This window comes from Ovis aries, chromosome 13 (genome assembly GCF_016772045.2).
Source record: "Ovis aries strain OAR_USU_Benz2616 breed Rambouillet chromosome 13, ARS-UI_Ramb_v3.0, whole genome shotgun sequence".
NCBI lineage: Eukaryota > Metazoa > Chordata > Mammalia > Artiodactyla > Bovidae > Ovis > Ovis aries.
The window spans coordinates 35,600,365-35,672,453 of record NC_056066.1 but is presented as its reverse complement, the minus strand read 5'-3'; the positions used below and the strand labels follow the sequence as shown (position 1 = coordinate 35,672,453).

At 44.8% G+C, this 72,089-nt stretch overlaps 2 long non-coding RNA genes across 4 annotated transcripts; one reads left to right on the top strand and one right to left on the bottom strand.

The window, feature by feature from the left end:
- The first annotated feature begins 11,674 nt into the window (after positions 1-11,674).
- LOC105609165 (uncharacterized) lies at positions 11,675-37,838 on the top strand. 2 transcript variants are annotated; one of them, XR_009595910.1, is made up of 4 exons: positions 11,675-11,822; positions 21,504-21,623; positions 35,592-35,660; positions 35,994-37,838. It is a non-coding gene; the product is annotated as an uncharacterized LOC105609165 (long non-coding RNA). The 2 variants fall into 2 exon arrangements; XR_001044437.5 differs by lacking the exons at positions 35,592-35,660; positions 35,994-37,838 and adding an exon at positions 24,244-25,105.
- Positions 37,839-41,157: 3,319 nt separating this feature from the next.
- On the bottom strand, positions 41,158-71,807 carry LOC114117501 (uncharacterized). 2 transcript variants are annotated; one of them, XR_006055869.2, is made up of 6 exons: positions 68,990-71,807; positions 68,386-68,540; positions 65,242-65,343; positions 60,472-62,331; positions 59,581-59,838; positions 41,158-58,836 (listed from the first exon to the last, which is right to left on the bottom strand). It is a non-coding gene; the product is annotated as an uncharacterized LOC114117501 (long non-coding RNA). The 2 variants fall into 2 exon arrangements; XR_009595911.1 differs by having other exon boundaries at positions 41,158-53,731.
- Between the last annotated feature and the right edge of the window lie 282 nt (positions 71,808-72,089).

Here is a 72,089-nt window from a genome sequence, read left to right as displayed (position 1 = left end):
GGAGTATGAAGGATTGCAAGTGAGACATGGGCAAAGGGGTACTCAGAGGCTTTTTTTGGTAAAAATACAGGGGACATTGTTCTTAGGATCAGTATTTCCTGCAGGTGAAGGATGGGATGTCCTAGAATTTGTGTAAAGGGACACTGGAACAAGAGTAATAGCATATTAGAAAAAGAATAATAGAATAAAATGTGTTGTCATTCAACTAGTAACATCATCGAGTAATCTTTTCATCTACTGTTTTTATTGGTTTATTGATGCTGCCCTGGGTCATAGTTGCTGGATTTTCTCTAGTCGTGGTGAGCGAGGGCTACTCTTCCTTGCAGTGCACAGGTTTCTCTTTGTGGTGGCTTCTCTTGTTGCAGGACACAGGCTCCAGGGTGCAAGGGCTCAATAGTTGTGGTGCACGGGCTGAGTTGCTTCACAGCATGTGGGATCTTCCCAGACCAGGGATGGAACCCAAGTCCCCTGCACTGGCAGGTGGATTCTTAACCACTGGACCACCAGGGAAATCTCCATCAGATAATTTAAATTGTGACTAACTAAATGCTGGGAAAGATTGAGGGCAGGAGAAGAAGTGGGCGACAGAGGATGAGATGGTTGGATGGCATCATCGACCCAGTGTACATGAGTTTGAGCAAACTCTGGGAAACAGTGAAGCAGTGAAGCCTGGTGTGGTGGAATCCATGGAGTTGCAAAGAGTTGGACAACAAGAGCGACTGAACAACAAGTCAGCTTAAGGCTTCTCAGGTGGCTCAGTGGTAAAGAATTTGCCTGCCAATGCAGGAGACGCAGGTTTGATCCCTGGGTTGGGAAGATCCCCTGGAGGAGGAAATGGCAACCCACTCCAGTATTCTTGCCTCAAAAATCCCATGGACGGAGGAGCCTGGTGGGCTACAGTCCATGGGGTTGCAAAAAGTCGAACATGACTAAGCAACTGTGCACATAAACAGAGTCAACTTAATGACTAGAATCAAGAAACTTTTTCTAGAACAGAGGCTGCTGTGATGATCCATTATAGCAATTATTTTGAAAAACCCTTTTAAAAAACTAATGATTACCTGTAAGGGAAGAGAATCTGGAAAAGAGTGCGTATGTGTATGTATAACTGAATCACTTTGCTGTAATATGAAACTGACATGATATTGTGAACCAATTATATTTCAATTTTAAAAAAAGAAAAAAATACTAATGAAAAAATTTTAAAGGTAAAAAGTGAAAGTTAGTCACACAGTCATGTCCAGCTCTTTGCGATCCCATGGACTGTAGCCTGTCTGACTCCTCTGTCCATGGAATTCTCCAGGCAAGGGGTTGCCATTTCCTTCTCCAGGGGGTCTTCTCAACACAGGGATCGAACCCAGGTCTCCTGCATTGCAGGCAGATTCTTCACCAACTGACCACCAGGGAAGCAAGTGAAAAAAACCTCAATCTACCCACAAGTATGAAGCAACCATGCATACTTATAATCTTAGCCTTGATTTTAAAATAATACTGAAATATTTATGAGTCAAACATTCTTAAATTATTTTTAATAGCTATTATGACAGTGTAATTTTTTTTAATGTTCTAATACCAGAGTACCATATGGAGACATTAAAAGAGGTTTCATCCTAAGCATTTCCTTGGGTCCCTATAAATGTTTAGAAAGACTCAGTTATTACTACCACATGAGCCAGTGGTTTCACATCTCCTTCCAACATCAGGTTGTATGACATGAAATCCAGAACTTTTTCCGACGGTCTATAGCCGGGGGTTGGTGTGGAGGGTGGAATTTTTGAAGAAAGGGAGGTTAAAGAAGAAAATAAGAAACGAGAATTAGGAGAACAAAACAAAACAGGTTGAGAAAAGTAGAAGGGAAAAAATAAAGGAGAAAGAGAGTAATGAGAAGAAAGTGTTAATAAAAGGAAACCGAAAATGAGCTGCTTATGCAGATAGAGTGCTACATATAATTTGCTTCTATCTTTACAGATTGGGGCACATGACCCAGTGGCTTTTAGGTTTTGGTTTTAATATTACTGCTTTTTTAAAAGCTGGAAATCCTTATAATTTTCTTTTACTTCCTTCTCAGCCTCTCCTCACCCACCCACAACGTTCACGTAGAAAAAGGGGAAGGAGAAAAGAAGGGGAAGGAGAAAAGAAGCGGAAGGGCGTCTAGTCACGTATGGCCTGTGGTCGTTACAGGGAATGCTTGCTGGAAAAGGAGTGCCTGATGCAGCTGAGACCCCTGCCAGCTTCCAAAGTGTGAGACGACGTGGCCTCTTCCGTGCTCGCTCTCTGGGCGGTCGTCACCTTGCTGCTCCTGACAAGGGTTTCCTTTGCAGAGTCAAACACTCTTGCCAAGCCATCTTTCAGCCAGAACTCCTGTTCCTCTAATTCACAGGAAAAAGAGGAAGACAGAATCCCACCCATCCTTTTCTCAGCTGATTATTTTCCATTTGGAATTAATGAGCTTCCCTCAGGGAGGCCAAGCGGCTCTGCTTAGATAACGAAGCTGGACTTTTCTTGTGGATCTTAGCCATCTAGGGACAGAGTCCTTCCCACGGCTAAAAAGAAGAAAGGCGACTGTTTGATGGAGACTGACGTTAGACTCGAGTTTCTCTCCAAATTTATCTGCCCACTGTTAACAGGGGAATTTCCAGTGAAAAGGTTAATGTTCAGTCAGGACCTTTCACATGTGGATGTACAGTTTAAGCGTCTTCCGGGTGGCCAGTGTTTTAGAACATACACTGAGGACAGTAGAGGAAAGAGTGGTGATCCTGAACCAGGTATACGTCACCATCCTCTACCATACAGAAGACTCATCTCGCAGGAAAAGCCCACCTCTCTGTGAGTCAGCATCAAGGAGCCTGCCACCTGGGAGGCACTGGAGACTCACGCCTTCTCACAAGGAGCAACTGACAGAAAAAATATACAGCGAGAGTCTCCTTGGCATAAATTCTTCTCTATACCTGCCACCATCTGGATGGCCTTAAAGCGGGGAGAATTGAAAGGCAGAGCTAGAAGCTATTCCTGGGCACAAATTAGAAATTACCTTCAGTTAGAAGAATCAGAAAATGTGGCTAGGACTTTCCCAGTGACAGTGGATAAAAATCTGCCTGCCAATGCTCGGGACACGGGTCTGATCCCTGGTGTGGAGCAATTCCACATGCCCCGTGCACCACAACTATTGAGCCCACGCTCTAGAGCCCGGGAGCTGCAAATGCTGAAGCCCGTGCCCCTGGAGCTGGTGCTCAGCAACGAGAGACGTCACCGCAAGGAGAAGCCTGCGCACCCCAGTGCAGAGTAGCCCCCGCTCGCTGCAACTAGCAAAAGTCGGCACATAGCAACGAAGACCCAGCACAACCAAAGACTAATTAATTAATTGATTAATAATAAAAAAGGAAGGAAAACGTGGCTATTTGTCCACTCAGGCTCACATTTAATGAAAGTACCCAAGTCATAGCGATTAGAACAGCTTTAGCTTCCTGAGAAAAGAAAGGAGATGGTGAGTGTCTGTATCCTGCCCACCACCTGCAGGCCCACCCACCCCTGGGCCAAAGGGCAGGGGTTTGTAGTAGAGGGTTCCGAGAGATGCGAACAGGGCCAGTGGAGGAAAAATCGTGGTGGGTCAAGCTTCGGGGAGAGAGTGGCTCTTTCCTACCTATTGACTTGGGCTCTTGGAACAAAACCTAGAGAGCAATTTTCAGATGACTGAACGCAAGTAAAATGCCAGCATTTTCCATCGCTGAGCGTGAGTTTTAATTTGACGACTTTGTTGTTTTGCAGGTGAAGATGACAAGGCAGAAAGCAGACATTTTTATACTGATGAATTTTCAGTGTGTGTCTGTGCTCAGTCGTTCAGTCATGCACGACTCTTTGCAACCCCATGGACTGTAGCCAGCCAGACTCTGTCCATGGGATTCTCCAGGCAGCAATACTGGAGTGGGTTGCCATTTCCTCTTCCAAGGGATCTTCCTGACCCAGGGATCGAACCTGTGTCTCCTGCATTTTCAACAAAACGTTTCATTTTGTTATATGCATCTTTATACCCTGATCACATCCTAAAAGATGCTGACACCAGGGAGAAGGGAATCAGGAAAAATTGTGAAGTAATCACTAGTCACTTTTACCTTCACCTCCATGCAGGGCCAGGGAATAAAATCACACACACACACACACACACACACACAACCACAAAACACCTAAGCACCTTAGTGTGGAAGGCAGATTTGATATGAGGAGAAAAGTTCATTCATTTGACAAATATTTCTCGAACACCTGCTATACGCTCTAGCCACTGGGTACTGTGGGTGCAGCAGCTAAAGACACAATGTTCGTGTACTTCTGGGCCTGTGTTCTAGTCAGGGAGACAGAGTGTATACAAATAAACAATACAATGTTAGTGAGAAGTAACAGGAATAAAACTAAGTAGAGAGGGTGAAAGTGTAAAGGTGATGCTCTTATATGGAATGGTCAGTGAACAAAGCCCTCCCTGAATAAATGCCTTTTCAGCAGAGATCTGTAGGTAGGGAGAAGGGGATCTTGTGCTGGGTGAAGGAAACCATGTGTGCAAAGGCCCTGAGACGGCTGGCAGACACTTGTGGGGAGAAGCGTACAAAGGGTGCAGTATGCTCCAGGCAGGGCTGGAGAGTAGCTGGTGAGGGTGAATTTCTTCCTCTGAAGTCCCCCTTCATGGTGAAGGAACTGAATGGCAAAGGTTAGTTCCCTAATTAATTGTCACTTCTTTTTTGAAAAATCAGTTGGTTTGGCTGCAACAGGTCTTAGTTATGGCATATGGGATCTAGTTCCGTGACGAGGGATCAAACACCCTACATTAGGAGTGTGGAGTCTTAGCCGCTGGACCATCAGAAAAGTGACCTGATTGTCACTTTTATCCAAAAGGTAACAAACCTGGAGAAGGAAGTGACTTACCTGAGGTCACCTCATTGGTTTCTGTCAGAGTCAGGATCTGTGTTCTAGGACTGCTGCTGGTCCTTCTGGGACCTTTGGACAAATTAGGAAAAGGTGTCTCTTCCTTTTGGCAATGGCGCCTGGGCAAGAGTAAGTTTCCTGGCAGGTGGGGCCTTGCCAGAGTTTCAGCTCTCACGTGCCTCCTGGGGTGCTGCATAGCTGGGCCCCCTGTGCACGAGGATATGTGTTGACCTGGTGTTAACACTCTCTTCCCTGTCCCACAGTACCTCCCCTACCAATGACCCTACAGATCCCAAGTCACTGGTTCTGTGTCTGAACTCGAGCTCATTCTGATCACACGGCTCATTCTGCAGCAGTTGTGCAGCACAAGGCTCTTTGGAATCCTGGGGTCTGTGTTGGAAACGGTGGACTGGTGGGCTGGCAAGGAAGCTTGGCCACAGATGAAGTGTGAGAGGGGTATGGGTTTCTTGTTGCTGCTGTAACAAATTATTGCAAATCTGCTGGCTCAAAACAGCTTAGATTCACTGCCTTATAATTCTGGAGGCCAGAGTCCTAAACTGGAGGTATCTTATTCCTTCTGGAGGCTCCAGGGCAAAAGCCACTTCCCATCTTCTCCAGCTTTCAGGGGCCGCCTGCACGCCTCAGCTTGCGGCTCCTTCCTCCCCTCAAAGGCAGTAGGACGGCGTCTTCAAGTCTCTCTCTCTGTCCCCTTTCCTCTCCCTCTGTAGTCACCACTTCTCCTCTGACTCCGGCCCTCCTGTCTCCCTCTCGTAAAGGCTCTCACGATTGCACTGAGTCTGCCTGGATGATCCAGCATAATCTCCACATCTCCCCTGGAGGAGGGCACAGCTATTCTTGCCTGGAGAACCCCGTGGACAGAGGAGCCTGGTGGGCTACCGTCTATAAGGTCACAGAGAGTCAAACATGACTGAAGCTTCTTGGCAGGCACACACCTTGTTCTTAAATTAGTAAACACTCACCTCAAGACTTTAGAAAAGAAGAAAAGAAAATCATAAAATCCTAACAACATGAGAAGGAAAAAAGGAAGGTGATTCATGAGTGAACAAGTGAGAAACCAAGATATCATTTAGATTAATAATTCCATTCCAACAAGGTTTCATCCATAAGAAAACTACCCACCAAAATAGACGAATCCTGAACTATTCTTTGAGAAAAGCACAAATGAAAGGAAAGAAAAAGAAAGAATAAAAAACGCCATGGAATAGATGGAATAAATGAGATCACTATAAACACTTGAATATATATTTTCATTTAGACAAATGTTCTTTCCCCAAAACTGACAACAGAAGAGATGTAAAGTGGGAACAGACCAAATAGGAAAGGACTTCCCTGGCCTGGATCCTGTTAAATCTTCCCAGGAATGTTCAGAATGCTGTTTGCATCTCTGCGCTCTGAACTCCTACCCTCTGCTTCCTCCTTCCTTTTATCTGCCCTGCTCCCCCCACCCAGACCCCTTCCTGCATCACCACCCCATTCCATCCGCCCCTCCCCAGCCACTCTTGTGCCTATGGGACACAGGCTCAATTCTGAACAAGCTCCCCTGCAAGTTCATGTATTTTTAATTAGCCATTTACTTATGCAGTTACCGTGTTATGAACAAAATAGACCAGAATCGCTGTTCTCTGAGAAGTTACATTTTCAGTGGAAGAAGGTTCCTGGTTGTAACAACCCCAGGCGTGATAAGAGGAGACCCTGGGCCTCATGGTACAAAAAGTCTGCCTGAATCACTATCATAAACTGCGAGGTGGATTTTCTTCTGCCTCTGTCCATCACTGGATTTTCCCAAGATTAATCTGACACACTTTGGTCTAATTATCTAAACAAAAAATAGTTATAGGCATAGCCATGCACTTAATCCTCATAGCAAGTCTACCAGGTAATATCACAATGTTCTAATCACACACTTTTTTTCTTTTTTCAACAGATGCAGAAACAGATCCAGGAACTGTCTCCCAGCTCCAATGGGGCTGAGCTGCTATTTGAATCAGACTGTCTCTGGAGCTTGTGCACTTCACCGCTGCAGGTCTGTCTACACTTCAGACCAGTCATCTCACAAGAACCCTTTCCACGATCCTCCCCGTCACTTCAAAATTTCTGTGTATTTTCAGTCTTCTCTATATTTGCTCAAAACTCATCACTCCACTTGCCAGGCCTCATCTCTGCAGCTTCACATCCCCAGTGGTACAGCCCTCTGTGGCCTTTGGAAACTAAGAAATGGAGCATGTGTGTGAGTGAACACACTTTCTTTCTGTCCTGCTTGGGAAGCAGAGCTTCACTGTGGTGTCTGGAGGCGTCTGTGAATCGGGAAGGAGATTAGGATTGCCATCAAAGGAATGGCAGCAAGTTCCTAAAGGGGAGGCATGACTGTCTTCTGACTTTCAAAACAGGATTCTGCCTTGATTCCTGCCTACCCTTTCACTGCATTTAACCAACGGGGCTCCACAGGGTCAGGTATTCAAGTCCTCCTGTTGTGTGGGGGAATCCCAGTCAGAGAAGGCTTAGCAGGGCTCCAGACAAGCAGAGTCAGAGGAGAAAAGATTTGGGGGACTGTGAGAAAAAATAGAGCTGGGAGACATGGGTCCTGGCACTCCCTTTCCAGGCTCCATCTGGGAAGAGGGCAGAGAACTGACTCCTGCCAGCTGCCCATCTGGGACCCAGGAGACTGTCCATCATACCGCCCCACCATGGGCCTCACCCACCCAAGGGGCATCCTTGACCACAACAAACACCATCCCACACTGCCTAGTCCTCCTGCCTGTCTGATTTCCTCTTGTAACATTTCAGCTGTCCTTTCACCTGTCCCAGTTCCCTTTCTGCCTTCCTTCTTTCAGTGTCTGTTCTCCAAAGTTTCACCCTCAGCATTTTCTCCTTCCTCTAGTGGTCTCACTCTTGTTGGGACCTGACCTGAGCCATGACAGGCTCGACAGGCCACACTAGGCCTAAGCCTCAGGTTCCTGTAAGCATGAGCCATAATTCTGGGAAGCCCCACCAAGGTCCCCGATGACACCAAGGTCCCCGATGACACCAAGGTCCCCCCGATGACGCCAAGGTTAAATCAATCACCACGATGACCCAAGGTTGAGTCAATCACCACACGCCAACTACACTATTACTGAGAAAAAAGACCGCCTGTATATAAGCAGCTGTGATTCAGAGCTCGGGGCCCTCGTCAAGATTCCACAGTGCTGGATGAGACTTGGGCCCTAACTTGAGCTAGCAATAAACCCCTTTATGCTTTTGCATTGCTGTGGACATCTTATTCTCTCAGTTTTGGGGACTCGGACACTGGGCATAACAACTCTATTCTTATGATACTAGCAGTCACCTTCAATAGGGTTCTCCCAAATCCGTATACCTGGTCAAAACTTTGCTTTTGGATTTCTGTGTTTTATCTCCAAATGCTCTTATTTCCACCTGGTCTTGTCTGTAACTCCAGCTCAATACAATTAAAATTACAAATATACCTTACAGTCATTCTTTCTGCTTTCCTATAAGTGTTAATGACATCACCATTCTTTGTGAATTTCCCTAGTTTCCATTTTGAGGGAAAAGCTTCAGAACATCTCACATATGTATGCAGTAACTTGGTCCAGGACCTGACATGTAATGATGATTGTGCGACAGGCATGAAGGGCTGCCCGTGTGCTAACTCATTTAATCCTCACAGCAACCCTATGAAATAGCTATTATTATCATTACATTTTATAGTTTTGGAAACTGAGGCAGAGAGGTCAAGATCACAGTTAGTAAACAGCAGACATTGGGGTTTGAACCCAGGCAGCTAGGTCTAGAGTCTGTACTCTTAACTACCACACTAAACCGCTTCTCACTAGATAATCAGTAAAACCTGATGTGAAGCTGTATGCATTACACAATCACAACTATATCAAACAAACAAGCAAACAAACAGTCTAAGTAACTAGGTAGAAAAAAAAGACTGGAAGGAAATACACCCAGATATCAAGAGTGACTATCCTGGGTGCAGAAAGGACTGAGCAATTTTATTTTCTTTCCTCTACTGTTTTGATTTTGTACGTTTCCTCTTACAATGTTTATAATGAAAACTAATACATTACACATTTCATTTTTAAATGACTGCAATACACTGTAACATGGAAAATAAAACTCTCCCCAACAGAGAGAAAAATTACACAGCTAACTCCTTTCCATTTCACCACCCTGGCCCTGGCTATCATTATCTTTCATCTATATCCTACATACCAGATTAATCCTTTTAAGGCAATATTTTCTTTATATCACTCCCCTATTTAAGAGGTTTCTATCTTCCTATTACTCATGAAATTCAACTAAACTTTTTAGCCTGGCCTTAAATTTGTCCACAATCCAGCCCTAACCATCTTTGGAGGCTTTTCTTCCACTTTTTTCCCTATATGTTTCCTAGGACTCATTCAGCCCCATGTCAACCCTCTGTCTGGCTCTTTCCTCCCTCTAGGCAGCTGCAAGGTAACCTTGATCAGAGTGGATCAGCACACTGAGCCCAGCTTCTGGAGTGGTTTGCAATTAGCTCCTGCCTCTTGAGTCCCTTCGACTGCAAGGAGATCAAACCAGTCAATCTTACAGGAAATCAACCCTGAATATTCACTGGAAGAACTGATGCTGAAGCTCCAATACTTTGGCCACTGCAAAGACCCAGTTCATTGGAAAAGACTCTGATGCTGGGAAAGATTGAAAGCAGGAGGAGAATGGGGGTGACCAAGGATGAGATGGTTGGATGGCATCACCAACTCAATGGACATGAGTTTGAGCAAACTCCAGGAGTTGGTGAAGGATAGGGAAGCCTGGCGTGCCACAGTCCTTGGGGTCACAAAGAGTCAGACATGACAGAGCTACTGAACAACAGCAACCTGCCTCCCATGGCTGATGTCCCTGGCCGCTGAGCATTGCCCTGCCCTCCCCCTGGGATCCTGCAGTGCTGGAAGCCAGGGGGCCCCCGGGGGGGTCTCAGCACCACCAGCCCTCCTTCCAGATGAGCTCTCAGCCTATGGGGTGGGCTCTTCTGCCCTGCATTCCACTCTGCAGTCTGATGACCCAGTGTTCTGCACAACTCTGGCGGGATTTAGGCTGAGCCCCACCCAGCCCTCCTTACTTCTTATTGGACAAACAGCTAATTTCCCAGCACAGCCTTCTGCTCACTGCATCAGACCTCTGTGTATCACCTGACACCCCGGCCCTAGGACCCTGGGTGCTGGACACGACCAACTCCTGAGCTGTTCAGTCTGACCCCAGACTCTGCTGCCTTACCCTCTCTTCCATACCTGCTCTGCCATCACCTGGCAGCCTTGCGTGGCTAAAGCATCACCCAAGGTACCTGAGAGTTTTTGAGATTTGACAGCTTCTGCTCAAAAAACAAAACAAACAAAACAAAAAAACCCTCAATCTTTTCTATCCCTTGAACCTTTGGTTATATTATTCCTTTTGCCCAGAGTGTCCAGTGAACACAAAGTTTCTACCCAAACTTTTTTTTTTTTAATTGTGGTCGGGCTTCCCTGGTGGCTCAGATGGTAAAAAATCTGCCTGCCCAGCAGAAGACATGGGATTGATCTCTGGGTTAGGAAGATCCCCTGCAGGAGGGCATGGCAACCCACTCCAGTATTCTTGCCTGGAGAATCCCCATTCTCCAGGTGCCTGGCGGACTACAGTCCATGGTGTTGCAAAGAGTCAGGCACAACTGAGCAACTAAGCACAGCACAAAATATATATACATATATATATATATATACATTTTTACCATTTTAACCATTTAAAGTGTTCAATTTAGTGACATTTGGTACATTTACAGTGTGGGACAACGATCACTTCATCCTTCTCCAGGAGTTTTCATCACCCCAAACTGCCCCCATGAAACACTACCTCCACGCTCCTCCTTCCTCCAGCCCTGACAATGAACAGTCTACTTTCTGTCTATGAATTTGCCTTTTCTAGGCTCCTCATACAAGTGGAATTGATAGGCACAGAGTAGGATAATTAGTTTAGAAATTCCACTATGGGTTAAAGATAGAAAGGGAATTTTAAGGGAGTTTAGGAGACTCTTGTAGGCTAATGACCACTCAAGAAAAGAATGCAGTAACCTAGCAACAACCTACTCTACCCTGAAGGAAGAACAGGTACATCCAAGTGCCAGGCACAGTCAAGCTACAAACCCTGACAGCTAGAACATAAGACAATAGATACGAGGTCTGAATCTTGTTACGTGAATTCAGGGAGTTAATAGTCCTTAAAAAGTAGCTTTTCTGCATGTAGCCAAGATAGGAATATAGGTGAAAGGGGAAAGAAACTAGGTGAAATGGGGCATTATATCAAAAGCTGAGATGAATTGCCATATGTGTTATCACCCTTCTGGTTTCCCCGGTGGTTCAGTGATTAAGTATCCACCTGCCAATTCAGGAGACAGTTTCGATCCTTGAGTCAGGAAGGTTCCCTGGAGAAGGAAAGACAACCCATGTCAGTATTCTTGCCTGGGAAATCCCATGGACAGAAGAATTGAGTGGGCTACAAACCATGGGTTCTCAAAAGAGTAGCACACGACTGAGCAACTAAACTTCACTCTTCTGCTAAAATACATATGATTTAAATAGTGCAGTGACAGTTTCAGTTAAACCATAGAGGGTCAAAGGAGGAACTAATGATGTAGGCTTTGTGTGTGCCCAAGAATGAGGAAGAAGGTGGTTTTCTCCCCTCCCTGCTTTTTCTTTGATTATAAAAACGTAGCCCTCATTGTTCTCAGGGCTGCACGCCCTCGCCTGCCCTCTTGCATTTCTCACGAGCATCCTATGCTAATAAACTCACTCTCTACTTATTGCCTTGCTTCACACTGAATTCTTTCTACATTGAGACAAGAGAACCTGAGCTTCAGTAAGTCCTGAGACCAGGTAAGCAGTTTCAATTAAAAGACAGTGGGTTTGAATCTCATTTGAGCAAGAGTGTGGTTTCAGAATCATATAATATTTGTCGTTTTGCATCTTGCTTCTTTGACTTGGCATAATATTCTCAAGGTTAATCCATGTCATAGCAGACTCTCCTTCCTTTTTATGGCTGAATAACACTCCTTTAAATGTTTAACTGTTTGTCTGTTAATGGACTTACCTATCTTTCAAGATCCATTTTTAAAATTATTATTTCAGAGGTATAGTTGATTTACAATATTCTGTTAGTTTCAGGTATACAGAATAGTGATTCAGTATTTTTGCAGATTATATTCCATTATAAATTACTACAAGATAATGGGTATAATTCTCTGTACTTGTTATATCCTTGTGCTTGCTAAGTCATTTCAGTTGTGCCCAGCTCTTTTGCTACTCCATGGACTACAGCCCACCAGGCTCCTCTGTCCATGGGATTCTCCAGGCAAGAATACTGGAATGGGTTGCCATGCCCTTCTCCAAGGGATCTTCCCAACCCAGGAATTGAACCTGCCTCTCTTACGTCTCCTGCATTAGTAGGCGGGTTCTTTACCACTAGTGCCACCTGGGAAGCCTGTTAGATCCTTGCTGCTTACCTATTTTATATAAAATAGCTTGTAGCTGTTAATCCCATACCCTTAACGTGTCTCTTCCCCAGTTTCTTTCCCCTTATGGGGAAACCATGTGGGAAACTTATGGGTGACCATAAGTTTGTTTTCTATAAAGTGAAGTGAAGTGAAAGTCACTCAGTCGTGTCTGACCCTTTGAGACTCACTCCATGGACTACACAGTCCATGGAATTCTCCAGGTCAGAATACTGGAGTGGGTAGCCGTTTCCTTCTCCATGGACTGAACCTGGAGATTCTCAACCTAAGGATTGAACCCAGGCCTCCTGCGTGGCCGGCGGATTCTTTACCAGCTGAGCCATGCGGAAAACTCCTTTCTGTACATGCTGCCACTGCTAAGTCACTTCAGTCGTGTCTGACTGTGCGACCCCATAGCCGGCAGCCCACCAGTCTCCCGCTTCCCTGGGATTCTCCAGGCAAGAACACTGGAGTGGGTTGCCATTTCCTTCTCCAATGCATGAAAGTGAAGTCGCTCAGTCGTGTCCGACCCTCAGCGACCCCATGGACTGCAGCCTTCCAGGCTCCTCCGTCCAGGGGATTTTCCAGGCAGGAGTACTGGAGTTGGGTGCCATTGCCTTCTCTGACCTTCCTATACATATCCATTCTAAATGCCACATCCTCCAGTGGACCCCTCTTTACAGGAAGAATCTGAGGAAGGATCACCTTCCTTTCCCCATGACACCTGGCACAGTGCCTTTCCCCTAATAGACACCCAGCAAATACCCAGACTGAGAAGCTAGTGAGTGAGTAGATAAACGCAGGCTTCCCAGGTGGCACAAGTGACGAAGAACATGAGCGCCAATGCAGGAGACATAGGAGATGAGGCTCAGTCCCTGGGTCGGGAAGATTCCCCGGAGAGGGCATGGCAACCCACTCCAGTGTTCTTGCCTGGAGAATCGCACGGACAGAGGGGATTAGCAGGCTACAGTCCCTAGAGTCGCAAAGTGTCAGATACAACCAAAATGACTTAACACGAACACACATAATAAACACAGCTAAGAATCCTCCGTTCTTTCTACCTTTCTACTGAAAACAACCGGTGTTAACTCACTCATTTTCACAATTTCATTATTTAAAGAAAACTCTTCAAGGAAGCACACAAATATTATCTGTATATACTCTTTCCAAAAATAATGATCCATTGTAATCATATAGTTATCTATCATCTAAATGTTCTCTTAAGTTGAAATAAGCCAACTAATTTTTCCAGGAGAGAAAACTGACCCCTGTGAGTGTCGATATCCAGAGTTTTACTTGACTGTGTGATCAGATGCCTAAACTTTGATAAGGAGTGGTTTTAATTCTCAGACAGCCTTCTGAGAAGTCACACTCTCAGAAAAGTTATTTGATTATGGAGAAAGAAGCAGCCATGGGTTTCCTGTATGGAATTCAAAACCTTGCCTAATGTGACTGCTGATCTACAAAGTTTCAGATTTCACAGAACAAGTATTCTCAGAAACACCCAACCACACATGTTAAACAATTTTTACAAGTTTATCAGCAAGTGAAGGATGTGGAAGAAAGGAGAAAAAAAACTAGTGACCCTTAATAACTGGAAATAGACACCATCCCCTGTGCAGCATTTGAATATACACACACACACACACACACACACACACACACACACACACACACACACATATATATGTATATATCAGTTGCTCAATTGTGTCCTACTCTTTTGAGACTCCACGGACTGCAGCCTGCCAGGCTCCTCTGTCCATGGGAATTCCCAGGCAAAAATACTGGAGTGGGTTGCCATTTCCTCCTCCAGGGGATCTTTATGATCCAGGGATCAAACTTACATCTCCTGCATTGGCAGGGAGATTTTTTACTACTGAGCCACCCAGGATTCAAATCATGTAAATCATCGTTTGAGATGAAAAAGTAAATGTGAAAAAGATTCCCCAAAGTGTTACCGACTCCATGCTTACTCTGCTTTCCACACGACAGGCCAATAAGTTGAAGTAAGGAATATTTTATTTAGAAAGCCAGTCAACAGAGAAGAAAGCAGACCAATGTCTGAAGATAACCATCTTACTGGTGTCAGGATACTAGATTATTTTGTAGAACAGAGACTTGGCGGTGGCAGTGGGGAGAACGTGGGGAAACAGTCAGAAGGCCACTAATCTTGCAAACGTCTCCTAGAATGGCAAGCCTCAGGCAAGGGATGTGTTTATTTCTTCCTTCCTGACATCCATAGGTGGACAGAGTTCTGAACAAAGGTACTTAACAGTCAGGCAGAGGGGCAGGTTTTCTCTGAGGCAGGGCATTATGTATGATTATAATAAGAAAAGCAAGGAAAAGGAATTCAAAGAATCCGTTCCAACAGGGAGTCAGAATTGGCTGTTCCTTGCAAGAAAAGTGGTTTAAAAGATCTTAAGCAAGGGAAGACAGGAAAGAGAAAATTCTGTTGGGATGTCCACCGCTGCCTTCACTGTAACATCACAACCCTATAAGTATCTCAGAACTCCAGGCAAACACCAAGCTTGGGCTACCACCACCTGTCTCCACAAACACAGGGAACTGATGTTTCTTACGCCTCTTCCCTGGGTCACCGTAGAAGGTACTAGGCTGCCATCTGCTGGCTCCCATCAATACCGCTGGGAAAAAGGGTGAAATCCATAGAGAACCTCTTCTCTTTTTCTCTTTTAACCTTCTCTTTGCGGGGGAATCATTCTCCAGAAGAGACCACAGTAAACCTGAAGAAGGAAATGCAGAGCCCTTTTGTCTTGGTTCCCAGTGGTGGATTTCAGCCTCGGAATTCTGGAAACACTCTTGAGTAAACAAACAGGACTCTCCAAAGCCACTGAAAGTGTGTGTTAGTCGCTCAGTCGTGTCTGATTCTTTGTGACCCCATGGACTGTAGCCCACCAGGCTCCTCTGTCCATGGGATTTTCCAGGCAAGGATACTGGAGTGGGTAAGCCATTCCCTTCTCCAGGAGATCTTCCTGACCTGGGAATTGAACCCGAGTCTCCTGTATTGTAGGCAGATTCTGTACCATCTTAGCTCCTAGGCAGGCCTCTAATACTATTGAGTGGTAACCAAGTCCTCCAAGGCCTAGAGAATTCAGAAAACAAACAAGTCCTATTCTGGTTTCACAGTCCTGACAGAGCTTCCAGGGAGGGGGCTGTGAAGCATGGGATGTGGGAGTCAAACCAGAGAAAAGCACTTCAGCCTTAAATTCAGCAGTGTTTCAGCTGCTGCTTTTCTGTGAAATGGGATTGGCAGCAGGACGTGGAGAGATTTTTCCGGCTGAAATCTGGAATGTGTGCTATTCCATCTCGGTCATTCTCTGGGATTCAGGCCCAGAAACTGGCCCTGCAATGGGCAACGTAGCAGCTACCAGCCACGGATGGAGACCATGCTCTTGAAATGTGGCCAGTTTTGCTGCTATATTTTTAAGTATAAAGTACTCACTGAATTTCAAAGAGTTAGGATGGATAAAAAAACAGATATGGCTATAAACTGTCTTGTTAATTATCTATATTGATTATATTAAAGTGATAGCATTTTGGATATATTGAATTAAGTATTAAAATGAATGTATCTTTTTTTCCATGTGGCTTCTACAAAAATTTAAATTGCACACATGGCTTATGTTATTTTTCCACTGGACAGCACTGAGCTTGACCAATGATTACGGCCAATGTTTTTTGGAAAGCTTATTGGGTCCTAAGTGTTACCTCACATGTGTGACTATGAAGGGTTTTATGGATGTTGGTTTTTCATCTAATCTTCATAATAGTATTGGTGGTGGTTTAGGCACTAAGTCGTGTCTGACTCTTGCGACCCCGTGGACTGTAGCCTGCCAGGCTTCTCTGACCAAGGGATTCTCCAGGCAAGTATACTGGAGTGGGTTGCCATTTCCTTGTCCATCATAATAGTATTAGAAAGATGTATTATTACCATTCCCGGTTTACAGGTTAGGAAACTAAGAGACAGTTAGGAACAAGGCTACGTAGTTGGTGTGACTGTCCCTGGACTTCAGGCTGGATGATTAAGAAGCTGAATCCAGGCTCTACCCACAAGGTGCAGCCCCTGCAGCTGAGCTCTCCTGGGTCTTGCCTCTGAGGAAGTCGATTCCTTGCTCACATTCCCTAATCTGTCCAGTGGCTTTTTCCTCCTCCAGCCGTCCTGCTGCTACTGCTGCTGCTAAGTCGTCTCAGTCGTGTCCGATTCTGTGCGACCCCAGAGAAGGCAGCCCACCAGGCTCCCCCGTCCTGTCCACCTTACTGTAAATTCTATAGTCAGGTAAAAAGAGGTTTCCCTCCTTAACATATTTTCCTAGACCATATTAAATAACAAACTTAGAGGTGGAATGGTATATAAAGGTGAATTCTTTCCAATGACTCCAAATTTTTGACCATCTTGGTTTTCCGTGTCTTGAGGTATAAAATTTCTCAGACATTATAAATCCTTGAGAAAGTGCTGTAAGGGGTTTGAGATGCAAAGAGATTTTCCAGATTTGCCTGGAGTATTTTTTAGCTTTTTGCAAAGAAAGAAAATTCTGTTTATGACAAAGCACTAGGCAGAATTTCTGTAAGCCACAAATCCTTCTGTTACTTGTGTACATGAAGGCTACACACACACACACACACACGCATGCATGCACACATACCTGCTGAAGTCATTTATAATCTCTCCGACATGGAAATAAGGCTTTGATTTTTGTTTTTGTAAAGCAAATCTGAAATTTCTGAAATAAGTAAGAGCTATTATTTCTGGAGTAATTGTCTAGGGTTGGATAAATGTAACCTCTTCCACATGTCCAAATACTTCCTGCACTGTCTCTAATTGTCTTGATTCTTTCTGGTTGTGAAGTGCCAAGAACTTTTTAGCAGTGTCTAACAGAGCAAAATCCAAACAAGTCTTTTGTGAAGTAACATTGTTTTCAAGTGCAAGCAAAGATTAGATCTTGTAAGACTTACTCATCCATCCACCCATCGACCCATCTTCATCCACTCATTTATCCACTCATCCGTTCACCCATCCATCGACCGACACATGCCAGGCATGGAGGAGAGTAGAGATTCAACAACAGACAAAACAGAGCTCAACCCCAACTTCATAGCGTTTCTTATGGGAAAGGCTGATCATAAACAAGGAAACAAGCAAGTAAAAACTACAAATTGAGACCAGTCCTGTCCAGGAAGCAGAGACAGAGGGCAACCTGGTCAAGGAAGGCCCCTGCTGTGTGGAGGCTGGTGGAGGAAGCGGTGTAGCATCCAGGCAGAAGGAAGTCCAAGTGCCGTCAGGAATGGCCAGGTTCAGGAAAGGGATGTGAATACTGATGGCACAGTGAGCAAGGCGAGCACACAGGAGCTAAGGTAGAAGCAGCAGGTACGGGAGAGCTCGCCCAGGGGTTTCAGAGAGAGTGAGGAGGCTGGCTTTTGTTCAAAGTTCTGTGGGAAGCTACTGAGAGTTTCTAAGTATGTGAGGGACACACTCAGATTTGCGTTTTTTAAAGAGTACTCTTTAAAATAGTGGTGGAGCAAGCAATAAATGCTAGAAAGGAAGTGGAGAGAAGGGACCCCTTCTACACTGTAGGCGGGAACGTAAATTGGTGCAGCCACTATGGAGAACAGTGTGGAGGTTCCTTAAAAACCTAAAAATAGAGCTACTATATGACCCTGCAACTCCTCTCCTGGGCATATATCCAGAAAAAAGCATGGCCTTGTTTTCAAAAGGATATGTACACCCCAATGTTCATCACAGCAATATTTACAATAGCCAAGACATGGAAGCGACCCAAATGTCCAAGGACGGAGGAATGGATAAAGAAGACGTGGTACATTCACACGGTGGAGTATTACCCAGCCATTAAAAAAGATTAAATCATGTCATCTGTAGCAATATGGATGGAACTAAGGATTGTCACAGTGAAGCAAGACAGAGAAGGAAAAATACTGCACGATATCCCTTACATGTGGAATCAAAAAAGAAATGATGTGAATGAACTTACGTATGAAACAGAGACTCACAGACTTAGAAAATGAACTTGCAGAGGGGGTGGGAAGGATGTAGGGAAGAGAAGGGGAGTTTGGGCTGGACGTGTACACGGTGCTGTATTGAAAATGGATGACCAACAAGGACCTTGTGTACAGCGCAATGAACTCGGCTCAGTGTTCTTCAGCAGCCTGGATGGGAGGGGGCTTTGGGGGATGATATGTGCGGCTGAGTCCCTTTGCTGTCCAGCTGAAGTTTCAAACAAAAGAAAAAGTTTAATAAAAAAAAAACTAGTGGCAGAAACTAGACCGACAAGACAGGACAGGGGCATCTCCTGACCTGGCGCATCTTTTTTCTCCCTACATCCCTCTTCCCCAGGTTTGCACTGGTAAGTTATGTTCCACCAAATTCCCAAATCGCTCCACCTTTCCCCCGGTTAAAAACTTTACGTTCTCTTTCTTGCTGTTTTTATTTGTTTTCCATCTGTACGTCTCGAATCTTTAAACTCCTAAAAGAATACTGTTTCTTCCCTGGGGCCCGTGAAACGTCTGGATGTGATGTAATGGAGAATGCAGCCCTGCTCCCAAGTGTGCCCAGGTGTGCCCAGGTGTGCCTGGTGCAGGCCCAGCATCAGCTTGGAGGCTCTCCCTGCAGCACTTCAGGGCTTCTTACTGCCAAGCACTGGAGCTTGTTGGCAAAGGTCTTTCCACAGTGATGATGAAACAAGGCCTCTGATTCTGACAGAAGCTTTGGCGGACACCCCCTGCCTCTGGCACAGTTTCTGCCCTTGGGGGACCCTCTCTGGAGTGGATGGGTTCGTCCACCCCCTGTCTCCTGTCCCACGGGGGCTGACTTGGCGCTTCCTGCACTCGGGCATCAGTGTGCTGCCTGGTCTCATGGTCCCACGCTCCCCACTGGTCATCCCTCCACAATCGTCACTCCTCCGCCACCTCCCTACTGTGCTGGTTCACAGGGTGGATGGTGGTGACCTCTTTCTCAAGGACTGGAAATACTTCCTTCCCTGGAGATATTCCACTTGTCCGTCTCAAGCCCTGCCCTGAGCCCCCGGGGGGTCATTCTGCAGGCACCACCTAGGGGTCCTCTGGCTTCCAGCTGGATTTGGCCAACGAGGACCACACAGGAAAGGAGAGGGGTCCAGGGCAGACCCACCACCCTGCCCACCTCTTTCCACGTGGCCCATCTGGTTTGTGTTCCCTCCTGATGCCCCTGAGGCTGAAGGACATTCATGTCCCCCTGCTGGTTTATGGCTCAGGACCCCCTGCTCCTCCCCTTGTCTCTTTATTAAATGCTCCTACAATCATCCCAGGTGGAAGGTGCTGTCTCTTTCCTGATAGATACATCATTCTCCTTGAGGGTCCCTCTTGCCTTCCCATGCCAGGATGTAATGACTGACCTCTGACCTTTGAGAGAGTGACCAACGTCTCGCCCCACCCCTTCCTCCTTTCGCCAGGACAGTCCTTCCCGACAGGACCACACCCTGCTCTCCCAGGGCTCGGAGACCCTGAAGTCACCCCCACTGAGCAGCCGTGCCACAGAGAAACTAAACAGCCCGACCAGCAACCACGGCCTAACGTGTGGGATGCGATTCATTTATAGAAATGATTCTCCAACTACAGTGTAACCGAGATCAGTGGGGGTCGGGGACCGTGGGGGCGCTCCCGTCAGAGATAAAGACTCTGGGGCCCCCCATCAAACTTCTGAACAGGAATTCCCGAGACATCTTCATAAGCAGAATGATAGCTCCCCAAAGATGTCCACATCCGAATACCCCAAAACTTGTGAATATGCTTCCTTATATGGCAAAGGGGACTTTGCAGATGTCACTAGAGTAAGGATCTTGAGATGAGACAACTATCCTCCGTTGTCCAGGGAGCCCCACAAACTTTCAAGGGTCTTTATAAGTGAAAGGAGGAGGCAGAGGCGATGTGACAACGGAAGCAGAGGATGGAACCGAGGGACGCTGCGGACTTCAGAAGGTGGAAAAGACCAGGAAGTAGCTTCTCCCCTAGACTGTCCAGAAGTCACACACCTTCCTGACCCATCCTCGACTCCTGATCTTCAGACCCAAAAGATGACACATTTGTGGTGCTTAAAGTCTGGAGGTTTGCAGTCATGTGTTATAGCAGCAACTGGAAACTCGTACAGACAATTCTCAACTTATGATGGTGTGCAAGGGATACACCTTATCTAGAAACTGTACTACTTCTAATTGTGAATTTGTTCTCCTCCCGAGTTAGCGATATGCAGTGTGATATACCCTGGAGGGCTGGGCAGCAACAGAGAGAGAGCTCCCGGTCAGCCACGTGATTAGAGGAGGAAGCAACCCCTACACTTAGAGCCAGTCTGCTTTCCACTCTCAGCACAACACTCAGTAAATTACATGAGCTATTTGACACTTTATTATAAAACGGGCTTTGGCGTAGATGATTTTGTCCAATTATAAGCTCATATAAACATTCTCAGCACATTAAGCATAGGCTAGGCTAATCCACGGTATAAGTTAGGTGCTTAAACGCATTCTCGACTTAACGATACTCTCAAATTATGATGGGTTTGTTGGGATGCCATCCCATCATGGGCATGCTGAGTGGCTGCAGTCGTGTCTGACTCTGTGCAACCCTATGGACTGCAGCCCACCAGGCTCCTCTGTCCCTGGGATTCTCCAGGCAAGAGTGGGTTGCCATGCCCTCCTCCAGGGGATCTTCCCAACTCAGGGGCTGAACCTGCATCTCTTAAGTCTCCTGCATTGGCAGGTGGGTTCCTACCACTAGGGCCACGTGGGACTCCTCAATCACCCAGTCATAAGTCAAGGAAAACCTGGACAAGGGTTAGCCCAGGAATCTGCATTCGTAACACATTCTGAGTGATTCTTTCATAGATGTTCTTTCAAGAACTCAGCCTTATAGCAAAAGCCTAGATGCAGGCTCTGGCAACAGGAGAGATGAGAATAAGTTTATCCAGCTTTTCCTTTTTAAAAGGAGAACACCCCCGCCTATACCCTGCCCCTTTTCAAAATTTAAAATAATACTCTGGTCTTTTATTTTTAAAATATAGGTCATCGACTTCCCATGTGTACAAGTAACTGATCATGACTTAGTCATGAAAGAAGCACAATTACAGCAGTGAAAGTGAGGCACTTACAGTTGGCTGCCCCGAGGTGCCCCCACTTCTGAGGTATGTGATCCTGTACAGGTTTCTTCACCTCCAGGAGCCTCTGTTGTAAACTCTAGGATAGTAACACCCCAAACATGTATACCTCAAAGGGCTTGGCATAAGCAGCAGCTAGTAACAGATGCCCAGGAAAGCAAAGTCCTGGTTTCCATGTTTCTCCATCCTCTTTCCCAAATTTAATGACAAAACACTGGTAAGTCCCCATGTGTGTCAGTCAGCACGTGGAAGCTCATGTTCCTTCTTTGTTTCCACAAAGAGACCCCAGCCCACAGGTGCTGACCACTCCCCCCCATGCCCCCACCCCTGCGCTGCCCAAAGTGAGGCTGGGCCACCTGGCCACACTCACAATTCAGGTATTCAAACCCAGTTTTTTATACTTAACCCAGATCCCATCTTGAGGGTATACGATATTTGCAGCTGGAGATTAGACAAGATTTCCCTGGAGAATATAATATGATTGATGTGCTGGAACATTTCTCTGCCAAAGGAAAGCGTGGTAATCACTTTGACTCAGAGGTGTCTGCTGTGCGCTTGAAAAAAATAACTTGCAGTGAGCTGCGTTTTAGGAAAGTGTCCGAGCGCCCTCTGGTGGCCGATCGAAGGGGTGCGGCGTGTGTCCGATGGGCCAGGTGTGGCTGGAAGGGGTTGGACATCTCAGGAGATCTCGCCAAAAGTGGAGAGGGTGGAGCTGTTCTCCCGGAATCAGAAACTCCGGAGTGAGTTCTGCTTGAATCTAAATGAACAGCTGATGAGATGTACAGTGACATGGGGAGGGCGCCAAAGAACCCCCATGCCTTCCTTTTCTTAGTTTCGGAAATGGACTGTTCAACAACCCGTTCTATCATTATTCCAGGGTTTGAGGACAAGCTCACTGGCTTTAAATTTCTGGAATCTTTCTCCTCTTAAAAAAAATAGAGTATTTGCCTCCATCAGCTGCTTTTCAATAAATAACCCCACAGAAGGGACACCAGCGGGTGGTATCAGGGAGGGGAAAGGAGACTACAATTATTTTCATTTCACATCCCGAGTCCTGCCTCTTCCTTATAATGATTTTTTAAAACATACTCAGTGTCAAGGGAAAATTATATAAGATCATTATGATTTTTCAGAAAAAAAAATCATATTCTGGGAAACGCAAACATTTCTATAAGAATATAACGCTATTTAGTACCCTTTGAACCATGTAGAAACCATCTGCTCACAGTTTTGTACATGCATTCCTGGATCCTCTTCCCTGCTTAGTGGGAAACAGCTCAAGTGTTTCTTTCTAATTATAACAATAATAGATGCTCACTGTTAAAAAAAAATCACCAAGTACAGAGAAGTTTAACCAAAAAGTGAAAATGGCCTCTAGTCCTAACAATCAGGGTTAATTACCAGTAACGTTTAGGGGTGTTTGTTGGAAAGTTTGTTTTTTCATACTTCCAGATTCATAATTCTCAGATCTGGGAAAACACCGCTTAGGGAGAAAGCCCGCTAGTCTCCGTGCAGGAAAGCAGTGCCTGAACCGTCCTGGAGGGGGCCACCTCGGCAGCCTCTGGCTGAACGCGGCCTGAGACTGAGGTCCATTATCTGTGGCTCCTCTCCCACTGGCAGGGAGACTTTGGACTCAGTCTCTTTGTTCAAATATAGCTCCGAGGTCACCACTTGACCCCGGTGAGCTATTTAACTTCTGCATCGAACAGTTTCCTCATCTGTAAAATGGAGGTAATAACAGATACCTTATCAGTTTGGGGAGCATTTCATAAGACAATAAATAATTAGCGCTGCGTCCAACACACAATAAGCTCCCAATAAATGCTGGCTTTTTATCACACCTCTCTTTCACCGACTGTGGGAGCAGGTGCTGTTTGTCTGCCTCCTGGATTTCTACGAGAGAAATTCAATCCCTCTCCCATGTGAGACCTCAGGCATTTGAAGGTTTCCCTCCCGCTTTCTCCGTGGGATGCCCATGAATGAGTCAGTGCTGTGAAAGGGTGTCCACTGGAGGGGGACGCAGGACCCCAGACAGGGGACTGCGTGCTGCAGGGCACTGCCATGGCTGGTCACGGGCACCATTTCTCACCATAGACTCGTCTTGATCTTTTTCCTGGACCCTGGTCCCAGCCTTTGCCATTGTTTTTGAAATTATATGCAACGCTATACATCGGTCTCTACTCGTTTTCACTGTTGCACTTTGTAATCCACTCTTTTGGAACGTGATTCTGTCAGAGAGCGAAGTGAAAACTCTTTCTCACTCTGCACAGTCTACGCGTTGTGACCACACCTTCCTTTTCTTAGTTCCGCAAATGGACGGACTGTTCAGCAACCTGTTCTATCATTTCTCCAGGGTTTGAGGACAAGCTCACTGGCTTTAAATTCCTGGAATCTTTCTCCTCTTTAAAAACAAAACAAAACTAGAGTATTTGCCTCCATGAGGTGGTGCAGTAAATTCTTTTAGGACTCTGAGGTGTTATTTATTAAAACTTTCTTCATGGGTGGTTTCCTGACTTGGAAAGTCATCTGCCTGGGCTTCCATTTCCATCAATGAATATACTTACCTTCTTCGAGGTAATGACATGAAACAAAACATACTCAGTATATTTCTTTCATAGTTTCCTTGTCTGCTCGTATTTATATTTAGGTGGGAGTATGCAGTTTCATGAGGCTTCCCTAGTGGTTCAGCGGTAAAGAATCTGCCTGCAATGCAGGAGACCCGGGTTGAATCCCTGGGTCAGGAAGATCCCCTGGAGGAGGGCATGGCAACCCACTCTCGTATCCTTGCCTGGAGAATCCCGTGGACAAAGGAGCCTGGCGAGCTACAGCCCATAGGGTGGCACAGAGTCAGATGCGACTGAGCGACTAACCAGCAGCAGCAGCGTGCCATTTTCTGCATCTTACTGTTATGTCATGTTGCTAAAACTGTTTGTTGATTCGCTTAAGAGATGGTTTAAAAACATCACAGGACAATGACAGCAATAATGAGGAATTAATGAGAAGTAGTCAACATAACATTTAATATAAGTATTAAATTGCATCAGATTACCTGCCAGGTTTGTTTCCTCTAGAGCTCTATCTGCTTCTTCCTTTTGCTATTTCTAGCAATAGGAATTTAAAAATATAACTTTTTGTCTTTTGAATAATGAACTTATTTTCAGAATGGATTTAGCGGTCTCAGTTTGGTCTTTAGTGGTTTTATCATTTTAGCTTCTAGAAATGTGCCACTCTACATTCGAATTGCATAGATTTTTGTAATACATCTTATCCCCTTAAACTCATCTTTAAATACTTTCTCAACATTGCTTTATGCAAATTTTATTCTATACATTGAAAATAAGGTGGACTCTACTTTGCATTCATTCCCTTAAAACTAGAATTTCTCTGTTGATTTAATCAATTAGAATATAATCAAGCGTGCCGAATTGCTTAGATCCTAAAGTGCATTGATAGTAACATTTTTTAGAGGAAAATAACACATTAAATACGTATGTTGATTTTCTGGTTCATCCTGTCTTTGTGTGCCAGCTTATTGACTCTGTACCACAGGTCCTGTGATAGAAAATGCTCGCTCTCTGGTCCTGAGTTTATGTGATACAGATACAAGTCACACCAAGACTAAACCGAGCTCTCTTCTTTTTCCCTTCCCCTTCCCTTTCCTTCTTCCTCTCTATCCTCAAGGGTTTCTCAGGTGGCACTAGGGGTAAAGAACCTGCCTGCCAATGCAGGAGACATAAGAGACGTGGGTTCAGTCCCTGGGTGAGGAAGATCCCCTGGAGTAGGGCACGGCAACCTTCTCCAGTATTCTTGCCTGGAGAACCCCTTGGACAGAGAAGCCTGGTGGGCTATAGTCCCTGAGGTCACAAAGAGTTGGATACGACTGAAGCGACTTAACAGCTCTATCCCCAACCCACCAATTTAAACTGTAAACAAAAGAGACCCCCTGGCAGCCCCATTTGAGTTAAGGAAGGACCCACTCAGTCCAGTGACTTCCATGATGCCAGAAACTCCGCTGGGGAGTTGTGAGGGGAGAGGTAGGGGGCAGGGTTAATTTGGGAAAGAGGCAGACACTCCAGAAGTTGTCTGCTATAAGAGCAGAGTGACCTGATTTCCTGGCTGCTCAATATATTATTATTTTTTATTGAATTGGACCAAGAAGAAAGCTTTCAAGAGTTTAGTAATTCCTGCAATGATCTAATTTGGGGATAAATGTCTTTTTGGACAGTTATGTAATAGGAATACCAATAACCAACTTTCAGTGCAATTTTATTCAGGTCATCATTTTGCCACTCACCATCCCAAATTGTAACTAAATACTAACAGAGTGATAAGTGAAAGTCCATGTGTTTCCTTAAAAAAAAAAAAAAACTCAGAATTTTGGATGAAAAAAAAGTAAATTTCTTAGTCCTTGGAGGGGGAAAAAAAACACAAAAGCTTCAGAGTTTGTTAGGAAAACCTGCAAGATTCTTGGCATTCAAATCACTTTTACAAAGCAATACTGGGATGAGTCAAGTGTAATTGAATCAGGAACATATGGATTAAATTCTCCTGTAAATACACACGGGTATAAATATGAAGGGGAAGAGAACTTGCCAGATGGGTTACCAAAACAAAACACTTTTAAAATAACTCAAGATCGTCAACAGACCCCAAACACAGCTGTGTTCTCTTATGTCTGAAAAAATGCATTTTCCCTTGGATGTCTTGATATGTTAATTTAATTTTTGTTGAGTGCCTACAGCACACCAGATACCCTAGAAAGCTCACCACGTCTGCAGGAAGGGCTTCCTATTTGGAAACCCGGACTCTTCATGAAATTATCAGTATACTTCTCTTCCTGCTTTTCCACTTCTATTTTGAATAATTGTTTACGTCTGTGCAGTAATGGGCGTCCCTGACAGTCCTGTGTCTGCAATAGATCTTTATGGCTCTGACCCACTTAACAGGAGTAAACTTCTTGGAGAGGGTGAACTCTGATTTGGTTTTTACTGGAGTAAGAGCTGGCTGGCGAGAGGCCCCCAGGGCTGTACGAACAGCCAACACCAATTCTGCAGACACCGAGTTTGCCAGCTGTTTACTGCTGTAGCAGAGTGATCAGAGCTTCGTTTATACGTGTTGACTTCTTCACTTTTTCTAAGACTAGAGTTTTCTCACTGAGTCTGGGCGATTTTATGAGGTTTGGAATTTTCCCATTATTTTCACGTTTGTCTTTCAGCACAGTGAATTAGAATTCAGGTTATATCACACATGAGAACTTTCTAGCTCTCCTGAGTTCTACCCTGGGCAACACGCAGCCCACCAGGCAGAGGTTAGCCTCTCGAAGCTGGCTTCTGGAAGGGGGTTGCTTAATTCACCCACTGTGGCCACCAGATTCCTGACAACAAAGAGTCATCAGGATCTGTCCAGGCCAGATAAGTTTCAATTATAGTATCTCAGGGTGTTCATTACTCCAGGGTTTACAAAGGCAACAAGGGATAGATTGATCACAATTGAGGATCATGTTATGTTATGTCAGGCTTCCCTGGTGGCTCAGACCATAAAGAATCCGCCTGCAATGAGGAAGACCTGGGTTCGATCCCTGGGTTGGGAAGATCCCCTAAAGAAGGAACACCTATCCACTCCAGAATTCTGGCCTGGAGAATCCCATGGACAGAGGAGCCTGGCAGGCTACAGTCCATGGGGTCACAGAGTCAGACATGACTGAGCGGCTTTCACTTCACTTACATTATGTCATACAATAGATATCATTTTTACTATGCAAGAAACGAGGAGTTGGGACTTCCCTGGTTGTGCAGTGGTTAAGAATCCACCTTCCAAAGCAAGAGACTCAGGCTCCATTGCTGGTCAGGGAACTAAGATCCCACCTGCACTGGGGCAACTAAGCCCACTCGCCATAACCAGAGAGCCCACGCTCCACACCTAGAGAAACCATTGAGCTACAACAAAGAGCCCAAGTGCCACAATGAAGACCTAGCACAGTCAAAATTTTAAAAAAAAGAAAAAAGGGAAAGAAATGAGAAGTTCACGTATCTAACTAGATCTAGCAGACAGGGAGACTGGCCATGAATTTCCTGCCTCATCTCCCCAGAAATCCTCTGGAAACCCGGTCAGTGTGGCTAAGAGAACAGTCTCTCCTCTAGACTGAAATGCTTTGTTTGCTTTTTCTCCAAATTCTGCTGAAGTTTGTCTGCATGTTCCTGAGTGAATCTGTGTTGGATGTTACTAACTGGTTCTTACTACTACTGGCACAAAAGCATCAGCCTCTGCCTGTGCAATTTCTCAAAAATGGCAATTGACATAGACTTTAATCAGCAATGGTCCAAAACTGACCTGAGAATTCCACTTTCTAGAAAGTGATCCTCCGGAATTGCTCAGGTGGCCGTCTTCCTCTGGGAGAGTTTCTCTTTCCATTGGAGAGGTCCTCCCCTCAGCTGGTATGACCTGCCTTCTGTTTTCTGGACAAACTCTTCAGCTCTGTTGGGCTCTACCATCCTCATGCTCCTGGCCAAACAGTGCAGCAGTGAACAGGCTTATCCTCAAGGCAGCCAAGCAAGGAAGCCAGAGAACAAATCTCAAACCCATCTCCCCCGAGGGCAGAGGCTGGGGTATTTATGGGGTGACACTGAGGCGTGGAGAGTGTGGGGAACACGGATTGGAAATCAGAAAAAGGTGAGGTCACCACTATCTGTACAGACGCATCTAAGCTGTGGGCTTCCTCACATGACACAGGCTCAGAAAATAGTGTTGTTAGCATAGGTGGTGCAGTGGTAAGGAGTGTGCCTGCCAATGAAGGAGACACAAGAGATGCAAGTTCGATCCTTGAGTCAGGAAGATCTCCTGGAGAAGGAAATGGCAAACCACTCCAGTATTCCTGCCTGGGACATCCCATGGACAGAGAAGCCTGACAGGCTACAGTCCATAGTTCATAAAGAGTTGGACACGACTTAGCGACGCACAACAGCTCAGTTTGAGGATGGAGTTTGGGGCCCTCTGATGTCAAATGTTACTGAGCAAACACCAGCCATGCCTAGTTGGAGGGTCAGTGGTCCTAACCAACCTTAATGGGCTGCAGCTGAACTGGACACAACTGACTCCAAGTCCCTGAGAAACAACTCGGGCAAAAGTCTATTTAGGCTACGTGGCACTTGGAGTTCGTGCAAGTTTTCTGTAGTGAAATTAAAGGCACTTTCATCAGTGAAGACAGTTTGCAGGTGTGATGGATCTAAGGGATGATTACGCTCAGTTTCAGGAGAGCAATGAAAACTGTGAGCACAGAAGAGTAACTTCTCCAGCTGAAGGTAGATTGTCCCTACCCCACCCCGTTTTCACCCTGTGGGGGAGTTCAACTCAGTGAGTATTTACGAGGTGGCTGCTATGTTGCCAACACTGGCCTAGGTGCCAGGAGTATAAAGAGGGACAGGACACAGTCTCTGCCTTCGTAGAGCACATGACCTACTGGGGAAATTAGAAATCTGTGTGGTGGGTCAGGAGATCCCCTGGAGAAGGGACAGGCTACCCACTTCAGTATTCTTGGGCTTCCCTAGTGGCTCAGACGGTAAAGAATCCATCTGCAATGCGGGAGACCTGGGTTCAGCCCCTGGGTTGGGAAGATCTCCTGGAGGAGGGCGTGGCAACCCACTCTGGTATTCTTGCCTGGAGAATCCCCATGGACAGAGGAGCCTGGTGGGCTATAGTCTATAGGGTCACACAGAGTCAGACACGACTGAGCAGCTAAGCACAGCACAGTGGTGGGTGCAGAGAAGGATGCCCAGGTCGGGGAGGTGGGCAGGGAAGGGGGCAGTTCTCCAGAGAGTGGTGTGTTAGTTCTCTGTGGTTGCTGTAACAAATACCCACAAGCTGAGTAGCTTAAAGTGATGCACATTTATTCTCTTGTGGTTTCAAGATCAGAAGTCTGAGAGGGGTTCACTAGGTTGAAATCCAGGCATTGAGCAGGCTGCCCTAGGGAAGAACCCTGACCTTGCCTTCACCAGCTTCTAGGGCTGTAGTCCTTGGCTGGTGGCCCTTTTCTCCAAGGACGGCATCATAGCATCTTCAAGTCTCTATCTGCTCCATCTTCACCTCACCTCCCCTTTTGTGCAGTAAAGCCTTCTATACTTCATTTCTTACCAGTTGCAGTTAGTGACCACCCAGATAATCCAGGATAATGTCTCCATCTCAAGACCCATGACTTAATCACACCTACAAAGTCTTAGAACCTGGTGTCTTTGGCGGGGGGGGGGGGGGGGGGGGGGGGGGGAGTATCCTGCAGCCCTGAGTGTGGGAAAGTCTTCTTTCTCAGGAAGCTAGAATAAGTATTCCAACAGAAGGAACGACCTCAGAGAGCATGTAGCCTGGCTTTGTGAGGAGCTGTGGGAACCATTCGTAGTTTAGTGTTTTTGGAGCATAAAATGTGAGCCAGGAGGGAGGGGCTGGCTTGGAAAGGATGACACGTGCCAGGCAAAGTTACTTGGGTTTTATTTTGTAGGTTCTAGGCAGTGGTCTCCAACCTTTTTGGCACCAGGCACCTGTTTCGTGGAAGACAATTTTCCCACGGCAGGGTGGGAGTTGGTTTCAGGATGACTCAAGCACATTATATTTATTGTGCACTTTATTTCTATTATTATTACATTAGCTCCACCTCAGATCATCAGGCAATAGATCCCAGAGTTTGGGGACCCCTGTTCTAAGGAGTCTATCAAGGCTTTTCAGTAGGGCAATGATGTGGTCAGATTAGCCATTTAGAGAGATCACTCAGGCAAACAGATACACAGTCAGAGATCATGAGCCTGAAACACAACAGGGATTAGGATGAGAAGACGTACTGAAAAAGAAAGTTCTCCCAATCAATAGAAACAGTCACTAACTGGAAGGTGGGGGTGAGGGAAAGAGAAATCTGGGATGATCCTCAATTTTCTGCCCAGGTGCACGGTGGCACATTAAATATAAGTGAGTACACAGAGGAAAAAATACGTTCAAGGTAGAAACAATTGGTATTTAGTTTGACTGTGTATAATTTGAAGATAATCTGTGGGCAGGACCGGTTTCAGGGGCTTGTGACCTATGGCATCGCTCAGAGTTCCACACGCAGAGGAGCCTCTCGCCTGGTTTAATGTCCGGCTATAACCATCTTGAAAGTCTTAATCACTCTTAAACAAAAGGCATTACATTTTTATTGTGCACTGGGCCCCACAAATTATTTAGCCAGTTCTGCTACTGGGTTAAGAACTCAGTGCTAGAGCAGCAAAAGATCTGAACAGGGGTTTCCTTGGGTTCACGATCTTTCCCAGGAGCACAATCCCACCTTCTCATTCCCAATTACCCACCTCCACCCCAACAGTACGTGCCCCTGGAGAAAGCCATGTACCCCCCTCCAAAAAAAAGGGGCTCTTGAAGCAAAGCTCAGTGAATAAAAAAGGCCCTGATGTGGGCTTGCTCTTCTCCACCAGCCTCAGTTCAGAGGCCCAGGGAGTTAAATACGAGAGCCTAGAGGTTTCCATGTGAGTAAATTTGGTGAACGGAAGAGGCAACCCATGGAGCGTGTTAATTCCTCTTGACTGAGGAAGCACTTGTGACACTCCTCAGTGAGAGTAGAGCAGAAATGAACACTCAGAGGATTAATTTTGGCGTGCTCTGGAATGCTCCAGAATTAGTGGAAAGGGTACTGCCCCTCCGCCACCCCATCTCTGCCTCCTCCACCCTCCTTCCCAACCCCTCTACTCCCCAAACCCCCCACCCTCTGGATGGTGGAGCCCGCTCACTTTCCCTTGCAAAGTCAGGCTCCCCCAGGTTCAGAACAAGTCCCAGAATGGGAGAAGCCCCTGCTCTAAAAGACACCTGCCTAAATATCTTCTCTTTGAAAGGGTGAAAGTGTTACTCATTAAGGTCGTGTCTGACTCCTTGTGACCCCATGGACTGTAGCCCACCAGGCTCCTCTGTCCAGGGGATTTTCCAGGCAAGAAAACTGGAATGGGTTGTCATCTCCTCCTCCAGGGGATCTTCCCCACCCAGGGATCAAACCTGCAGTCTCGTGCATTGCAGATGGCCTCCTGTACTGCAGGCAGATTTTTACCATCTGAGCCACCAGGGAAGCCCGTCTTTGCTTTACCTAGATGGTAAAATCATGTTGGCTGTTTTTTTCCAGCTACCAGATCTTGGTGTCCTGGATTTATCTTTGATCATGCCTTCATTTGTTATCTGGACTTAATCCTTTGCCTTCTGAAGATCTTAGGGTCACCCCACACTGTAAGCTTCACTTTCTGTTTTGAATCAAGTGACCCTGAGGAGTCAGACAGAGACCCATGGGACAGCAGAGCAGGCACCCAATCCCTGTGTCTCAGGTCTTACTGCTTTCCAGGTCCAGAAATTCTTTCTGGAAATAGAAAGGAAACTCCATCTCAAAATATACAGATGCATAAACCAGAAAGAGAAATTTATTTAAACAGTAGGAGTGAGCAAGGGAAGTAACCAGTTTCTTTTTAGAGATAGGAGTGCTGGCAGTGTCTGGCTCCTTTAATATATCAAGGTATGCGTGACACTAAATTATTTATTAGAAAGTTATTTAGAGCAACAGGAGATGGATTTTCCTAACCGACAGTTTATCCTCCAGGACACAGTGAGACTAAGATCCACTCTCAAACTATGCGGAGAGTAGAAGCTGGGTGTCTGGCAGACTTGAGAACTCCCTTCCCTGGACACATGGCAGAAACGGTGCAGTGGGTTCCCTAAACCAGCTAACCTCCCTCGAGGAAGACTCTGTAGAGACCCTGGGCTGGAACCACTTTGGGAAAGTCTAGTTCTCTCAGTAACCACGTGGGGCCCCATACTAGTCCCAAGGGACTCCCAGCAGGACACAAAATCCATCTTTATTGTGTTCAGATACTCTTTCAAGGCCGTTTGTTATAACACTTAGCCTCTCTTGACTCATAGAGAAACTATCCAATAAGCTACAATAAGCACTTACTTTTGGGGGGTCCTCTTTGAAGACTGTGCCAGCAATTTCCATTTTATGGCTATGCTCTTTTTTCCAGACAAAATAAAAAGCAATTGAATCATTTAATACTTTAGCCAATTTCCCATTGACTTACTACTAATACAATTGATTGAGCTGAGGCTTTGTGCTTACTGGGACGACCCCCGCCCCCCACCCCAGCCACATACTGGGAATCTCAGCTCTGGAATTAGTTCAACTTTCTGGTCTCTGGAGGATGCACCACTCTCCAAAAGCTGATCTTATCTAGAAAATGTTTTAAGCCTTTTTTTTTTTTTAATTAAAAAAATTTAAAAAATAACTTCTTTTTAAAATTAAATACATTTTTTAAGAAATAGAATATATAAAATATAAGGAAAATTAAAATCACACGAAACTCTATAAGCCAATATTTTTGTGAATATTCTTCTTTCCCCTTCATATACAAGCATGCATACCAACAGATATATAGGAATACATACATATATGCCTATATATACATACACTCAAATATGGTGACTATGTGTTGTGTGTATGTTTGCATCGTGTTATTTTTTAAACAAAGTGGGCTCTTACTACTTTTTAAAAGTAATTCTATATTTATTTGCTTATTTGGCTGCACTGGGTCCTAGTTGTGGCACCTGGGACCTGTCATTTCGGTGCACAGACTCTTTAGTTGTGGCTCGGAGGCTCAGTAGCTCTGGCTCACAGGCTTAGCTGCTTTGTGGCACGTGGTACCTTAGCTCCCCAACCAGGGGTCCAACCTGAGTCCCCAGCATAGCAGCCAGATTCTTAAACATTAGACCACCGGAAGTCCCTCCTACTACTATTGCAGGTATTTTTTCCCCCATTTCATTATCTTTTAACTTTGTGGGTTTTTTCCATATTAAAGATGTTATACAAACAAATGTATCACTTTTCTTGGGTTTCAGGATGTCATATGATACTTTCAGGCTCAGTTCCATGCTCTTTGCTTAAGTTTTATATTTTCATGTTTTACATACAATCTCTGAAATTTTTTCTCATATAAAGATGATTAGCTCGTCTTTTTCCCCCACAAATTATTAATTAATATTACTACCATTTTTTGGGCATTTACTCTGGGTCCAGCACTAAGTGTCCCTGCTCACCCCAACTAGAGAAATGCCTGTGTAGCAACAAAGATCCCGCACAGCCAAAAATCACTAAATAAATAAAATTATTTTTAAAAAATAAGGAAGAAGACAAGCCATTTTTCTCCTCTGGCATCCCTACCCCTGCCCTCTCCAGGCCCCAGCCCTCCTGATAATCTGGGTGTGTCTTGTGATACTGGCCACTAGGAAGAAGGCACCAAGGGCAGGGTTCAGGGTGAGCTAGGTCTGTGCCTGAGCCTACATCAGTGTTCTTGGGAGAGACGGGCCAGTAGGAGCAGATTGTGACGTGGGGAAAGCTGGCCTTCGCAGCCTCACTCTGTCTCACCTCTCAGCCTGTCCCCTTCCCACAGCATCTCGCTCCATGAAATGAACAGCTGCTATGAAAACAGCCCCTGAGAATGTCTCTGGTATCAGCTTGAGCATGTATTCTCTCTTTAGAGATACTTTCAGAATTAAAAATACATATGAGGACCGACTGGTGAGAGACACTGAGCAGTGCAGACTCCTGTGTCCGTAACATCACTCGGCTTGACAGCCACGTTCTTCAGGGTGAAAATAGCTGGAAAAATCATATAAAGTATGTCCAGCATGATCGGTGCAAGGAGAATTAATCTTTGCTAAAAGGATCACACCCAGAAATTGGGGCTTGGATATTTAGCATCTTGTGAATATGATATCCCGGTAGGGGTAAGAAAGGTTTCCTGGTTATGCTGATGGGAAGAAGAAAATGAATCTGGGAAAAAAGTAGGAGTTTGTGGGGAGGGCTTGTGGATTTTCTACGCAAAAAGTAGACCATAATAGAGTTGTGAAGACCCCAGGAGGTGGTTTCATAGATATTATGGGATCTGTTCTGCAGAGGTAAAAACAGAAAGAAAAAAAAAAGATTATGGAGAAATTTCTCTGTGGAATTTCAAATGAATGGCTGGATTACTTTTAACTGAAGCCAAAAGGTTGGATCTTGGATTAAAAGAGAGGATGAAAGAGTGACCCACCCAGAGAAGTTAAGATCAGAGCAGGGCCCAAAGGGGAGAGGGGTTGGGGAGGGAAGGACTGGGAGTGTGGGGTTAGCAGATGCAGACTGTTATATACAGGAGGCATGACCGAGGTCCTACTGTATAGCACAGAGAACTATGTTCAATCTCTTGTGATAAGCCATAGTGGGAAAGCATATGTAGAACAATATATATATATATATAAAAGAATATGTATATATATAACTGAATCACTTTGCAGCAGAAATTAATACAACATTGTAAATCAATTATACTTCAATAAAATTAAAGAAAAAAAAAAGAGCATAGCTAAGGCTCCCAGTTCTAAAAGGCTGCACTTACAGAAGCAGCCCACATTTCTTAACACAGCTGGCAGGCATGATAATTTGGCCCCTGGTTGATTTCCTTCGTGCTTAGGATACTTCAGTTGCATCTACCTTTTCAAACATTTCTAAACACAGTGTGTGGGGGGGCCTCATTGTATGAATAATCCATTCTCCCAACCAGAAGGCTCTTTTTGTGCTGGCTGGCAGCAGAGTCCTGGCATCCTTCAGCATGTAGCCAAAATATCACCACCGCCAAAGAGCCTCCCTGACTGCACCTTCCTGCAACATCTGCCCTGGACTGTGAAACACTGGGTGTGTATGTCTATTAATATTTAATAGACTCTTTATCACACTCATTTTATAGGATCCCCTCAGGGGCAGAGAGCACCCTGCTTTATCTGAGAGTCCAGCCCTGATACGATGCCTGAAAAGTAGTTGGAGTTTACACATTTGAGACAAATGGGGATGTGTGAGGGTTACAGGAAGATTCCAGAAGAGGAAGGGAATATTTTGTGACATGATTTGAAGAGGATTATGAAACATACCCTTGACATAAATTTCTTTTTCTCTTCTTCAAGGTGGTGACAGTGAGAAGTGACTTAAGGGCAGGATTGCCTGATGGGTGACCTGGCATTGAAGGGGACAAGGTGCGTGCCAACACCTGTGGCCGGGGCAGTAAAGGGGCAGTGGGCGTGGCTTCCCGTGTACCTTCCCACCTCTGCAGAAGCAGGCAGGGTGTCCATGGGGGCAAAGCAGCCTGCACCATCATGAGACACACCTGGCATGTGGGCATGAAGTCCAGTTCCAGATCGGTGGTTCTCACCCAGAAAAGATTTTGCTCCGTCCGCCAAGCAATGTTTGAAAATGTCTGGAGCTATTTTTGGTTGAAATAAATAACTAGTGGGTTAGGATGGTTATTTAACTTCTATATAGAAGTTATTTAAATTATATATAATCCTGCTTATTTAACTTCTATGCAGAGTACATCATGTGAAATGCTGAGCTGGAAGAAGCACAAGCAGGAATCAAGATTGCTGAGAGAAATATCAATAACCTCATTTATGCAGAGGACACCACCCTTATGGCAGAAAGTGAAGAACTAAAAAGCCTCTTGATGAAAGTGAAAGAGGAGAGTGAATAAGTTGGTGTTAAACTCAACATTCAGAAAACTAAGATTATGGCATCCAGTCCCATCACTTCATGGCAAATAGATGGGGGAACAATGTAAACAGTGAAAGACTTTATTTTTTTGGTCTCCAAAATCACTGCAGATGGTGACTGCAGCCATGAAATTAAAAGACACTTGCTCCTTGGAAGAAAAGCTATGACCAACCTAGATAGCATATTAAAAAGCTGAGACATTACTTTGACAACAAAGGTCTGTCTAGTTAAAGGTATGGCTTTTCCAGTAGTCATGTATGGATGTGAGAGTTGGACTATATAAAAAGGCTGAGCACCAAAGAATTGATGCTTTTGAACTGTAGTGTTGGAGAAGACTCTTGAGAGTCCCTTGGACTGCAAGGAGATCCAACCAGTCCATCCTAAAAGAAATCAGTCCCAAATATTCATTGGAAGGACTGATGCTGAAGCTGAAATACCAGTACTTTGGCCATCTGATGCGAAAACTGACTCATTGGAAAAGACCCTGATGCTGGGAAAGATTGAAGATGGGAGGAAAAGGGGACGACAGAGGATAAAATGATTGGATGGCATCACCGACATGATGGAAATGAGTTTGAGTAGGCTTCTGGAGTTGGTGATGGACAGGGAAGCCTGGCGTGCTACAGTCCATGGGGTGGCAGAGTCAGACACAACTGAGTGACTGAACTGAACTGAACTGGGATGGTTAGGGGCTTCACACAACTGAGTGACTGAACTCAACTGAACTGATCTGGGATGGTTAGTGGTAAAGAATCTGCCTGCGAAGGCAAAAGACATAAGAGATGCTGGTTCCATCCTTAGATTGGGACGATCCCCTGGAGGAGGGCATGGCAACCCACTCTGGTATTCTTGCCTGGAGGATCCCATGGACAGAGGAACCTGGTGGGCTACAGTCTATAGGGTCACAAAGAGTCGGACACGACTGAGTGACTTAGCACAGGGGTGTTACTGGCCTCCAGTTGTTGGAGGCCAGGCATGCTGGTAAACAGCAACACAGTGCACAGGACAGCTCCCCAGCGAAGAGTTATCTGACCCCTAATGTTAATCACACTGAGGTTGAAGAAGCCTGCTGTCCGTCATGATGTGATGGGAGAGGTCAGTCATTCTCTGAAACACCAAGCCTGACGCTCCATTTAGCCACTCTGGGCAGGCGTGCCCAGAAACACATCAGTATCCTCCTGAGATTCTGGATCAGGCAGAGTCATAGTGACCTCACTGCTCACTGCTCATCACTCTCACGTGGGGGCCTGGTCTAACGCTCTGTCCCCTGCCCTAGAGCCCAGTTCCTCTCCTCTTTCTTCCTCTGGCTTTACCTGTGACAGGACCTGCTCTGTCTGGTGCGTCCTCCATTTCCACAGCTAATGTCCCCACCTGGACCTGGAGCTCAGCCTCTCCAGCCCACGCCAAGACCTTCCTCCACTGCCCCCACCTCCTCCTGCATGTCCACCCTCTTCAGAGTCCTGGCTCCTTCTCTGAGTCTGCCAATATACATGAGATTCTGCATCCTTTAAAAAAAACTAAAGTTGTCTTAATCCAACTCTGTCAAGTTTTTACCTTATGTCCCTCCGTCCTTTTACCACCTAATTTATTTCATTAATCTGAATACATACTTTCATTGCAAAAAAATTACCAAAAATTTGAATAAAATTTATTAACCCAGACCAGCCAAGTCACAAAGAAATCTCTAGTAATTGGCTTGAAGTTTCTCTCTAGACCTCTGTCTGTGTATTCCTTCTGCTATATAATTAGATTTACTTTGTGAAGTTTTTATTCTCCCCTAAATGGCATTATTTTGTGTGGGTTGGATGGCTGTTGTTGTGTTTTTTTTTCTCTCTTTTCTGTAGATAGACTGTTACCTCCTTGTTCCTTCCTCTGTCCTTTCTGGTGTTACAGGGCCTGAAAGCCTGCTCTCAGACTCCCTCGCTCCAAGTCTCCAGTTTAGCTTCCATTAATTTTCGGTACTTGCTTGATATTTGGAAGGTGAAGGAGAAGCAGAGCCCTACTTGAGGAACAGGGCTGGAGCAGTGGGCTTCTAGGGATGCGAGAACAATTTCTAGACATGATTTGGTTCCTCCTGGAAATCACCTGGGCGCTCAGGCAGCTGGGCTTGCCCCCACCATTGTCCTGTGATTCCTGAACTTCCTGATTCCCCAGGTGTTAGTGCTGCCTCTCCTGACTTTTGCTCCTATAGTCCTGTCAGCAGTTGCGTTGAGCTCCAAGTCCCTGAATTAAATCACCTGAATGATGTGTTTGTGTGAGTCCCAAATCCCTGAGTTAAATCACCTGAGTGATGGGTTTCCCTGATGGAACCCTGATGGTACAGTGTAGTATTCCTTTTTCTTATTCATTTAGTAATATTAATGTTAATTATTAAAAGAACATAACTGGTGAATATTATATTGATTACATCAATAATGTATTGATATGTATATGATATAATTCAAGTAATAATGTGATGTAATGTGTAACCATTCAGAAAGAAATCCATGAGGATGGGGCTCCAGGATTAGGTATCTGATTTGGTGGATAAGAAAGTTGTGGAAGATGGAATCCTGATAGTCCATGGCTTGGAGTAACAAGCACATTTTAAAATTATCACCTGGAGTTGTTTGGAGTGAAGAACATACTGAAAGGGAGGTTTTGAGGGACCAAGCAGCTGCCGTGGAACAATGATGATGGTAGAAGTAAAGACTAAAGGTGCTGAGAGTGGGCTGGTCGCTTGGCTTGCCTGGCAGAGGAGAAGAAAGGCAAAGAAAGACATGTTTGGTGCTCCAAATTGTGTACTAACAGCTGGCCAGAGGACCCAAGTGCTTCAGAGACAGGGCTCTGGTCTCTCATTGCTGTGGGCAGGTGAAGAGCAGACCCAATGTCTGACACTAGAGATTCTCAAATTACAACCTCCACCGAATTCACAGCTTCTCTGGGTCCTCTTTATGCTAATGTCAGGGAACTGGCCTGGAAAGAATGAGTACAGAGAATCTGAACTGGACACCCCTTGATGAGGAAGCAGCCCCTTCCTCTGTCTGAAGAGAAACTTCCTCTTGCTTGAAGACCCTGCAGGGTACTCATCAGAGTTTTCTTACAAGGAGATACCACATTATCCTCAAAGCCCACCCTTCCACCTCTTGTAACATCCAGACCGATAAGTGGAATTAGACCCCCGCAAACCTTAGAGGAGGAGAAGGCAATGGCACCCCACTCCAGTACTCTTGCCTGGAAAATCCCATGGACGGAGGAGCCTGGGAGCCTGCAGTCCATGGGGTCGCGAAGAGTCGGACATGACTGAATGACTTCACTTTCACTTTTCACTTTCATGCATTGGAGAAGGAAATGGCAACCCACTCCAGTGTTCTTGCCTGGAGAATCCCAGGGACGAGGGAGCTTGGTGGGCTGTCGTCTATGGGGTCACACAGAGTCGGACACGACGGAAGTGACTTAGCAGCAGCAGCAGCAGCAGCAAACCTTACAGGGCAAGTGCAAGCAGTAAGCATGCAGAAGGCAGACGACACTGCGGAGGAAATCAGACTTTGGTAATAAATATCCACTGACGCTTTCCACCACTGCCTCGATAGGTCACACGTTCTGTATTTTCTTTGTGGATCTCATCACACTTGATAGTATTAAACTCAAAGTTTTGTCAGTCTGATGGAAGAAAAATGGTGTCTCTTTCTGCTTTGTCTGCATGGTCAATTATATTTTCACATGGTTATTACCCTTCTGTACTTCCTTTTCTGTGAATTGCATAAACACATCCTTGCCCATTCTCATGTAAGTAATATTCATTTTATCTAGTAATATTGATGTTGATTATTAAAATAATGGGCTTTCCTGTTAGCTTATGTGGTAAAGAATCTGCTTGCAATGTGGGAGACCATGGTTCAGTCCCTGGGTTGGGAAGATCCTCTGGAGAAGGAAATGGCAACCCACTCCTGTATTCTTGGCTGGAGAATCCCATGGATGGGTTAACCTGGAGGGCTACAGTCTGTGGGGTCTCAAAGTGACCAGCACTTTCACTTTCATTAAAGTAATATAACTAACATATATTAGCTAGTATATTGATTTTTATCTATAACATGTTGATATGCATATGATATAATCCAAGTAATACAATGATACATTGTAGAACTAATGTATATGGCATTAATAACAATGTATGGAGTATTTAATGATGATTACATATAATAATATGATAATATTAACTGTAATAATCTTTACAAAAATATCAGTTGATATTAATACAATTATTTTATTTACTATAATAATATATATTAATGTGTTGTTTTAATTAAATTCTATTACTATATTATTAATATATTAGTGTCATGAATATTTATGATTTTTTGTTGTATATATTACTAAACTTCTTCAATAGAAGTGAATGTTGGATTACAAAGGAAGTCCATGTTCATTGCTTTTATTTACCTAACTTCTCAGTAAACCTCTTATGATTTGACTTCTGACCCTAACATCCTACAGAAATTCCTTTCATTAAAGTCTTCAGTGATCTTCAGAGTCAAATCCAAAGATTTATTTTTAATCTTGATCTGACTTATATGAAGCCTTATATGCATTCTGAAACTCTCTTCTTTCTTTTTTTTCAATATAAATTTATTTATTTTAATTGGAGGCTAATTACTTTACAATATTGTATTGGTTTTGCCATACATCAACATGAATCTGCCACGGGTGTACACGTGTTCCCCATCCTGAACCCCCCTCCCACCTCCCTTCCCATACCATCCCTCTGGGTCATCCCGGTGCACCAGCCCCAAGCATCCTGTATCATGCATCGAACCTGGACTGGTGATTCATTTCATATATGATATTATACATGTTTCAATGCCATTCTCCCAAATCATCCCACCCTCTCCCTCTCCCACAGAGTCCAAAAGACTCTTCTATACATCTGTGTCTCTTTTGCTGTCCCGCATACAGGGTTATCATTACCATCTTTCTAAATTCCATATATATGCATTAGTATACTGTACTGGTGTTTTTCTTTCTGGCTTATTTCACTCTGTATAATAGGCTCCAGTTTCATCCACCTCATTAGAACTGATTTGAATGTATTCTTTTTAATGGCTGAGTAATACTCCATTGTGTATATGTACCACAGCTTTCTTATCCATTCATCTGCTGATGGACGTCTAGGTTGCTTCCATGTCCTGGCTATTATAAACAGTGCTGCGATGAACATTGGGGTACACGTGTCTCTTTCAATTCTGGTTTCCTCAGTGTGTATGCCCAGTAGGGGGATTGCTGGGTCATAAGGCAGTTCTATTTCCAGTTTTTTAAGGAATCTCCACACTGTTCTCCATAGGGGCTGTACTAGTTTGCAACAGTGTAAGAGGGTTCCCTTTTCTCCACACCCTCTCCAGTATTTATTACTTGTAGACCTTTGGATAGCAGCCATTCTGACTGGCATGAAATGGTTCCTCATTGTGGTTTTGATTTGCATTTCTTTGATAATGAATGATGTTGGGCATCTTTTCATGTGTTTGATGGCACCCCACTCCAGTACTCTTGACTGGAGAATCCCATGGACGGAGGAGCCTGGTAGGCTGCAGTCCATGGGGTCGTGAAGAGTCAGACACGACTGAGCGACTTCACTTTCACTTTTCACTTTCATGCATTGGAGAAGGAAATGGCAACCCACTCCAGTGTTCTTGCCTGGAGAATCTCAGGGATGGGGGAGCCTGGCGGACTGCTGTCTCTGGGGTCGCACAGAGTTGGACACAACTGAAGCAATAGCAGTAGCAGCAGCAGCCATCTGTATGTCTTCTTTGGAGAAATGTCTGTTTAGTTCTTCAGCCCATTTTTTGATTGGGTCATTTATTTTTCTGGAATCAAGCTGCAGGAGTTGCTTGTATATTTTTGAGATTAGTTCTTTGTCAGTTGCTTCATTTGCTATTATTTTCTTCCATTCTGAAGGCTGTCTTTTCACCTTGCTTATAGTTTCCTTTGTTGTGCAGAAGCTTTTAATTTTAATTAGGTCCCATTTGTTTATTTTTGCTTTTATTTCCAATATTCTGGGAGGTGGGTCATAGAGGATCCTGCTGTGATTTATGTTGGAGAGTGTTTTGCCTATGTTCTCCTCTAGGAGTTTTATAGTTTCTGGTCTTATGTTTAGATCTTTAATCCATTTTGAGTTTATTTTTGTGTATGGTGTTAGAAAGTGTTCTAGTTTCATTCTTTTACAAGTGGTTGACCAGTTTTCCCAGCACCATTTGTTAAAGAGATTGTCTTTTCTCCATTGTATATTCTTGCCTCCTTTGTCAAAGATAAGGTGTCCATAGGTGCATGGATTTATCTCTGGGCTTTCTATTTTGTTCCACTGATCTATATCTGTCTTTGTGCCAGTACCATACTGTCTTGATGACTGTGGCTTTGTAGTAGACCCAGAAGTCAGGCAGGTTGATTCCTCCTGTTCCATTCTTCTTTCTCAAGATTGCTTTGGCTATTCCAGGTTTTTTGTATTTCCATACAAATTGTGAAATTATTTGTTCTAGCTCTGTGAAAAATACCATTGGTAACTTGATAGGGATTGCATTGAATCTATAGATTGCTTTGGGTAGTATACTCATTTTCACTATGTTGATTCTTCTGATCCATGAACATGGTATATTTCTCCATCTATTAGTGTCCTCTTTGATTTCTTTCACCAGTGTTTCCTAGTTTTCTATATATAGGTCTTTAGTTTCTTTAGGTAGATATATTGCTAAGTATTTTATTCTTTTCATTGCAATGGTGAATGGAATTGTTTCCTTAATTTCTCTTTCTATTTTCTCATTATTAGTGTATAGGAATGCAAGGGATTTCTGTGTGTTTATTTTATATCCTGCAACTTTACTATATTCATTGATTAGTCCTAATAATTTTCTGGTGGAATCTTTAGGGTTTTATATGTAGAGGATCATGTCATCTGCAAACAGTGAGAGTTTTACTTCTTCTTTTCCAATGTGGATTGCTTTTATTTCTTTTTCTGCTCTGATTGTTGTGGCCAAAACTTCCAAAACTATGTTGAATAGTAGTGGTGAAAGTGGGCACCCTTGTCTTGTTCCTGACTTTAGGGGAAATGCTTTCAATTTTTCACCATTGAGGATAATGTTTGCTGTGGGTTTGTCATATGTAGCTTTTATTATGTTGAGGTATGTTCCTTCTATTCCTGCTTTCTGGAGAGTTTTTTTTTTTTAATCATAAATGGATGTTAAATTTTGTCAAAGGCTTTCTCTGCATCTGTTGAGATAATCATATGGCTTTTATTTTTCAATTTATTAATGTGGTGTATTACATTGATTGATTTGCAGATATTGAAGAATCCTTGCATCCCTGGGATAAAGCCCACTTGGTCATGGTGTATGATCTTTTTAATGTGTTGTTGGATTCTGATTGCTAGAATTTTGTTAAGGATTTTTGCATCTATGTTCATCAGTGATATTGGCCTGTAGTTTTCTTTTTTGTGGCATCTTTGTCAGGTTTTGGTATTAGGGTGATGGTGGGCTCATAGAATGAGTTTGGAAGTTTACCTTCCTCTGCAATTTTCTGGAAGAGTTTGAGTAGGATAGGTGTTAGCTCTTCTCAAAATTTTTGGTAGAATTCAGCTGTGAAGCCATCTGGACCTGGGCTTTTGTTTGCTGGAAGATTTCTGATTACAGTTTCAATTTCTGTGCTTGTGATGGGTCTGTCAAGATTTATATTTCTTCCTGGTTCAGTTTTGGAAAGTTGTACTTTTCTAAGAATTTGTCCATTTCTTCCAAGTTGTCCATTTTATTGGCATATAATTGCTGATAGTAGTCTCTTATGATCCTTTGTATTTCTGTGTTGTCTGTTGTGATCTCTCCATTTTCATTTCTAATTTTATTGATTTGATTTTTCTCCCTTTGTTTCTTAATGAGTCTGGCTAATGGTTTGTCAATTTTATTTATCCTTTCAATGAACCAGCTTTTAGCTCTGTTGATTTGTGCTATGGTCTCCTTTGTTTCTTTTGGATTTATTTCTGCCCTAATTTTTAAGATTTCTTTCCTTCCACTAACCCTGGGATTTTTCATTTCTTCCTTTTCTATTGCTTTAGGTGTAGAGTTAGGTTATTTATTTGACTTTTTTCTTGTTTCTTGAGGTATGCCTGTATTGCTATGAACCTTCCCCTTAGCACTGCTTTTACAGTGTCCCACAGGTTTTGGGTTGTTGTGTTTTCATTTTCATTCGTTTCTATGATTATTTTGATTTCTTCTGTGATTTGTTGATTATTCAGCAGCGTGTTGTTCAGCCTCCATATGTTGGAATTTTTAATAGTTTTTCTCCTGTAATTAAGACCTAATCTTACTGCATTGTGGTCAGAAAAGATGCTTGCAATGATTTCAATTTTTTTGAATTTACCAAGGCTAGATTTATGGCCCAGGATGTGATCTATCCTGGAGAAAGTTCCATGTGCGCTTGAGAAAAAGGTGAAATTCATTGTTTTGGGGTGAAATGTCCTATAGATATCAATTAGGTCTAACTGGTCTAATGTATCATTTAAAGTTTGTGTTTCCTTGTTAATTTTCTGTTTAGTTGATCTATCCATAGGTGTGAGTGGGGTATTAAAGCCTCCCACAATTATTGTGTTATTGTTAATTTCCCTTTCACACTTGTTAGCATTTGTCTTACATATTGTCTTACATAGTGTTTTTGATCTCATTTATTGCATTATTCATTATATACTGACTCTTTTTTATTTCTTCTAGGTCTTTGTTAAACCTTTCTTGCATCTTATCAATCCTTGTCTCCAGGCTATTTATCTGTGATTCCATTTTGTGGTGCTCCTATGTTGGGTGCATATATATTTATAAGTGTTATATCTTCTTCTTGGATTGATCCTTTGATCATTATGTAGTGTCCTTCTTTGTCTCTTTTCACAGCCTTTGTTTTAAAGTCTATTTTATCTGATATGAGTATTGCTACTCCTGCTTTCTTTTGGTCTCTATTTGGATGGAATATCTTTTTCCAGCCCTTCACTTTCAGTCTGTATGCGTCCCTTGTTGTGAGGTGGGTCTCTTGTAGATAACATATATAGGGGTCATGTTTTTGTATCCATTCAGCCAGTCTTTGTCTTTTGGTTGGGGCATTCAACCCATTTACGTTTAAGGTAATTGATAAGTATGATCCTGTTGCTATTTACTTTATTGTTTTGGGTTTGAATTTATACACTCTTTTTGTGTTTCCTGTCTAGAGAAGATCCTTTAGCATTTGTTGGAGAGCTGGTTTGGTGGTGCTGAATTCTCTCAGCTTTTGCTTGTCTGTAAAGCTTTTGATTTCTCCTTCATATTTGAATAAGATCCTTGCTAGGTACAGTAATCTGGGCTGTAGGTTATTTTCTTTCATCACTTTAAGTATGTCTTGCCATTCCCTTCTGGCCTGAAGAGTCTCTATTGAAAGCTCAGCTATTATCCTTATGGGAATCCCCTTGTATGTTATTTGTTGTTTTCCCTTGCTGCTTTTAATATTTGTTCTTTGTGTTTGATCTTTGTTAATTTGATTAATATGTGTCTTGGGGTGTTTCACCTTGGGTTTATCCTGTTTGGGACGCTCTGGGTTTCTTGGACTTGGGTGATTATTTCCTTCCCCATTTTAGGGAAGTTTTCAACTATTATCTCCTCAAGTATTTTTTCATGGTCTTTCTTTTTGCCTTCTTCTGGGATTCCTATGATTCAAATGTTGGGGCATTTAACATTTTCCTGGAGGTCTCTGAGATTGTCCTCATTTCTTTTAATTCATTTTTCTTTTTTCCTCTCTGATTCATTTATTTCTACGATTCTATCTTCTACTTCACTAATCCTATCTTCTGCCTCCATTATTCTACTATTTGTTCCCTCCAGAGTGTTTTTGATCTCATTTATTGCATTATTCATTATATACTGACTCTTTTTTATTTCTTGTAGGTCTTTGTTAAACCTTTCTTGCATCTTATCAATCCTTGTCTCCAGGCTATTTATCTGTGATTCCATTTTGATTTCAAGATTTTGGATCATTTTCTATCATTTTCTATTTTATTTGGAATTCTTAATCAGGTAGATTCCCAATCTCATCCTCTTTTGTTTGGTTTGGTGGGCATTTATCCTGTTCCTTTACCTGTTGGGTATTCCTCTGTCTCTTCATCCTGTTTATATTGCTGTGTTTGGGGTGGCCTTTCTGTATGCTGGCAGTTTGTGGAGTTCTCTTTATTGTTGAGTTTCCTCGCTATGGGTGGGGGTGTATGGGTGGCTTGTCAAGGTTTCCTGGTTAGGGAAGCTTGTGTAGGTGTTCTGGTGGGTGGAGCTGGATTTCTTCTCTCTGGAGTGCAATGAAGTGTCCAGGAATGAGTTATGAAATGTCAATGGATTTGGAGTGACTTTCGGCAGCCTGTATATTGAAGCTCAGCGCTGTGTTCCTGTGTTGCTGGAGAACTTCCGTGGTATGTCTTGCTCTGGAACTTATTGGTCCTTGGGTGGTGCTTGGTTCCAGTGTAGGTATGGAGGCGTTTGATGAGCTCCTGTTGATTATTGTTCCCTGGAGTCAGGAGTTCTCTGGTGTTCTCAGGATTTGGACTTAAGCCTCCTGCTTCTGGTTTTCAGTCTTAGTTTTACAGTAACCTCAAGACTTCTCCATCTATACAGCACTGATGATAAAACATCTAGGTTAAAGATGAAAAGTTTCTCCACAGTGAGGGACACCAGGAGAGGTTCCCAGAGTTACACGGAGAAGAGAATAGGGAAGAGGGAGTTAGAGGTGACCCGAATGAGATGAGGTGGAATTAAGAGAAGAGAGAGCAAGCTAGCCAGTAATCACTTCCTTATGTGCACTCCACAGTCTGGACTGCTCAGAGATGTTCATGGAGTTATACAGAGAAGAGAAGAGGGAGGAAGGAGACAGAGGTGGCCAGGAGGATAAAGGGGGGAATCAAAAGGAGAGAGACAGATCCAGCCAGTAATCAGTTCCCTAAGTGTTCTCTACCATCTGGAACACACAAAGAGATTCACAGAGTTGGGTAGAGAAGAGAAGGGGGAGGGAGGAGATAGAGGTGACCTGTTGGAGAAAAAGGAGAGTCCAAAGGGGGAAAGAGCAGTCAAGCCAGTTATCTTGCTCCCAAGTAAAAATGGGTACTGAAGATTGGGTCCTTAAAGGTACAGAATTGATAACAAATACCAAAAAGCAAAGATTAAAAATCTAGAGTAGAGGTTGGATTTCCAAAAATACAATATTATAGAAAAGAAAAAAAAAGACACAAAAATTATAAAATATATATATGAAGTTTGCTTTAAAACTAGGGTCTCTTTTTTTTGCAAAGTAATAGTAGGTTATAAAAATTAAAATTAAAGGAGTAATAGAGGACTGAAAATTAAAAAAAAATTTTTTTAATGATAGTAAAAATATATCTAGGACTTTCTCTGGTGTTGTTGTGGGCAGTGTGGGGTCAGTTCATTTTCGGATAGTTCCTTGGTCCGGCTTATATTTCCCAAGATCTATAGGCCCTTCCTATATAGTCAGTACTAACTACAGGGTTTTAATCTATTGCACCTGTCACTTTCAAGACTGTTCCCTCCGTTTTATCTTCTTCTGTTTGCTGGTCTCTTCAGTGTCTGATTTCCACCCTGACACAAGTGGGGAGATGGTGGACACTTTTTTTAGGCTCACTTGTTCAGTTGCACTGTGGGGAGGGAGGGACACTGCAAACAAATAACACTGGCATGTGCTTGCAGTGTCTCAGCCACACTGGACCTGCCCCTGCTCACGGTGCGTGTGCCCTCCCTGCCCACACTGCTCAGGCTCTAGGTTGCTCCTCCAGGAACCGTCCGAGGCCTGCCCTGGGTTGCATGCACCTCCCAGGTCTAAGCCGCTCAGGTTCAGGCACTCAGGTGGTCCTCAGAGGCACAGACTTGGTTGAGCCTGCGTTTTGTCCCCTTCCCAGGTCCGAGCAGCTCAGGTAATGAGGTGTTTGGCGAGCACGGTCACTGCAACTTATCGCCTCCCCCGTCCCTGCCGCTCAGTTTTCTGGGTGTACAACCGGTGCACCTTCTCAGGCGGATGTTGACCGTCCAGAACCCAAATAAGTCTTAGTTAGCAAAGAAGCCTGCTTGCAGTTTGATAGATAATGCCTCTCTGGGGCTGTGATTGCCCCCTTCTGGCTCTGGCTGCCAGTCACCGGAGGAGGATGGTCTGCAGCGGGCTAGTCCTTTGTTCTGTGAGTGGGCCTGATGGTGTCTTAGGTTAGGGCTTTTTGTGTGGTAGCTGTGCCACAGTCTGGTTTGCTAGCCCAAGACATTTCCCTCAGATTGCCCTCAGGGCATTCAGGCCCAGTCCTTACTCTAAGCAATGCAGCCCGCGCCTCCCTGCCCAGCCCCTACTTGCTAGTGGCTGATGCAGGCATCTGTGCTGCTTCTCAGCTGGGGGAGTTACCGTTGGGCTCGTAATCTGTGGGTCTTAATTATTTATTTAGTTTTCCTCCCAGTTATGCTGCCCTCTGTGCTTCCAAGGCTCGCCACAGACTCGGCAGTGAGAGTGTTTCCTGGTGTTTGGAAACTTCTCTCTTTTTAAGACTCCCTTCCCAGGACGGAGCTCTGTTCCTACCTCGTTTGTCTCTCTTTTTGTCTTTTATATTTTTTCCTACCTCCTTTCAAAGACAGTGGGCTGCTTTTCTGGGTGCCTGATGTCCTCTGCCAGCATTCAGAAGTTGTTTTGTGGAATTTACTCAGCGTTTAAATGTTCTTTTGATGAATTTGTGGGGGAGAAAGTGGTCTCCCCATCCTATTCCTCCACCATCTTAGGACCTCCTCCCCAGCTCTCTTCTTTCTTAAAGTCCAGGAACTGCTCTTCTGGTTCTCTTCACCCCACACACACAAAAGTGAAGGTATTAGTCACTCAGTTGTGTTTGACTCTTTGCAACCCCATGGACTGTAGCCCATAGCCTGCCAGGCTCCTCTGTCTATGGAATTCTCCAGGAGAGAATACTGGCATGTGTAGCCATTCTCTTCCCAAGTCTCCAACAACTGTTCATCAGTCTTTTAGGCTTCGCCTCCTTTGACTTCCCTTAAATGTTTGGATTCTTCTAGCTTCTTTTTATGGGGTGGGGAGGTGCTGCACAGCATGTAAGATCTTAGCTCCCCAACCAGGGATTGAACCCACAGCCTCTACATTGGAAGGGGAAGTCTTAACCACTGGACCAGCAGGGAAGTCCTTATGTTCTGTCTGTGTTTATGTCTTTTGTTGTTTCCCACAGTCTTCTTTGGTGATTTCACCTAACCTCAGGTTTCAACAACCACTTAAACATTGTTACAAACCAAACATATTTTTTGCATTCAAGACATGTCACTCCATTTACAGTTTTTTGTATCTGACTCTTCTGGAAATCTCCACTTCAGTACCACATGGGCATACCCAGTGCAATATGTCCAAAATGGCAATCTCACCCCTTTGCCACCAATTTTCTCAAATTTCCTACTTTCACAATGAAAGTTGTGATAAATATAACAGTTCATTTTAGTTGTGACAAGTGTGATGAAGGAAATGTTCACTGGTGCCAGGAGACCATGTGTTAGTGAGATCTAACCTGGCTGATAGTCCTGATGGGTTTCCCTAAGAAAGGGACTTCTAAAGTGAGCTTCCCCGTAGCTCAGTGGTAAAGAATCCCCCTTCCAATGCAGGAGACACAGGTTCAATCCCTGCTCTGGGAACTAAGCCCATGTGCCATGATTATTGAGCCTGTGCTCTAGAGCCTGGGAGCCACAGGAAAAGCCACTGCAATGAGAAGCCCGCACACCACAGCTAGAGAAAGGCCCGTACAACAACAAAGACTCAGCCCAGCCAAAACTGAATAAACAAATAAATTAAGCTCCAAAGGATGAATAGAAATTTTCTACACAACAACCAAGTGGAGAGCTCCTCAGGCACAGGAAACAGCTCCTGTGAAATCTGCAAAGCAGCAGGGGATTTAGTGGGATCAATGGACTGAAAGGAGCTGAATGAATATAAGAGAAGAGTGAGAAGAGAATGCAGTAGTGGGCAGGTGGCGGGGATCATACAGACCCTGGAAGGACTAAAACACTGGTCTGCCTAAAGCCAGAGTCAACCCTTCCAAAAGTTAGTCGCCATTTGCAGATCTCTTTTGCAAGTTTGCCTACATGCTAAAACGTATTTGTAACCACATAATTGATACTGATGGCGCTTCGGCCATCATTTAAAGATATATACCATCTCCTCCTGCAAGGTTTCCAGCTAAGACTGAACAAGATGACACCACCTTCTTGTTTCAGCTCCCACTGAACAAAGGACTTTTCTGCAGTCTGTTCAGTGCCACGTCTTCCACGTTTCTGTGCTTTTTCTTGGTGATTGTTCTGTTTGAAATAGCCCCCAAGCAAAGTGCTGTCTGATGTTCCTGAGCACAAGAAGGTTGTGATGTGTCTTTGGAAGAAAATATGTGTGTTTAATAAACTCTGTTCAGGCATGAGTTACAGTGCTATGTCTATAGATTTAATGTTAAGGAATCTATCATATGCAAGCAAGCAAGCAATTGCTCAGTCATGTCCAACTCTTTGCAATCCCATGGACTGTAGCCTACCAGGCTTCTCTGTCCATGGCATTTTTCCAGGCAAGAGTACTGGAGTGGGTTGCCATTTCCTTCTCCAGGGATCTTCCTGACCCAGGGATTGAACCCAGGTCTCCTGCATTGCAGGCAGACACTTTGCCCTCTGAGCCACCAGGGAAGCTCATCATATGTGGCACCCAGAAAATGGAAGAAGAAATTCACTGGCCTGTGCCTTAGGCCACTCCAGAAAGTAGTAAGTATCTGTTGTGTGTGAAGAACCTACAGGAGAGATGGAAAAGAGTTTAACCTTGCAGATTTGAAGGAGAGAAGAGCAGAACACCATGTTGGAACTGCCCGCATCATTCTTCAGCCTACATATTCCATCACTTTAGCTCTGCACATAAAGAGTTAAATATTAGAGAAATGTTGCTTGGGCATAACTAGCTCTTATGGTACCTGAAGAAAGTTCCTGACCAGGGTTAGTTATGGCTGCTGCTTGTAGATAAGCTTGCTTTCAGCCTAGAAGCCTTGCTGAGATAAGAGATAAGAATGCTAAGGTAAAAATAACTGCTAACAACTTGAAATTTTTGCAGGAGATTTGTGACACAGCCTATATGAGCAAATAGAACAGAGACATGTTATGCTTCCTTGAAGGCTAGGTGTCCCCAAGACGTCTTCACTCATGTTTACCCTTTCAATCTTGACTCCTCTGACTTCCCCTTTTCCCTTAGCATAAAAGAAGCCTGGATGCTCTTCCGAGCTAAGATGGTTCTTTAGAACATTAGCCCACCACCTTCTTGGTTTGCTGGCCAAAGTCACTATTTCTTGCCCCAACATTTGTCCTTTGACTTACCGGCCTGTTTTGTGGAAAGTAGTACAAGTAAAACAGATTCAAAAAAGAAATACACAGTGGACATCATTGCTGTGAGGCCATTAAAGCCAAAGAAATTTACTATCACATTCCCCAGCATCAGGAAAACATTAAACTCTTGTGGGCCAGTGGTGGCTCACACTTTTCAAAAGCCAGTATAGCATAAAAATGTGAAACATTCAGATATGGCAGGCTCTGCAGGGCAGGAGGCTGGGGAAGAATTTTTTTAAGTGTCTGCTAAGTGTTATGTGTAGATCTTCAGGACTGATGAGATGGGCTTGTTTCACAAGGATGTTGGCAAATACAGAACACGAGTGGTGTTTTGGTCGATGACAACACAGGCCAGAAGCTCACGAGAATGTCATCCTCTGTTTCCCCTTGGAGCCGTAGCTCAATATTATTGGATTCAACACTGGTGGTGACCCTGTAGAACATTCAGTTCAGTTCAGTTCAGTCACTCAGTCATGTCCGACTCTTTGCGACCCCCATGGACTGCAGCAAGCCAGGCCTCCCCGTCCATCACCAACTCTCGGACTTTACCCACTCATGTCCATTGAGCCAGTGATGCCATCCAACCATCTCACCCTCTGTCATCCCCTTCTCCTCCTGCCTTCAATCTTTCCCAGCATCAGGGCCTTTTCTAATGAGTTGGTACTTCATATCAGGTGGCCAAAGTATAATTACCACGAATAATGGAGCCTGTATGGATGGGAGAGGGGAGAGTAGCACCTTCTCTTGAGGTTTCTTCCAAAAATAATTTTATTTATTTATTTACTTTCAGCTGTCCTAGTCGTCACTGCTCTGAGGGCTGCTGGTGGCAGCATGTGGAAGCTACTCTTTGTTGCCATGTGTGGGCGTCTCATTGCGCTGGCTTCTCCTGGGGAGCACAGACTTGGAAGCAACAGGCTTTAGTAGTCACGGTTCCTGGGCTCTAGAGCACGGGCCCAGTATTTGCGGCGTGTGGGCCTACTTGCTCCTCCGCCTGTGGGATCTTCTTGGTCCAGGGATCAGACCTGTGTCTCCTTCACTGGCAGGCGGATTCTACCCCTGAGCTATCAAGAAAGTCCAGCACCTTCTCTTCTATACCTAAGAATTCCCCCAATATTTTTGCTACAGTCTTCATGGTTCTAGGTTCTGATGGTTTTAGAGTCAAATACCCAAGGAATGAATTTTTCTGCCAGGGGATACAATGAGAGTCTTTCAAACATTTTTAAAAGCTTTAGCAGTCACTGCTATGTGTCTGTACTGTGGTGAGTGTATATATGTGTGTGTGTGTGTTTTTGTGTGTGTATGGGGGTCAGGGTAAGGGGTCTCCCATAAACGCACAATGTCATCTGTACTGCTGGTCACTGTAGTTAGGTGGTTTCCCTCCTAAACCTCCTCTGAACTAGTTTCCATGCCTGTTACTCCACTGAAAATGCTTGTCAACTTCACCAGTGACCTCCTTATTGCCAAACCCAATGAGTCTCTGACTTCAAAGTTCTCTACTTCTCAGTAACTTTTGACTTAGCTGACCACTATCCTATTTTAAAACTCTTCTCTCGGTTCTAGGATATCTTTGTCCCACTCTCCTTTTTTTTTTTTTTTTAACCTTTTAGGTTCATTTGCTAAGTTCTTCTCTGTGTGTGTGTGTGTTAGTCGATAAGTCCTATCCGATTCTTTGCAACCCCATGGTCTATAGCCTTCCAGGCTCCTCTGTCCATGGAATTCTCCAGGCAAGACAACTGGAGTGGGTTGCCATTTCCTTCTCCAGGGGATCTTCCTGACCCTGGGATCGAACCCAGGTCTCCTGCATTGCAGGCAGTTTCTTTACCATCTGCACTATAGGGAAGTCCCTAAATTCTTCTCGACTCAATCATTAAAATTTGATCCTCCTCAAAACTTGGTTCTGGGTCTTCTTCTCTTCAATACCTAAATATTTTTATCCACTGCAATATCTTCACTTACATTGTATACGTCACAGTTTCTAAATTAGTCTCTTCAGTTACATCTCTCTCCCCAGCCTCAAAGTCACACATCCAACCACACACGTGGCACCTGCCACCTGGTGTCTTCACAGATACCTCCAGGTCCATGCATCCAAAACAGGACTCCTGGTTGTCACCTCACAGCTCCAGGGTTCTTCTCCAGTCCCACTCTTGGCTCTCCCCCTATAACAACAAATGGTGATACATTCATCCAGGAACCAGAGGTAGAAATCTGGAAGTCATCCTTGACTCTCCTCTTGCTCATTTCTGAAGATCATTCCTTCAGAAATTTTACCTCCGATATACTTCAGCTCCGAGATCTCCTTCTTCCATACCTGCTATCCTAGGTGTCTACCATGATGCAGGTGAGAGAGAAGAACCGTGGACAGGATCAGGTTTCTTAATCTCAGATTTGTGACCCTAGAAGAGAGAGAACGCTTCTCTCTCCCAGCATTAACGTATGAAACCCCGAGAAAGGGCCAGGTTTGGGTCATTTGCCAGTCATTTTGACCAGGAAGGTGTGATGTTGTGGTTTTTCAGGCCTGGCTTCTGTGTCTAACCCTGTGGCCAGGAATCCAAGGAATGTAATTAGAATCCCTGGAGACACGTGGAGGAGAAACAGCGATTTCCCAAAGGGATGGTGGTGCTGTTACCAGAAGAAGATGAAGGTGACACCGTGAAGAATTGGGGCGAGTAGTCTAGACCTCCACCTGCCTTCTTAGTGCTCTGCTGTCCTGTGTACGCGTCCCAGAAGGACCAGAGCGCTTGACTCCTAAATGGCTTGGCGTCATCGTAATGCCGATGAGCTTTGAGGATTTTCTGGAATGGTGTTGTGTAGTGCTTACAAGTCAGATGGAGCCTTTAGGACTTTGAAAACACTACGAGACTCTGTTGAGTAAAGGGGTCAGGTAATGAGCAGAAGCTGTCTACTTCTGAGTTCTTTCTCAGTCTCAGGATACTTTCAGCTGAGTTCCCCAGATTGGCAGAATACACTAATGTCCATTCTACTCTCTGAACTATGATGTACAATTATACACACGAGAAAATTATACACATGAGAAAATCTACTCTTGAAGAGCTAAACAGTAAGACCTATATAAAAAGAGGTCACACTAGTTTTCTTCCACCTCAAGCCCACCTCCAAACACCCTCAGTAATTCAGATTAATCTAATCCACTAAAATGCATGAGTTGAACATTTTTAGAATTAGGAAGTGCAACTGGAATTTTGATTTCCCAAAACAGAAACCAATTAAGAGAAGCCTCCCACGGTCAGAGAACAATTCTAATCATTCATGTTCTTCTACTGAATGACCAGCAGAGGGCGAGCAAGATGACAAATAAAACCAGAGGCTTGGCGAAGGGTGAGGAGTGGCTTTTCTTCAAGTTCTCACAGAACCAACTTGCAAACATGATCTCTAATTTAGGGAGTGAGAAGAGAGCGAATACGGTGCTGACTTAACCTTGGCATTTTCAAGTTGCTTCTAGAAGATCTTAATCTGTGATAAAGACGAAATCCCTGCAGCCAGGACCCACTCAATTCACAGTCTCCGAGAGACAACTTGGGGGAAGATGTGCCGTGTGGAGAAAACCAACATATTTTTATTCTAATGACAGGACTTTGCAGGCTTGTAGCAACTAGAATCTAACCTCCCCTGAATACTTAAGTAATCACAAGGTCCTTAGGTTTGAAGGGGAAAGAACTGATTTTCATATACCCTAAGTTTCCAACTGAAGTCATACAGAAGCATTATGGGAAGAAAAGGCAAGATTTCATAAATCTGGATGCTAGATAAAAGTGAGAACATTCTATTAAAAATTTGAATATATAATGTATGGTCTCTGCTCTGTTTGGTTGCCTTGGAGGTCTTTTGGGTAAAGTATTTGTTATACTGTAATTCAGTGTGTCAAAGATCAGTTTATAGTCACCTACTCGATGAGAAATTTTATTATAAAATCCAGTCTGGGGACTTCCCTCATGGTCCAGTGGTTAAGAATCCACTTGTCAATGCAGGGATCATAGGTTTGATCCCCAATCCAGGAAGATCCCACATGCTGTGGAGGAACCAAGCCCAAGCGCCACAGCTACTGCAGTTCTTGCTCTTAGAGCCCATTCTCCGCAACAAAAGAAGCCACCACAGTGACAAGGCTGAGCAAAGCCACGGAGAGTAACCTCCACTTGCCCCAGCTAGAGAAAGCCCGCTCAGCACCGACAACCCAGTGCAGCCAAAGCTAAGTCAATAAATGAGAGTGTGTGTAAGTCCAGTCTCACTCGACCCTTTGTGACCCCATGGATTGTAGCCCGCCAGGCTCTTCTGTCCATGGGGTCTCCCAGGCAAGATTACTGGAGTGGGTGGCCATTTCCTTCTCCAGGGAATCTTCCCGACCCAGGGATCAAACACATGTCTAAGAATTGCTAAATGCTAAAAATATAGTTTTTAAAATATATAGATAAATAAATAAAACCCACTTTGGGCAAAAGCGAGGGGGAAATAGATCACCATGTATACATGGTTGGCTGGAGTGTAAATTGGTACAACTTTTGGAAAGCAGTTAGGCAAACCTCCCTCTGTATGAACAGCCTACACAACCCTTCATTCTCACTTCTGTAAAAACACTAGTAAGTGTTCAAAAATATATGTATGAGAATGTTGATTGTCGCACTCCTTGTACCAGCTACACTTTAGAAAGAGCTTGCTGCTGCTGCTAAGTTGCTTCAGTCGTTTCCGACTCTGTGCAACCCCATGGACTGCAGCCTACCAGGCTCCTCCATCCATTAGAAAGAGCTTATGGCTCCGTTAATGAATCCATGGAAGAGGTGATGGATATGGGGCACGTGCTGTGTGGTTCTTCATGTTTCCTTTAATCCTCACTGAAACATTTTGTTACAACACAGTTTGCATTAGTTCCCGTTCTTTTTCCCTGCAGTCTAACTGCTCTTCTCGCTCTGCTGTTGGAAAAATAAGAAAAGTGTGTATTTACTGATGTGACAAAATATCTATAACACACTGTTAAGACTTTTAAAAGTCAGCTGTTGAATATGTATGAATAGTATAATCACATAAAAACGACGCGACAATCTGTTGATAGAACGTGTTACATTGTTAGACATGGTTTCCTCTGGGGAGGGGACTGAAGGATGAAAATGAAAGGTAAGCAGGTTTGCCTTTTGCTGTATGCAGGTGCGTGCTTTTTATGTACACAAACACAAATTTCTGCTATAGAGATTTTTAAATACCAAAGCAAAAGCTTACTTATCTAGCTCTTCCACCTGGGACATCTAAGCCAGCTCTGTCGTGAGGGGGCCATAAAGAAGCCACATAGAAGGTTAGGTCTGAAAGATCAAAGAAAGCCAAGCCACGGAGCTGCAGTGGATCAACTGGAATTTTTTAGTGACTCTTCAGACCTGGATTTGAACCAGCAATATAGATTAACTGATTGACCTGACAATCCTTGGACTCAACTAATTTTATATCAGATGCTGATTCTAAACCAGATAGCTGAGAAGGGTGGATCCACATGTAATTGCTGAAAAATGTAAGCAGTATAATCTCAACCTAATTGACTAAACCATGCAACCCATGAAGTTTGATTTCTAAGTAGCATTGGGATTTCTTAATTAATATAAAAGTGAAAGAAATATTATACATTCATAATTAATGTGGCCATTGTGATGATGACAACTGCCATTTGAAAAATTCTCTTTGAAAGACAAATACCATATGATATCACTTATATGTGTAATCTGAATACGATGCAAATGAACCTATCTACAAAACAAAAACAGACTCACAGACATAGAGAGTGGATAAACAACAAGGTCCCACTGTATGACACAGGAACTATATTCAATATCCTATGATAAACTATTATGGGAAAGAATATTTTAAAAAAGAAAAATGTATATATGTGGATAATTGGGTCGTTTTGGTATACAGCAGTAACTAATACAACATTGTAAATCAACTATACTTCAACTTTTAAAAATTGATGTGAAAGATTATTTAAAATGGAGAAAAAGAAGAAAGATTCTCTTTGCTAAGCATGAAAGATGGCGCCTTTTGTAAGCTGACCAGGTGTGATCCATCCTTGGCCCATGAAAGGGATCATTCTCAGGGGAAGGTCTGGTTGGCTCTCCTGATGGGCAGCCCTCAAGATAGCTCTTATTTCTGCTTACATGGGACCCATAGAAGTGTTTCTCTTTCTATATACTCACCTTCTGCCTTGCATCCTCATCCTGGCTTTCAATTGACATGCTCCTCCAATCTGGCTTTATTTTGCCTCAGCCTCTCCCCAAATCAAATCTCATAACAAGCCATGGAGGTGTGGCAAAGAAACCAACATTACTGGGCCTGTGCTGTGTGCCAAGTACTGGACGAGGTGCTTGCCATGTTTGTCACTTAGTTCTAACGACACTTGAAGACAGGCCCTAGGGGACTTCCCTGGTGGTCCAGTGGCTAAGACTCCATGATCTCAATACAGGGGGCCTGGGTTTGATTCCTGGTTAAGGAAATAGATCTCACATGCTGCAACTACGAGCCAGCATAGCCAAATAAATAAATATATTAATAATAAAAAAGATAAGTTGTAGGACACCCCCTCTCCCAGTGAAAGAATAGATTCAGAAAAGCTGAAAGATAGCCTTGGCTCATGCAACTTGTTGGTGACCCAGCTGGGGTTTGGCCCTGGGTCTGCTGACCTCCAAAGTTGACACCCTTACAATAATCCATACTTCACTCAAATATGTATTTATATTTCTTGTGTTTATATCACTAGCTGTCAGATCTTTCTGGAGCAAATGCTTAGCATTTACAGAGTCATGAAATCCTGTGAAAGTAAATCCAACCCCACTGCATTTTCCCCAGCTTCCATCCAAACAGAAAGCTGAAAACTTTTCTGAACTGGAGGACTTTCCAGTACAAAGAACACAGGTCTGATCTGTCCAGTAAAAGAGCATTTGTGTCACAGGATGAATTCTAACGCAAGGATGTTAGAGGAAGAGTGGAGGTGCCATGGTGGCTGAAGAGGAGGGGGCAGGTCACTGACATCTCAGCCTTCCTCCGGAAGGTTAGCGTGGTAGCTAACCTTCTGGAAACTCTCGCTTTGGTCAATCTTCCTCTTCCTTGGAATGTGAAAGATTTTCAACCTGCTGGTGGAACTCTTTCTCAGAAAAGGAAGACCACCAACACATTCTCAGCCAGGGTGTGATCGTGCAAGCAGGAGGCAAGCGGTATTTTGCGGCTGGTGATATTGCGACATTCACATGGCTAGATTTGCTGGAGATCAGCCCTGAAGTCCAAGAAAAGATTAAGTATACCAGGAGTGTACAGACATGCTTAATGGAAAGAAGTAGAGCTCTTTAACATATCAACTCACAGTAAAATCACCTTGCTTTTCAAGATCTGGGTTTAACATGACTTCATTCAACCACCCATACCAGACTGCTGTTTGCAGCTTTGGTTTTACTGATGAGTTCAAGGATCCCCAGTTTTCTGCTGGGATGTAACCTTGACCAAGAACTCACAGTAATGAGGGGTGAAGAGACTAGATTTTTCTTTATTGCAAGACAACATTTTTTTTCTTTTCCTTAAAAATAACTTCTATTGTCTTCATTGTTGTTCTTAATCCAGAGATGATGCATGTCCATTGAGAAGAATTGGAAAACTTCAAAGAGAATGAAGGCAAATAAAAAAAAATCACAGCGCCACTACCCACAAGTGACCAATCAGCATTTTGGTGTCATCCTCCAAGGTCAATGTCTATATAAATGTACTCATAGACTTGAGGCTTGCTTTTTGAAATCTGGGTTATGCCGAGCCTACTATTTTATTAGTAGCCTTTTACACCTAATTTGTTTTGAAAGGTTTCTTATGTTATTAACTACTCTCTTCAAATATTAAAAGTAATTGATTAATAAAGATGGAGAAATAACACAAAATGTTTCATTTTATGATGCAAACATCACTCATAGAGGCATGAGTCTTTTCTAGGCAGCATCTCCGGACCCAACCATCCTGAGCACCATGATCTTACCTGCAAGTCTGAACGTAACTGAGCTGTGTCCTATGTCAGCAGCCTCAGGTCCAAGAGTAGGGCGAATCTCTCTCAATGGTCTAATCACATTTCTCTGAAAGCACGCCTCCCCAGGTGAAATTTTTTTCTCCTCTTCAGGGGCCTTCTTTCCCACGATAATGCAAAGAACGCCAAGAATAGCTTCAGGCAGGTGATCTTAACTACCACTGCCTCAGGTGATGATAAGTGGAAAGCTGTGCATTGGACAAGGATTGGCACCTGTGGTAATAAACCCAACATTTCAGCTGCTGAACCCAACACAAGCTTATTTCTTATTCACTTGGGGGTTCAAAGGTGTCTTCCTTGTTGGGGGCCAGCTGATGGGGAGCAGCTGTCTTTGGTCAGCTCTCAAGATGACTTTGACATCCAGCCATCAGAAGGGGAAACGCTCTCCAGGGAGACCCCCATGGGTCCTCCCCCGCATCCCACTGGTTAGAAGTCATGACATGCTCCCCCTCGCTGCCGAGGAGGCTGGGAGCTGCAGGCGGACTGTCCTCTAGAGGGAGGAAAACAGGATTTGGTGAGCACTGTTGGTCTTTGCCACCTGCTCCTCTTGGCACCAAATGCTCATTGGCAGCCTCCTTCCTACACCATAGAACACACCCTCCCGTCCCTCTCAGTGGAAAGTGCCATCCGGCTCCTGCATAAGCCCGCACTCCAGAGCCTTCTCTGATGCACGATTTTCTCCCTCAGATTTGGGTGGGGCTCCTTGTGGTCTGGGGCATGAACTAAAATCAAATAATCCCACTTCCATCCCTCCAAACAGACACTCAGCATACGGTGATAGAGCAGGGTCATGTCAGCCACCATAAAAGCTCTCCTTTGGAAATGGGCAGGATGACAGACACCTACCAGTGACAGATTCTCAGCCATGATGACCTGCAGGGGACAAGTCACCTGCTGCAGTGGAGGAGGAAGCTCCCTGGGGAGACCCGGGCCTGCCAGCTGGGAGGAGCTACCTTGCTCCTTGTTCTCCACCTGGAGTGGGCACAGGGGTGTGTGCCTCCTTCAGAGCTTGCAGCAGTGACAGCTTTTTCACTCCTGGCCAGCCAAGGGTTGTTTTGAAAGAACAAGGCTCTTTTCAGGTGAGGGTCTTAGTGTCTTCAAATACATAATTTCCTCAGAAAACAGAGCAGACCTCTGGTCTAGTTCTTGCTCAAGACTCAATTCTCAAGATTCTTCATGCTTCCCGTGTCCATGTCATCTCCAACCCTGCACCCCTGCCTAAAAAGGGTTACCCTGATGCTATGAAATAGCAGCTGAATCTTCAGAGCAGGGTCGAGTCCCTCTGTCCAGTTACGGAATCTCAGGGCCTTTGTTTCTCCAAATCCTTTTCCATCTTATTTTCTGCTGTCAGGGTCCAGAGGCAGCTGGCTTTTCAGTTGATATCTTCCTTTTGTTGCCATCAAATCTTTATTGACCTTCACCCTCAATGTTCAAATTCCCTTAACTACAGTGTCTTCTTCATTCTTGTGTCATGTAGACCAGTGCTCTTGGATGGGATGTCTTTCTACAGTTTTCCTTTATTTGGCCAAAATACTTGGAGCAACCACCCTGTGCCAAGTACTGGACACAAAGATAAACACAATGCAGTAGCTGATTCTGGGAGGCTTAAGAACACACGGTTATCCAAAAAGGACTGAGAGCCCAGGCAAGGGAAGCCCACACAGGGAAGGTCAGGGAAGGCTTCCTGGAGGATACGATGCTGAAGTTAAGTTGAAGACTGAGTCAAGGTTTTCCAGAGGTTCACAGAGGCAAAGGATTTGTCATACTAAATGAACAGTGAGTACAAAGAGCATGCGTGCGTGCTCAGTCGCTTCAGTCATATCAAATTCTTTGCAACCGCATGGACTGTAACCCTCCAGGCTCCTCTGTCCATGGGATTCTCCAGGCAAGAATACTGGAGTGGGTTGCCATGCCCTCCTCCAGGGCATCTTCCTGACCCAGGGATCAAACCCGTGTCTCCTGTGCCTCCAGCACAGCAGATTCTTTACCATTGAGCCATATGGGAAGCCCCATATACAAGGTAGCTTCAGCTTATTACAGACAGCTTTTCTCTCTCTAGGAAATTGCTTAAAGCTCACATTTTAAGTACTGTCTATAAATTATCCTTTGACAGGCAGGCTACTGGATTGCACACATGCTCAATCGCATCTGTGTCTTTGCAACCTCATGGACTATAGCTCGCCAGGCTCCTCTGTCCATGGGATTCTCCAGGCAAGAATACTGGAGTAGGTGGTCATTTCCTTCTCCCGGACATATTCCTGACCCAGGGATCGAGCCTGTGTCTCCAGCATTGGCAGGTGCATTCTTTACCACTGAGCCACCAGGGAAGATTGGTCGTGTCTAATACCCTGAAACCTTTCTTCAACCCATGGTCTTTCGGGCAGGCATCATCAGTTAAGTTCAGCTCAGTCACTCAGTCATGTCTGACTCTTTGTGACCCCATGGACTGCAGCATGCCAGGCGTCCCTGTCCATCACCAACTCCTGAAGTTTACTCAAACTCATGTCCATTGAGTCGGTGATGCCATCCAACCACCTCATCTTCTGTTGCAGGCATCAAAGAGTGTACTTAGAGATTCTGGCAGGGAGCACAGACACGAATGCACCCTTGATGGAGAAATGTCTTCCTCTGCTCCATCAGGCAGGCTGTGTGAGGAAGGAAGCGTGTGTTGTTGTCGCCAAAATCTTGACTCTCTGTGCAATGATGCTGAAAAGAAATACAGAGACAGAGTTTGGGAATAAAGAGAAAGAGTAGTTTTATTCTTCGACAAGCAAAGAGGGAATACAGCAGTTTAGTGCCTCAAGAACAGTGCCCCCATCCCTGGAGAAAGGGACAGGTCTTATAGTCAGAGCTCATAGTTCTGGGGTAGGGGATAAGGCTCAGAGTAGGGATGGCTTGCATTCTTCTTTCTTCTGCAAGATTTCAGGATGGCCACAGCTGGCATCAGGCAACTGGGTAACTGGGGCTGGTCTTTTCCAAAGTTATCTGCCTGTGGCCTTCTTTCTGAAATGAAGAATGCTACGAGGGAGTGGGGCAGGGGGGAAGAATGCCAGGTGCAGGATAGAATTCACACAGAATCAGAGAGTGATTAACAAATCAACTTTGTGAACGACAAGTCTGGTTATGTGTGCCATAGACGAGAAATAGCTAAAGTAAAACCAGGATTGCTTCACTCTTACAGGCCTATTCTTGGGGGGTTTTATAGCCATTTTCTCTTTCGTTTGTTTCTCTTGCATGTTAGCAGAAAAAAAAAAAAAAACCATTTTCCATTCCTGTTGTAACACTGCGGGGACATGGAAAGCATCTGCACACCCGTCAGCAGGACCAACCCTGGCCGTCAGCAGAGAGATGGACGCTGAGACCATGTCGACCTCCCCCAGGCCCCCTCTCTGGCTCTAGCTGTCTCCACTCTTTATGGCAAAAAAGTTGAGGAGGTATGTCTTCTAGAATATTCTGCAAAATGCCTGCTGCCTAGGAAGTCACGTCTCATGCCGAGTTAGCCACCTCTCTCCTCCGTGGAAGACGTCGTGGCCCACATCTGTGTCCCTATCCTGTTGTGGCCTTGAGATGGACCCTGCAGGTTAAGGACGCTCTCAGTGTTTCCCCCTCCTGCTAGTGTTGGCTGAGGTCTGACTCTTGAGCTTTCACTTGTGAATGTGGCCATTGCACATCACCCCATATATTTTTGCATTAAAATATATATGTATTTATTTATTTGGGGCTGTGCTGGTCTCTTGCTGTGAGCAGGCTTTCTCCAGTTGCAGCAAGTGGGAGCTATTCTTTGTTGTGATGTGCAGGCTCGGTAGTCGTGGTTCACGGGCTTATTTGCTCTGTGGCATGTGGGCTCTTTCAGGACCAGGGATCGAGCTGGTGGCCCCTGTGTTGCAAGGCAGATTCTTAGCCACTGGGCCGCCAGGAAAGTCCCTTTGCATATTGTTTAATTGAAAAGGGGAAAAATTAGAAGGTCGATGCTCACCTAGCATTACTGAGGTATTTTATTCACTTTTCAACTGATCTGAATAAATTCTTAAAAGAAAGTAAATTACTGAGCTGAATCATTTGGATACCAGGGACAGAGTCTAAGTTACCTCAGGAAAGGGAGATTAAGGACAGGCGCCAGACTATGGGGGCTCAGGGACAGTCTCAGGAGGGGGAAGGAGGAGGGCCCCCTCAGCTTCCAAAATCACTGCGCCATTCCCTGTTTCAAATTCCCAGGAGAGAAACTAGGTCAGCGCAATTCACTTTTTCCACCAGGCCACCGGATTGCAGGTTTCAGGCCTGTCCTGTCAGGTACCCTCCCCTGGATAATTAGCTGTGGCCCTGGGGAGGGAGTGCCAAACACCCCCTCTCTCCACACACACAAGGGGAGTGTGGGGGGGTGAGCCAGCCCCAAACATACTTGATGGGCCATGAGACCAAAGGTGGCCATTAAGAGCTGTACTCTGGACCCAGAGGGCCTGCTTCCAATGTTGGCTTCACCCCTTCCTAGCTGTGTGACCTCAAGCAAGTTACTTGGTCTCTCTGTTTCTCCATTTTTTTAATCCTTAAAATAGGACATATGAACAGTACGTCCTCATGGGATTGTGGTAAGGACTAAATGAAATGAGAACTCCTAAGATTGTACCCTGATGGACAGGGTGACCAGCAGGGACGGTTAGTGCCGTGAGGAACTCTGGGGGTGGAGCCAGCTGCCAGGTGGCGGGCTCATGGCCCTGGACCTTCTGCATCAGGGAAAGGGTGACTGTTCCCTTTGCGACACGCACTTGCTCCGGATTTGGATGTGGCTCCCCTGCTGTCGTCAGGCTTTCGCCAGCACTCTCTCTACAGACGTGCTGGACGGCTTATGTTCTCCCCCACGACATGTCTTCTGACCACGGAACCCACTTAACAGAGAAAACGCAGGCCGTGGGCTTACACCCACGAGACTCCCTAACCTTATTAGGTATCCCAACACCAGAAGCAGGCAGCTCAGGAGAAGGGAGGGATGGTCTATTGGCAGCCAATCCTACGCCAGCTGGAGAAACACCATGCAGGGATGCAGCATATGCTCTCCCCAGCGTTGCTGGTTCTCCCTTAGGGATACTCCCAGAATACACTTGGCCAGGGACCGGAGGGGTGGTAGTGGTGATGGTTAAAATTATACCTACTAACTTACCCAATACCATCTGCCTCCTTTACTCACAGATTCCATGTGGGACATTTTGGTACCTGGAGGGGCAATGCTTTCACCTGGAGACAGTCTCCTAAAAGTGACTGACTGGGCCATCCTGTTAGCCAAGCCAATGAACCTTTAGCTAAATTTGATTTCATGTAGAAAAGACAAGACTGGATTTTCACTATACATATGGAGCTCTTCACACTCACATGGAACCTACATTTCCAGGCCAGGCATCTTCCATGGGGATCCAGAGTCCTTGTCTCCTCGCCCTCCATGACCTCCACGGCTGGGTCTTCCTGCTGCCGTGCTCCTTCCACCTCCCCACTCCAGTCTCATATCCACTGTCTGCCAGGCTGCCCAGAGGAGCCTGTCTGTGGCCCTCACATGAGGGGACCAGTGTCCCTGCTGACTGCCCTTTAATACAATACCCCAGGGACCGGGGCGGGGCTGCGGCCCACCTTCGCATGTCGCACAGGGCCACTGTAACGCCGCACGTCCCCGAGGGTCTCCCAGAGTCTCTCTCAGAAGCAGATGCTTCTGTTCTATTCTTTGTTTCTTGCCTACAAACAGTAACAAAAAAAATGCTAACAAAAACCCTTTTTCCACAGGAACTCGCACCAACTTCATTTCCATAGAGCCAAACCTCTCCACGCCACATCCCAAATCCAAATGCCACTCGCCTAAATGTGCAGACATCAGCAAACCCCTGCACTTTTCACCACCTTCCAGGGAGTGGTGACATCCCTGCTTCTTCAAGAGTTAACAGGAGCTCCTTTTGGAGTAGGAAAGGGTCTAATAAGCTGCCTAAAACAGAGTGGGTACCAGTCACTCAGGCCTTAAGCTCAGGTGTACAAGAAATGTAAAATTGTATAATTATGTTTTTGTCTCAGACAATCACTACTGACCACCACTCCTCATTCTGCAGGGTGGCAGAGTGAGGTCTTAATCAATCCAGATCATGACTTCTCAACCATTCAGGTACCCACTCCTTCCTGGAGGTGCATCTCACTTCTGGAAACTGGGGGAGGGGTGGGACTTACAATCTGTGTAGGAGAAACCTGAACTCCCCCTCCTTTCCTCATCCCCGCCTACCCCCCCCCCGCCCCGCCCCGCCCCGCCCCGCCCCGCCCCGCCTCGCCTCGCCTCCTGCTTTGAGCATCCGCTGTCCTCCCGGGCCGTCCTCACAGCGCCCTCTCCTGGCTGCAGGCACAGTGCCCTCACCACAGAGGGAAACGCTCTGCGGCCCCAGGCGCCAGGCCCCAGGCATCCTTCGGGACTCTGTCCTTTTCTGCTCCCAAGCCACACTGCATGGGAGTTCTCAAATCTGCCGGCTCCCCTCCCAGATCTCCTCCCTTACCTGGGGGTTATCACTGGAGAGTTTGGCGTGTGGAACTGCCAGTGACTGCCTTTCCTAAAAAGGGAGTGACTGATGCAGGTGGACTCCTCACCCTGATGCCCAGTTCTGCCTCCCCCGCTCCCCACCTGCCCTCTGGGTCTTGTTGTCGCAGAATAGAAGGAGGGGGCTGAGCCTTGACCTCTGCAGTTGGCAGGGTTCCTTCCAGTTTGCAGAAGTCCCCATGCCCACCTCCATTTCTATATGACAGTCCACTGCCCAATGTCTTGTTTGCCACTGACAAAATCAGGAGGAGCAGAGAAGGCCTTTGTTCTGGAAACTTTCAGAAGTTTTCTCAAAACAAAAAGCAAAACCTCATCCCCTTGGGGATGGGGAGTGCTTTGTCCCTCTGGTGCTGGAAGCTGGGATCGTCCTTCAAAGCACGGCCTGTCATGGCAGGTTAAACAGGGTCAGTTTGCCTGCAGCCCAGGGCTCTCTACCTGGGTGGTCAGAGTTGGGGTCCTTGATGTGGAACTATGAGCTACGAGAGACAAAACTCATTTCTTTCCAGGACAAAGTTCAGCTCATGTAGGAATTCGCAGAAAAGCTTTTTAAACACTCCTTTTCTACCCCTAAATTTACTTTTGCTGCACAAGCTCAGAAACCATAGCTGTTTATTTAAAACACATTCTCACCCAACCCACTAGTACTTCTAAGTCCACAACTTTCTCAGAAGTTTCCCTCATTTCCGCACACCAGTTTTCTCATGTCCTGGGGTGACCTGTCCCAAATTCCATTCCAGGGCTTGTCATCAGTCTGTAGGACCAATGTATACTTTGACCTTGGGTAATCCCTTCACCCTCTCTGTGACTGAATTTTCTTCTGTAAAATGGGGCAATGTTATCTCTAACATCACATGGAAAGCCCTTAGAACGGAACTTGGTATATAATAAACCATCAGTGAACACTATTGGACACTGTTATTACAACTATTTTCAATAGTTGTGATAACACACACAAATCCCAAATGCAGTGGGGTAGGTACCAGGCCACAGCTGAAAAATGCAAAAAATGTAACTTTCCTCATTTCCCCCTAGTTTGTGTGCCCATTGCACTGAGTGGCAGAAACTTCCTTCCAATTGATTCAGTGTGATCTCATTCAATTTAATTACTTTTAATTAAAGAAATTCAGCAGTCTTTGTTCCCATTCCAGACCTACATTTTCCAAACTCTGGGACTCCAGAGGTCATCCTGGTGGGATTCCTAGGAAAATTACAAAAAAAAAAAAAATTGCCTTCATGACTCTTACTGTCTAGTAGTAGTTATGATCCAAGATAGGAAGTTCTGAGTGTTCTAAAAAAAAGATAATGAGATCAGACATGATTTATAAGCGAGAGGGATAATTTCTATCAGACAGAATCAGGGTAAATTTTGTGGAAAAGGTGCCATTGGAATGTTGAGTGTTGTGGGGAGTAGGTACAGAAAAGGAGAATAAAGGAGGGCACCCCCTAAAGAGCATCCATGGGGAGAAAGAAGCTGTTCCCTATGGAAAGTGAAAGTCATTCAGTTGTGTCTAACTCTCTGCGACTCTATGGGTTGTAGCCTACCAGGTTCCTTTGTCCATGGAATTCTCCAGGCAAAAATACTGCAGTGGGTTGCTGTTCCCTTCTCCAGGGGATCTTCTCAACCCAGGGATCGAACCCAGGTCTTTTGCATTGCAGACAGATTCTTTACTGTCTGAGCCACCAGGGAAGCCCCAAGCTACATATAGAATCTCCCTCTTTCCAGGGGTGTCCACCTTCAGGGCCTTTGCAGGATGCTAATGAGCTGGCATGGAGAAGGAAGTGGTGACCCACTGAAGTGTTCTTGCCTGGAGAATCCCATGGACAGAGGAGTCTGGTGGGCTACAGTCCATGGGGTCCCAAAAGAATCGTACACAATTTGGTGACTCAACAACAACAATCTGGCACCTGGCCAGTAGCTGGCTAAAGTCACCCTAGATGGTTCTGGGCCAGCTGACTCTTCAGGGAACCCAGCTTCCATGCAGGTTTTCTCCCTGGGGAGGGGGTGGCAGAAACCCCCTCTAAGGGCAGACAGCTTCCCCCAGGAGTTCAGGAGGAATGACACCAGGGAGGGGCTGTAGTGGGTACTTTCCCGATTCCTAGACCATGTGTTTCTCATTGCTGGTAGTTTATTTTTACCCCATGCCCTTTACTGGTCAGAGTCGACTGTAAGGCCACCCTTGTACATCTCAGGGAAGGTTTATTACCTCAGAGAAGCAGAGGAAACGCTTTTTGGAGGTTCATACATCTGGGCTTTTCAGTATCAGAAGCCTGGCCTTGAAAGAGCCACAGCATCAGTTTTACGCCAAAAACACCAGATTGGAAAGAATATGAGGTGACGGTGAAAGTCAGGGTTTCCAAGCTGCAATGAGATGCACATTCTCTGAGTTGGGGGAGGGGAGAGACGAGCGCCAGAAAGGAAACAGGGAAATAAGAATGGGGGAGGGGATTAGTAACCATAGAGGTTAACAGTCAAACTGGGACACTGCGGAAAGCAAAAGACAGTGCTATGAGGAGTGATGCTCAGACCGCAGGGGCCAACCAGGACTATCCTAGGCAAAGGGGCACAGAGGGACCTGTGCTCACCCTAGGTAGGGGCCAGCTTCACCACCACCCCCCGCCCCCCAGCCCAGGACCGAGCGGAGAAACCACAGACATGCTGGGGGATACAGAGAGCCCACCCCCACCCCGAGCTCCTCCTTACTTAGCAGACAGCGCCCAGGCCCACAGCTGGCGTGAGACAGCAGCCTGGCTCCAAGCTACAGCACACAGAGGGGTGGGGAAGCCGGATGCCATTCCCCACACACCCACCTGTCAAAGAAGCGTCAAGTGTGTTCTCTGCCCCGGGAGGTTGGTAGGAGCTGAGGAAGAGCCAGGCCTGGTATCTGGTATCTCAGCTGGGGCAGAGAGATACAGGAGCATCCCCGCAGCAGGGTCCACGGGGGTCCAGTCCCGTTTTGGTCCTCCACCACAGGCAGCCCTGCCACGGGAACAGGGACTCCAGACAATGCCACACAATGACTGGATGGGGATCTGCTCGTCTGACTGACACTTTGCCTCTGGTGCCAGGCAGAGGGGAGCTTGACATAGAAGTGAGATGATTATGAAGACATGAGTGTCCTGCACAACATGGAGATGGTGAGCTGAGATGCACACCCACCTGACAGTAAGTCAAAGCACCTGAGTCAGAGGTCCAAGGTCTTGCAACTTTTCAATGATAGTTCAGTTCAGTCACTCAGTCGTGTCCAACTCTTTGCGAGCCCATGGCCTGCAGCACGCCAGGCTTCCCTGTCCATCACCAGCTCCTGGAGCTTGCTCAAACTCATGTACATCGCGTTGGTGATGCCATCCAACCATCTCATCCTCTGTTGTCCCCTTCTCCTCCTGCCTTCAATCTTTCCTAGCATCAGGGTCTTTTCCAATGAGTCAGTTCTTTGCATCAGGTGGCCAAAGTACTGGAGTTTCAGCTTCAGCATCATTCCTTCTAATGAATATTCAGGGCTGATTTCCTTTAGGATTAACTGGTTTGATATCCTTGCAGTCCAAGGGACTCTCAAGAGTCTTCTCTAACACCACAGTTTAAAAGCATCAATTCTTCAGTGCTCAGCTTTCTTTATAGTCCAACTCTCACATCCATATATGACTACTGGAAAAACCATAGCTTTGACTAGATGGATTTTTGTTGGCAAAGTAATGTCTCTACTTTTTAATATGCTATCTAGGTTGGGCATAGCTTTTCTTCCAAGGAGCAAGCGTCTTTTAACTTCATGGCTGCAGTCACCATCTACAGTGTTTCGGAGCCTTAAAATATTAAGTATCTCACTGTTTCCATTGTTCCCCCATCTTTGCCATGAAGTGATGGGACCGGATGCCCTGATCTTACTTTTCTGAATGTTGAGTTTTAAGCCAGCTTTTTCACTCTCCTCTTTCACTTTCACCAAGAGGCTTCACTTTCTGCCATAGGGGTGGTGTCATCTGCATAAATGAGGTTATTGATATTTCTCCCAGCAACGTTGATTCCAGCTTGTGCTTCATCCAGCCCAGCGTTTCTCGTGATGTACTCTGCATATGTTAAATACGCAGGGTGACAATATACAGCCTTGATGTACTCTTTTCCTGATTGGAACCAGTCTGTTGTTCCATGTCCAGTTCTAACTGTTGCTTCTTGACCTGCATACAGATTTCTCAGGAAATTATTTCACTGACAGTACCTCATTTTTAAAGACTTCCTGTGGCTAGTCCTCCAGGGCATCACCTCATATATACATGTGTATCTACATGCAGGACCAGAGGGAGGCACTCAGATGGTATATTTATTAATACATTAGAAAAAAACCCTGAAATGCATGGAGGCTTCAGCCCAGGGTTTGATTTCACAGCTCCTGTCCTAGGAAACTAATGGCCCATGGGTGTACACAGATTTTCAGTACTCTTGTTTCTAAGAGTGGAAATTTGGAAATACCCTGAATGTCAGTCAATAGGGACAGGGTCAACAGCTGCATTTGCACACTAGGAAATACTTGGCAACAAGTTTTGGGGTTTTTTAAAAGTCCTGTCTTTTTGTTTTATGTTAATTTTGGCTGCACTCAGCCTTTGTCGCTGCATACAGGTTTTCTCTAGTTGCGACGGGAGTTACCTTCTAGTCACGGTGGTTGGGCTTCTCAATGCAGTGGATTCTTGTTTCGGAGCACAGACTCTAGGCACGTGGGCTTCAGCAGTTGTACTGCATGGGCCTAGTTGCTCGGAGGCATGTGGAATCTTCCCTGACCAGGGGTTGAACCCATATCCCCTACATTCTTAACCACTAGACCACCAGGGAAGTCCCCAGGCAGCAAGTTTTCAAAAATGTGCCATGGTTTATATTGTTCTGAAGCAGAAAAATACTCACATGTCAACTTTAAAAAGCAAAATGTGGAACAATATACACAGCATGACACCACTTATGTAAACAATACACATATACTGACACGCCCCAAATCTAGACAGGAGAACCTGTGTTTGTCAATATATTCCTACGTGTAAGTAAATGAAAGAAATAAAGATCTGGAAAAATAGTCACCCAATTGAAAACACTGGTTATCTCTGAGGCAAGGACTCCAATAAGGGAAAGAATGAGCAGTAATACTAAAATGAAGGGAGGAAAATGCTAAAGACTAATTTCTCATTGCAATTTTGGATCAAACATTTGTTTGCAGGGCATGGAAAGCCCTCTTTTGCTTTATTTGCTCATCATATGACCAGACACTGGGTTTACTGTAGATCTGAAGTTAAACCCTCCAGGGCAAACTGATATCAGCTAGGACCCTAAATCTGCCAGTGCTGGGAAGGTTTAAGCTCATGAGAAGAAAGATAAAACATCTTCAGTGTTCTAGTTGGAAGAGTTGTGGGTGTTGGGGGAGCCAGTTCTACTTGAATCCAACAAGACGGTGGAGTCTTTGTATTTAATGTCTGGGTTGGGAGAAGAGGAGGTGCCTTCAGTTGTCTGTTTTTTCTTTCATTTTAATACCTGAAAAATATCATTAAACTCAAATCTGAGAGGATAAAAAACTATTTGCTGGCCAAATCAAAGTGCTTCAATTTTTATTTAAAATTGTATTCATGCTGTGAGGCATGGTCAAAAAAAAAAAAAAAAAAAGACTTCCCTGGTGGTCCAGTGGTTAAGACTCTGTGCTCCCAATTCAGGGGACACAGGTTTGATCCCTGATCAAGGAACTAAAATCCCATGTGCCACAAGGCATGATAAAAACATAAATATAATAAAATTTATCTTTTAAAACTTTAGGTACATTTATGTAAGTCATTCCATGTTCATCGCTTTTGGAAAGAAAGAGAAAGGAAAAAAGATAGAAACCAGACAAAAAGAAAAAAAGTCACATATAATCCAACTACTCAAAAATAATTGCAGTTTTTT